Raw genomic sequence first — 72,089 nt, forward strand, 5'->3', positions numbered from 1 at the left:
TCCTTTCTGGATGGGAAATATTATAATCAGAGGTGGGAATTGCAGGTTAACTCACAATTGGATATGATACAATTAGGGCCCGACCAATATGAGATTTTCAGGGCCGATACTGATATTACGTAAGTAGAGGGAAAAATGTTGATACCGATATATCGGCTCTGAACTCTCAATGCGGTTATCAAAGCACTTGTGAAAAAGATATATAATGAAGACAAGTTTTGTTTTTTTTTACATTTGAACAAACGCCTTTATTGGCCAGAATAACAACAGTGCACTGAAACTCTAACTTAGAAATGTAGAAATTAACAATTATAAAAACGGCAGTCTAGACTCAGTGGACAGTGAAGAGAAACAACTTAGAGGATCGCAACTGGTAACTACAACAAATAAAGAAGCTTACAGAGGTCATCCGGATGTTTTTTCCAGGATTCTGTTTATGCACTAAATCACTCGTAAAAATGACATGGTTTCACCGACATACCATATCAGAGTGATTTGCAACCTGAAGTTCATGTGAATTGGTGACAAAAATTAGCTTGAAACTGTGTATCAAGTGACAGATGTTCATTATGATCCAGTGGAAGTTTACTTAACCAAAGAGAAACAAATTCATCTGTGCTTGTGCTATGGCAACATCTGGTAAATAAGAAGGAATTCTGCCTGTAAACTAACAGCGGTTTACTTCTGAGAATAAACAGTTTAGTGTTTGGTTGAGATGGTCCCGCCATTCAATATAAAACTGCTCCTGGAAAACAACAACAAGCTGAAGTCAAAAGGCCAAATTTGGTGTCAGTTGTTCTTAAATAGATTCAACATCAACATGAAAACCTGCTCTAAAAACAATTCAGCTCACTGCTTGATTTGACCCATCTGATGACCCATGTCTTAATGATGGTGTTCAGTTCAATGAAAACAGACTCTCTCGAGTTATTTGACAATTGCACTGCATGTCTTTAATCTCTTCTTTTAATTGTTTTTGTTCATATTTAATTCAGTGTGTTAGCTGTTTATGTCAGTGTTTGTAGTCTTTATTTGTGTTGTACAAAACTTTGGTGAAGTTGTTTTTAAATGTACTTTATAATGTTATTATAAAAACAACAAATGTACTTGACTTGACATCTGACCTGCTGAAGTCTTACTGCAGCATTTGAGGCAGAATATTAGACAAATATATGATTGCCTTAATAATTAGTAATTATAAATGTATTTAGTATTTTTTTATTTACATATATGAAGGCCAGAACACATTTATAAAACGGACCCTGCACCATATAACAAATACACATACATCTGTTTCTACTACACACAGGACCATACATATGTACACACACACACACACACACACACACACACACACAGATAGCAGCAAGGCATTAAGAGCGCTCTTAAAATAAATTACAGTTTTTACAGACCTCAGGTCAGCAGGCAGTTTCTTCCACAAACCTGCACCAAGGTGACTAAATGCACCTTCACCAGTTTCCTCCTGTTTCTGACAACAAATGATTTCTTCCTCTACCTGTTCATCTGCTCAGTTTAAGCATGTCAGTGATGCTGGCTTTGGAGGACACCCTCTACTTCTACTTGTTTATGACTCTTAAAAAAGGATTTTTGCAATCACCCGTTTTTCTATATACATATTTTTACTCAAAATATCAACAAAACGAATTATTCTAAGTGTAAGTTCAAGTGTGCTGCAGAACTCCCTTCTACTGCCTCAGGCCCCCTCCAGTGCACTCACGTCGGCTCCTAGCGGTAAGAGCTGGAACTGCAACCAGCTGGGAGTCACTGAAAGTCTCTACTGAAGCTCTTCAGACCTGATATAAGAGTAACAGGACATGGAAATTGCATTTTTTTTAAACCTTCCAAATAAAGTCAAGCGCTAACTCTATTATTTAATTACACAAAACTGAACACTGTCTGAATTGGAAAACATAAAAAGTACCTCGTAAAATTGAGATAAGAAAACAATCACTTAAATAAACTGCATAGAAATATTGCAGCTGCTGATGCCACAGGGAACTGCAATGATGACATGTATGATTTTGGTGATTTAGTTTCAGTTTACATACCAGAGAGTCACTTCAGGGATATCATAGAACTATAACGGTACCCAGTGGTGTGCTTATGGGAAACCCTGAGACAGAATTCTGAATCTGTGGACTGATGGATGGAAGCTGTAAGAGGAAACACTGCTCCATTAAGAGTCTGGGTGCAACACACTGAAGTCCCTCTCTCTCTCTCTCTCTCTCTCTCTCTCTCTCTAAGCTCGTCCCTTTTTCACCCCTCTCCGTGATTGGACGAGGCCACTTCTTAGGAATGGCATCAAACTATTTAAATAGCACTTTGTCCCCCTCGGCTTAAAAGCGAGTTTTTAGCGGCCGAAACCAGCAAGGACAAGATTTCATGCAAGAGGACGAATAAGAAACGAAATAATTTATTATTTCCCCCCTTTTTTTTTTGCACGGAGGAACTTTTTTCTTTTAAATAACTCGCTATCAATTCATACTTGAGGATTATTGCTGGATTTTGTTCACGTATTGGATTTTTATTATTTTTGCTCTGCTGTTTTTGTTAAGCAGGTGAGTTGCAGATATTCTTTGAGGGCTGCTCTTTATTTCTGTAGCTGCATTGGCTTTAATTGCTGAACTGTGGTTTTAATTTGTGAATTTCAACCTGTTGCACGCTTGATTTGTTAACATTGACATTAAAGTTTGAAATGGTTAGATTAGTTTTTTTCGTTTTTTTCTGTCACAGGCAGCCGGCTTCACCATGAAGTTGACAGGGATTTTTTTGCTCTTGATGCTTTGGACCTGCGAGAGTGCGCGGATCGCAGGTGAGTTCGGCTCAGCTGGGTGATTTAAATTAAGCTCTGCAGAATGCAAGCTCCTTTTTTTTTTTTTTTTTTTTTGAGATTAGACATTTCTGCATTTCTTTAGAAAGTTCTCTATGTTTTGAAACTGAAAACAACAGAGATCCGGTTCAGTGCCAGACAAAGGCTGACTCCTTGTTATTATTCCCCCGCAGAGTCGCGAGACGACAATAGCGTGTTTGACTTGTTTGAGCTCGTCCAGGTCCCCAAGAAGAACCACGGGGTCACCCTGGTGAAAGGAGACGACCCGTACAGCCCCGCCTACAAGATCCTGAACCCGGACCTGATCCCCCCTGTCCCCGAGAGCGCCTTAAGGGACCTGATCGATTCCATTCACGCCGAGAGGGGGTTCCTCCTCCTGCTCAACTTCAAGCAGTTCAAACGGACCAGGGGAAGCCTCCTGACCGTGGAGAAGCAAGACGGCTCCGGCCCCGTGTTTGAGATAGTCTCCAACGGCAAGGCGAACACCTTGGACATCGTTTTCTCCACCGAGAATAAGCAGCAGGTGGTTTCCATTGAGGATGTGGATCTGGCTACGGGCCACTGGAAGAATATCACGCTGTTCGTGCAGGAGGACCGTGCGCAACTGTTCGCGGGATGTGAGGAGGTGAACACAGCCGAGCTGGATGCGCCCATCCAGAGCATCCTGACACTGGAGACCCCGGCCAGCGCGCGCCTCAGGATTGGCAAGGGAGCCGTGAATGAAAGGTTCATGGTGAGAGCACGGAGCACAGACGTTGGATTGAGCTTTATGTTTTATATCACTGATGCAATGCAGTCTTTAATGTTGTCAGCGGAGAGTTTTAGTCAAATGCGCAATTCTGTCAAGATGCGTAAAAGCGCACAAATTGCAGGACTGAATTGTTATCTCGACGCTTTAATCCATGCAATGATAAGCGGTTTTATTTGCTGACGCAGCGGATTATAGCCTAAACTGAACATTGATCGTTGCAGGGGGTCCTTCAAAACGTGCGGTTTGTGTTTGGAACCACACTGGATGCCATCCTGCGCAACAAAGGATGCCAAAGCAGTAAGTAACCAGACGTCTTCTGTGTTCACCCATCTGCTCCAAATGCCGTCAAGTCCTTATCAAACAAATGTGTGTACACTAAAACTGCATACTGATTTCTACATAAATCCCTCCCTGGGAGAACAGTTACCACTTGTAACACAGGAATGCCATTTTCAAATATCTCAGGGTGTTGTGGTCTCTTAAGTATGTCCACTAAGCCGTGCTGTATTACTTTTCATTTCATTTGAGAGCAGTGTGGGATGTGTCCGATTTTTTAATAACAATTCCTTTTCTCATTATAAATCAACCATGAAGACAAGTGTGCAGATATGTGATCCGTTCATGTCTCTTTGTCTAGCCATCACGACGGACACTATGATCCTGGAGAACTTGAATGGCTCCTCAGCCATCAGAACAGAGTACACTGGACACAAGACTAAAGGTAATTACTGCTGCTTTCAAGTCGGACGTGCATGGCTTTCGTCTGTTGATCAGACTTCTTGCCTACAGCAACTGACCAGACTAGTCTAAGACTGAGAGTTATTATATTTATCTTTGACCGCTGTCCCTGTGTTTTTGTCCCAATAAAGACCTACAGATGGTCTGTGGCTTCTCCTGTGATGACCTGATCAGCATGTTCAAGGAGCTGAAGGGCCTCGGTGTGGTGGTCAAGGAGCTGTCCAATGAACTCCGCAGGCTGGTAAGAAGGAAACCTGCACAATGTCAGCTGCCAGTTTGCCTTTGTGTGTGTGTGTGTGTGTGTGTGTGTGTTGTGAGTGTCTTGTCTCTGTGGGATATGTTAGCTCTGACTTGGCGGTCAAATTAAGTAGCAAATTTTACTTTCTATATCTGCTTATATCTCATTAAAAGTAACTGTTTCTAAAACAAAATAACGTTCTGCTACATATTTTCTCTTACCCCCCCTAATGTTATGCTCATAATCAGCAATAAACTTACATCCTTATTTTTTACAGTTTTATGCTCTGAATGTGCTCCAAGTTCTATTGTATGTCATACATTTTAGTGCAGACCCCAGGACAGATAGTATTTGCCAGCTAATTGGGAAACAACCAACCAACATATGTGTGTGTTCTCTTTCTCCTACGCCTCCCTCCCAGACCGACGAGAACAAGCTGATTAACACCCGCATCGGCATTCACAGTGGTGTCTGCATCCACAACGGCATCGTGCACAAGAACAGAGACGAGTGGACCATCGACGACTGCACAGAGTGCACTTGTCAGGTGAGACCTCCAGTGTGGATTCTGTGTCTGAAGAACAAGTCTGAGGGGATGCACTCCATGCCCTTGACTTCTTTGTACACACACACACACACACTTGTATGTGAAGACCACTCACCAGGTTTGGTCGGTAATTAGCAGGGTGAAGCCCTGGCGCTAGGCCAGCAGCATTTACTGTTGTAATGAGAGGTCTGCTGTCAGAAGTTCAACTCGAGTCTGCCCCAGGGGGACTCCACCAGACTTTAAGTGATGTATTGCTGTAATTAAGAGACACACTGGCTCTGAGAAGTGTTTACGAATAATCTTCCCTTGCGAAAAAAACTTCACAGGACAGATCCCTGAATATCACAGATAATCCTATAATACATCCTATAATATTTATATTTCTCCTTCATTCCCTGTCAGTGATGAGCTCCAGGAGGGAGAACAAGAGCATGCATAGTTAGAGACAGTTGGTACCATTTAGCTCCTCACAGGTCAACCACACAGACTGTGATGGCAGGCTGGCTTTACTTGTTCGGGGCTCGGTGCCCGAATCCAGCTTCATTCTGAAACCAACATCCATTATCTGTCTTTGGCTTCACTCTCAACCTCTGCTGACCCAGTGAGCAGGTTGTTGTCAGCGGGGGTCTCCCTTCTCAGCCAAAACTCTGCTTTTTATTTCTGGCACGGTAAGATCTGCGCAAACTGAGAGACCGAAGCAGAGAATTTAATGAGTTAGTCGCACGGATGTGGTGTAAGAATTGAATAAAAAGAATTACCCTGCAACACACACTTATTCAAATAGGCTTTTGTAACAGTCAGCTCTACACTTTCAACTTTGTTCTGAGGTGTCTGAATGTTATTAAGTGCTGGGGATTGAACCCAACACCTTCACTTATCATATTTTTGTATCCATGTGCTTTGGCAGAACTCTGCAACTGTGTGCCGCAAGATTTCCTGCCCCCTGATGCCCTGCTCTAATGCCACAGTTCCTGATGGAGAGTGCTGTCCAACCTGCGGAACACGTAAGCATTTCTTTCTTTCTTTTTTTATAAAGCCTAGAATCTGCAGAGCTTAAGGAAAGTACAATCACTGCAGTGATGTAAACCTGCACTATAAGCTACTGTATTTATGGTCCTCTTAAGCTAGAATGTATACAACTTTACTAACAGAGAGAGCATTCAGACGCTGGCCCGTTCAATAAAAAGAGCCGTTATTTTCTTTGTAAAATAAAAAGCCAAAAATATTTTTCCAATGTGGAAGGGATTCTATTCAAGAGAAAATCACTAATTTCAGAGATGACTTAACTGCAATAACATCCCAATACATGAGAGGGTGCTTATGTGTTTGGAACACTGGCACTTTGTGCTCCAAAACATCTTTGAATCTTCAAGTAGAAATCGCTGTAATTTGCCAAATTGGTTGAAGTTGGACGGAAAATGGGTCGGCTGTTTAGTGGAGGCATCTTCCACGTGAGGAGAAGCGACAGGTTCTTCATACCTACGCAGGCTTGGCTGTCGTGCCGCTTTAAAACCTAAACAAACAGAGGGAGCCGCATTCATCCGGACCTCAGCCACTTGTTGAAGTCATTACACACCCAGGGCCATGTTTGCAAAATCTGTTTCCTCTTTGGGAAAACATAAGCCAGTGGGGCATCTTGATGTATCCCGAGGACAGTGGCTCTTTCTGTTTCGCCAACCTCTCTCAGAGTGTTAGTCCCCTGCCCTCTCTCTCAAAATAGGGCTTTCTTTCAATCCCAAAGTCCCAGCTAAATCCACATTATTAGCCTCCGCTTTAGGAGCTTTCCCTCCTCATTTAGACTAGGGGGGTGTTTGTGAAGGGGTACTGCCTCACTGGAATAGCTCCTTTATTGTCTCCTTCTTCCCCTCGCTCTCATATTCTCTCACTCTCCCCTCTACTCAGTGAGCGACTATGCAGAGGGCGGCTGGTCGCCTTGGTCTGAATGGACCCATTGTTCCGTTTCATGTGGGCGGGGCATCCAACAGCGTGGGCGCTCTTGCGACCGTATCAATAACAACTGTGAGGGTACCTCTGTGCAGACCCGTGACTGCTACCTCCAGGAGTGTGACAAGCGCTGTGAGTTAACACAACATACCCTCACCCAAACAAATGAGCGAACCCCATTTAATAATCGGCATGATCCTTTTGTTTTGTAATGTAATGATATAGAGCCACAGCGGTGCAACGTTTTGCCTCCTGATAACCGACCTCTGACCTCTCTTTAACGCCTTCAGTCAAGCAGGACGGCAACTGGAGCCATTGGTCCCCCTGGTCATCCTGCTCCGTCACCTGTGGTGCTGGTGTCATCACCCGTATCCGCCTTTGCAACTCCCCCACCCCTCAACTCGGAGGCAAGGACTGTGTGGGAGAGGGCCGTCAAACTGAGAAGTGTCAGAAGTCTCCATGCCCGAGTAAGTCCAACCATGTGATAATCGCTACGTTGTTTAATTTTTACTGTTTTCAGCAAGGATAGAAATTTATCATATTTCCGTGTTGTCTCTTTTAGTCAACGGCAACTGGGGACCCTGGTCACCGTGGGATAGCTGCTCTCTCACCTGTGGAGGTGGTGCCCAGACTCGTAAACGTCTGTGCAATGACCCTGCAGCAAAGTATGGTGGAAAAGAATGTATCGGTGATGCCAAAGAGAGCCAGTTGTGCAACAAGAAAGCCTGCCCAGTTGGTAAGGCATTTTAATCACTTACATAGCTTCTCGAATGAGATCCAATGTATTACACTACTTTAAAAAAAAAAAAAAAATCATTATAATGAGTCAATATTGATGTTTTCAGATGGATGCCTGTCCAACCCATGTTTTGCTGGAGCCAAGTGCACCAGTTTCCCTGATGGCTCCTGGAAGTGTGGAAAGTGCCCAGCTGGTTACAGCGGCAATGGTATCAAGTGTAAAGATGTTGATGAGGTGAAAATTCCTTTTGCATTGTTCTATGATTTTGTTAGCAATATACAGTCAGTTTGATGTCTTTTGAAACATCTACCAAGTCTCAAAAATTCATAATCTATGGTGGTTCTTTTCATTCAACATAAAACAGTGCAAGGAGGTTCCAGATGCTTGCTTTGAGTTTAACGGTGTGCACCGGTGTGAGAACACAGATCCTGGATACAACTGTCTGCCCTGCCCTCCTCGCTACTCCGGACCTCAGCCGTTTGGGAGAGGTGTGGAGCAGGCTACCGCTAAGAAACAGGCAAGCACACTCTTGTAGTTAGTTGCCAATGAGAGAACAACGAAAAGGCAAATGATTTGAAAAAAGAATAATAAGTTGATAAGAAATTAATAAAAAGTGAAAACAGGGATAGTTGGAGTATTGTACAAGTCACTTGTGTCTCCAGGGCAGAACCATGCTAAGTCATTGTGATGAAAGTCTGCCTTTGTATGAACAGAATGTTGTGAATTTGGACTATGCACAGCCAGTTTGATCGCTGGTGATTCTGACTATGCATCCCTCTGCACTCTCCAGGTGTGCACACCCCGTAATCCCTGCCTGGATGGAAGCCATGACTGCAACAAAAACGCCCGCTGTAACTACCTTGGACACTTTGCCGATCCCATGTACCGCTGCGAGTGCAAGCCTGGCTACGCTGGCAATGGCCATATATGTGGAGAGGACACCGATTTGGATGGGTGGCCCAATGCTGACTTGGTTTGTGTGGAAAACGCCACGTACCACTGCAAAAAGGTAAGCTGTGGTGGAGCTAAAAAAAAAAACAATATCTTTGATGTTATGACAGTTCTGTGAGAAAATGATAATGATAGTTAAGAAACTTATTTTTTTCTTGATTTACATGTATATTTTATATAATGTGTGACTGTTTTCTGTGTTTTCTGTTATTCAGGACAACTGTCCAAACCTCCCCAACTCTGGGCAGGAAGATTATGATAAGGACGGAATTGGAGATGCTTGTGACAGTGATGATGACAATGACGGCATTCCTGACGACAGGGTGAGTGAATTACTCCAGATGTAGATATAAATATGTTTGAACAAGGACGTGTGTGTGTGTGTGTGTGTGTGTGTGTGTGTGTGTGTGTGTGTGTGTGTGTGTTTGATGACTGTTATATTTCATTCATAATTCATCTGGTCTCATAAAAAGGGAGGCTGAGGGGGGTTGGTGGGAGGGGGGGCTCAGCAGGAAAGCAAATCTCCCAACCTGAGCCAAAACCACAAATTCCAACACTAAGGCTCAGCCCTGAAGGGGCTTCACTGTGTGTTTGCTAATCCCAACATCAGATTTAGGACAGGACCAAAAAGTACATTTAATTTTTCCCACCAATTCGTCCCTGTAAAGCCCAAATGACAAGAACTGCTCCTGGAAATCAGTTTTCAACTTCCCAATTGCCTTTTTTTTTTTGGAACAGGACAACTGTCCCTTCGTGTACAACCCCAGGCAGTATGACTATGATCGCGATGATGTGGGTGATCGCTGTGACAACTGCCCCTACAATAGTAACCCGGACCAGACGGACACAGACAACAATGGAGAGGGAGATGCCTGTGCTGTTGACATCGATGGAGATGGTGAGGGTTAAAAACTTGTACAAAAGAAAGTTCTTGGAAAATCTTTATACCTGTGCTGAATTTGGGTAATGCTTTTTGATCAACATATTTATGTCCAGAATTGTAATATTATATTTTCATTTATTTCTCAGGCATACTAAATGAGAAGGACAACTGCCCATATGTGTACAATGTGGATCAGAGAGATTCAGATCTGGACGGAGTGGGTGACATGTGCGACAATTGCCCACTAGAACATAATCCTGATCAGGTGTGTTGACTTAAACAAGTACACAGCCCCTTTACCCACTTCCTTCCACCTCACCCAACAACAATAATCCAAATTCATCTCTCTTCTTTTCTCTGTAGCTCAGCATATATTGGTCTTTCAATTGAGACAGAGCTTCAGTGATTAGCCCTGTGTAGCTTTCTAAGCTTTATCACGCCATGTAAAGGTGGACTAAATCCTGTATGAGCACAAGGGTACATCAGTTCAATAAGGCGTTGTGGGGGGCTTGGGGTCTTTTCAATGGCCCATTGACGTTAGCTGGCTAATGTGAAAGAAGAGGCCCCAGGCTGGATATTACTGAGGAATGGGCTGGCCCCAGGCTGTGTGCATGCCCTGTCTACACACCATGGGCCTTCTCAGTCCACCTGTGCCATGCTACACTGGGAGATAGGAATGTGTTGAAAACGGGACTTAGAATAGGGGTGGGGAAAGGCGGGGTGAGTCTAAATCTACAATGATTTAGTATTAAAAAAAAAATGAATTGCATGCTTGAATTAAAGGCCAAGGACACATTTCTTGATGAAGCAGTTGTTACTTGTTGTTCTGAAGACAAGAAAAGCAGCACAAAAATAACCTATTTACAGTCTACACAGTAAACCATATCACCACATCCTATTTCTGCTTAACCCCTCCATCCCCTTCCAGAACTGTGGTGAAGTAAAATATAGCAGATGAAATGTTATCAATGTCTATTTTTTTTTAACTTCAAACTCCTGACACTAAAACGTTGTAACATCCCAGGTGGATTCTGATGATGACCGTGTGGGAGACAAGTGTGATAGCAACCAAGACATTGATGAGGACGGACACCAGAACAACCTGGACAACTGCCCTTACATTCCAAATGCTAACCAAGCTGACCATGACAAAGATGGCAAGGGAGATGCGTGTGACCATGATGATGACAACGATGGCATCCCAGATGACAAGGACAACTGCAGACTGGCTTTCAACCCTGACCAGCTGGACTCTGATGGTGAGCAAACTTTACCATTACCGTTACACAAGTTCCTTCAAAGACTTCACATGCTTCTAAAGTACCAAACAAAAACAGACTTATGTTCTATCTAGAGATCTTCAGGACACATTGGGTCTTATAATAAATGAGGATGTATTTTTTTAGGCGATGGTCGTGGAGATGCTTGCAAAGATGACTTCGATCAAGACAATGTTCCTGACATATACGACGTGTGTCCGGAGAACTTTGACATTAGCGAGACTGACTTCCGCAAGTTCCAGATGGTTCCTCTGGACCCCAAAGGCACTTCTCAGATTGATCCTAACTGGGTTGTCCGCCACCAGGGCAAAGAGCTGGTGCAGACTGTTAATTGCGACCCCGGCATCGCTGTTGGTGAGTCGTAAGAATGTGCTTTGACTGTCAAGAGCATGCATCCTTTATTACCCAAGGACAGCACACTTATTATTAAGTACATCAAATGATTCTTATATTAAAATTCTGGCCCTCTTCCTTGCATTTTTCCACCAGGTTACCACGAGTTCAATTCTGTGGACTTCAGTGGAACTTTCTTCATCAACACAGAGAGGGACGATGATTACGCTGGCTTTGTGTTTGGCTACCAGTCCAGTTCCAGGTTCTATGTAGTGATGTGGAAACAGATTACGCAGACATACTGGTCAAATAAACCTACCAAGGCTCAGGGCTACTCTGGCTTGTCCATCAAAGTGGTTAATTCCACAACTGGCCCCGGAGAGCACCTAAGGAATGCCCTCTGGCACACAGGGAATACCCCAGGACAGGTAGGAAATTGATTGATGTTTTGGAGGTCATTTTCCACATTTTTAAATCAGGGAAATGTAAAAACTTGCTCTTAATATCCAAATGTTCAGGTCCGCACTCTCTGGCATGACCCTAAGAACGTTGGATGGAAAGACTTCACCGCATACAGATGGCATCTGATCCACAGACCGAGAACAGGACTTATTAGGTGAGTGGAGGACTTTTAGTAGTCCACATAGAAGTTTACTCAAATTCCCCTGTGTTGGACCTAACCAGATGTAATTTTTCATTTATTTCCAAAGAGTTGTGATGTATGAGGGCAAGAAGATCATGGCAGACTCTGGTAGCATCTATGACAAGACATATGCGGGCGGCAGGCTAGGTCTTTTTGTCTTCTCTCAAGAGATGGTATACTTCTCAGACCTCAAGTATGAATGCAGAGGTAAGGATTAGTATAAGGTCAACTCAATTCTGATTGTAAAAATTGCATGCACTTGACCACCTGCTCATACAAATGGTGTCCCTGAGGAGTCCATACTCACTCCCTTCCTTTGTTTCTTTTTCTAAACAGATGTCTAAATGCACGGCGCAGGAAGCTCTGAGGATTGCACCTTTTTTGTATAAAGTATGAACTTGTATTTTCTGATGCAAAGTCCAGGGACAGAAATCTCCGCAACTCTTTTCTTTTGCGGTTCGCACACTTGGACGGGGCCAGGGCATGTGGTCAGCCTTAAGGTAGCTTGAAGCAGGTTCGGACAGAGTACCTGCCTGTAGACTACCTGAGGATCAGAGAGCCCCTTAGCATCCTTAGCATCTTGACAGCAGAGAGAGCTCTGGAAAATTGTAAAAAAAAAAACAAGCCCTCTACCTTTGCCAATTGGACAGAAACACCTTTCTATCCGAATTCTGCCTGCTTTCTCGCTCTCTGAAAGACCTCATTTATCTCTGTGGGGGAATGCTCCCCATAGATGACTATGCACTTCCAAGACTTTACATCTCTCTCTGTTTCTGTTTAAGTCTGCCATCTTTAGCCTTTGTGTCCTTCTACCTTACCTTGTGAATGGACATCCCAAAGAAAAAACTGATGGATTATTCCATTCACTTTATCAGATCTGCCAGGATGTAGATTCTGAACAATACAACTTTTGAGTACTCAAAGGAAGAAGACAGCAGTTACATTTTTCAAGGAATCTTTGTTGATGAGGACACGCGACTCCAGAAGCTATTGGGTGTGGAACAAAGTAGAAATAAGGGGAACATACTGTTGTGAATGTTCGTGTTCAATGGTGTACTGTATGTGGAAGACTGGACATGAATGGGACCAGAAAGTGCTGTTCCCCTCTACCTAAGAATCTCTGTAGAAGATAAGATTGAAAAAGAACTACATTTTTTGGGGGGGGTTGGCTCTCTTTTGAACTTACAAGTATCATCCGCTTTGTTTATGTTTTCTTGTTAACTAAACAACTCTCAGGGTAAGATGGAAGTAAGAGCCTTCAAATATCAATCAAAAACAAAAAATATAAGGATTATGATGTGATATCCTCATGGACAAATTGCACCGGCCAGTGATCTCTGAGCCAATATTCCCTCCAAAATAACCTCCATCTTACATGAAACCCTGGTCAATGAAGAAATTGAAATCCCTCAGTTTATGAGGATTTCAATTTGAAAAAAAAATATGTAAATACATGTAATTTATTGACATTTGCCTACAATGTAGGCAGCTAAATAAATTTAAATGCTTTGATTATAAGTTTAAGAAAAACATCCACCCAACATCACAATGAAAACTGAACCCAAAATCAGGTAAAGCTAGGTTTCAGAAACATTATGTATACTCTTGTCAGTGTCGTATTACCTTTGCTGTACAAAGTGAATTAGCTATTCTTAAGATAGAGCTTTTTTAGCATGAAGTGTATGAGACTTGTGTGCCTTTTCTTCAGAGAGAGATGAAAAACAAAGGAAATCTTTGATGTACAAATATTACCTCATTGCTGATGTACAATTTGATCAAACAAAAACTCAACCTAAGTACATTTTCATATTCATTTGAAATGATGGACATTTTAGTGCTACTGTAGCCTGAGCTGTAAATAGTCAAGACATTTCCTATCTTAAAACACAACAATCTCCCAAACCTGTGGTCTGCCCTGGTAAGATTTACAGAACAATGGGAGATTTCTTTTTTATGAATAATATTGCTTTATCATATGTCCAATGCTGTTTTTAGCAGGTAAATTATTCTTCTGTTTTGTTGTAGCTGTTTGAAAGAGTTTGATTTTTGTATAGTGTGTGTGTGTGTGTGTGTGTGTTTGTGTGTGTGTGCGTGTGTGTGTGTGTGTGTATGTGTGTATGTGTGTGTGTGTAGGAAAATGCTATTTAAATAATTTATCAGGATGTGTTGCCTTGCTAAAGGGCACATGTCCATCTGTATAAACTGTTTGCACACTGACGTGAGGATGTTCTGTTCTTTATTGTTTTTACCTTCTTTTTGTTATTGTGTATCGATGTTACTATTATTTTTGTACAATTAGTTTTGCTTTTCTGTAAACTTTTTTCTTAGATGTAAAAAGAGAAAATGCTGTTTTTTTTTTCATAGCGGTTATTTTGTTACATACTTCAAGATAATAAATAGTTGTTAAAATTCCCAATTGTGTCTGTTCTATTTGTCACATTCAAGCGGCAACCTCCGGTGTTGAAAAATGACGGCAATGTAGAAGTGCAAAAAACTGCAGTTCCTTGATTGTCCACTTGAGGCTGCCTCTAAAAGCCCTGGAAGTCACATACACACCCAATTCTTAAATACCATTTTTTTACAGCAGAAATAAACATATTTACAGACTTGTACAAACACAAATTTGATCAATACAATCAATACAAACTTTATAAGTGAGGTTGAGATAGCATTTTCAATATGGCAATCACTAGTGACAGGCTTCAAAAGTGCACTTTAGAAACCAAAAGGTGACATCACTGAGATGATGTCCATGTTTCATATAGTTTATGGTCATATTGCAGCCGTTTTATATTTTTGATCCAGGTTTCGATCCATTGTTTATTAAGTCTAGATCTTGCTTGGATGATTTGGAAAATTTAAACATGCTTTACTTTAAATTTGAAAATGTGGATAACTACATGTAAGTAATGGCTTACTGAAGTCAAGACTTGGTTATGACTAAATTGACTTGAATGACTTCAGTCATTATTACTCTTTCAACACAAACACATCAAGAATGTCAACCAGGTCTGATTATGTCTGCTGCCTCACAGTCAAATGATTACCCAGTTCCCCCCGAGCACAAACAGAGTTGTACTTTAAGGCTCTTCTCTCCGGAGAAAGACACATATCGTCTCAGTGATGAAGGCCACATGAGGAATGTGACACAGACGCCTGCTTCTCATCTTGATCTGTTTGGCCTCTCTGATCTCCACTGACCTCTGCAGAAGGTTAAACAGTGCAGAGAGCAAATATTTGACCTCCACAAGCCTTGACATTGACTGACTGGCCATGAAGAAGGGGTGAAAACATGTTTTTGTATTGTAGACTAAAAGAAGAAAAGAAAACAGATAAAAAAAACAACAACTGGGACCTCAAATATATCTTTATCCTACCAAAACTACTCTAAATTAACAAAATCTCAACATACCTTTGCTTATGGAAGTGTCTATTTTGTTGCACACTGTCACTTTCAGGATGTTGTGTTCAACCTTGTACATAAGCACATCTGTTTTTTGTTTTGTTTTTTGTGTGTTTGTGCAGTAACAATTTCCGGTAAGGACTGACCGTAACACTTAGTTGACCTAAAACAGTTTTTGGCACATCCAGATGATATCCAGATTGGTTTACGACATTCTGGCCAGAAAAAGAAGATGAAAAAGTGTTTTTGTTGGTCTGTTTCTGGAAATCAGATTCAAGACAAGTGTTGATGTTGTTTAAAAGGGGCTCCAACCAGATTTCTCCTGATGTGCCTCTCTGGACACTATCGTCTCTAGCTAGTGAATCACTCTAAATGCAACATGAAAGTAACGTTACTTTAAGGGTGAAAAAAGTGCAGGTGAGAAAATTCTAAAGGTATATCAGCCTCCGCCATGGCTGATGTTTTCTGGTGCAACAGACGTGACATCCCTGGCGATGCATAAACACAGCTCTGTTTCTGAAACAGAAGAGGAGAACAAGGTTTTCTGAGTCCCAGGGCTTTTTTAAGAGTTCAAAACCACACATCATACATGGGGCTGTTTTTAAAAGCTCTATAGTGCATGGCCAAATGTGCATGGTGTACAGTTGGTGCATCCACCCTTTATTTTAGTTCAACAATGCATAATCCTGGAGCTAAGTAAGGAGCAAAGCTGAAACCCAGGATCATTCATAGGTTTTCCACATAAACAACCTGGACCTGATTCACAAAAAGATCCAGAAAGGTTTGCGGCGGCTAAGCCTGTTGCAAATGGATCAAAACGACACAGAAACAGCTTTATGTGCCGGTGCTGTTTGTGCATTAATGACAGCTACTGTAATATAGCAGCACAATCATTTTGTGAATCAGGCCCTCAGTGTTTCATATCATATTCCCTGACTGGGTAACAAATAGAGTGGAAGAGCAATGTGAGCCCATTGTAAGAAGGTGCATCTTGTATCCTTTAGATTGCAGAAGAACACCGCAGCTGACTTTACACTTAGGTTTTATTGGTCTATGGTGCAACTGTATCTGTTGCCTCAGAATGGCAACGTGCCAAGCAAAACCTGGACCACAGTGTGTTTAGACGTGTAAAGCAAGAGCTGTGAGCTTAGTACGGGATAACTCACTCCTATCCAGAAGCAATCAAATTAGAGAGGAGCAACTCAGACAATTAAGCCTTTTTTAAACCAGGAGGTCAAATTTAAAGTCATGCTTATTAATTATGACATCCAAACATGAGTTGTAAACAATCATTACAATGTGGGAGCGCTGAAGGCTAGACATGGAAATGCCAGCTGGCAGTCTACAAACATGTTTACTCTCAGACCCTTTTCAGGTCACTTGTCATGATGTCCATGTGACCACCCCTTATACTAAGGACATCAGTATGTTGGAACATTTAAAGTAAGAAATCTCTTCAGTTTTTTTTAAATAATATAAAGTGAAAACGTAACATTTATGTAGGGATTGCTATGATTGTTATTGTAAGATGATTGTTTTTTTGTTTTTTTAAATCTTCCAAGTCATCATTTTACCCTGACAGTGTGAGGCAGGGACTGCTGGTATAAATATGCTGGCATGGCTTAATCCTTCTTTCCCTATACAATATCAATTAGTAAATTACAACAAGCTTCATTGATTCGGGGAAATCAACATTTAAAATGATCTTAGATGGCGCTGCGTAGCTGTTGTGTAGTGGTCAGTGCCCTGTGTAAAGAGGCTAAAGCCCCTTAGAGTGAGCGTTCCGGGTTCGAATCCGACTTGTGGCTCCTTTCCCACATGTCGTATCCCACTCACTCTCTCCCTGGTTTCTGACTCTATCCACTGTCCTTTCTGTAAAACAAAGGCATAATAAATCTTTAAGAAAAGAGAAAAATAAATGATTTTAGATGATAATTAGACGCACTTCTGTAAGACACTTTGATGCTGAACATTTACAGTCCTCTGGGGGTGTTTTTTGCCCCCTTCTACATTTTCCCAGCAAAAATATGCCGGGACCTCAGACTGGCAGCCTTCCGGTGGCAAGTCACGACCATGATTACTTACCACACACACTCCTCAAATAATGACAGACCTAAGCTGAAAAGGAGCCGCCCAATTACTTACAGCACCTTTAATGGGTCTGCAAGAGCACCTTTTGCAGTAAAAGGATATAAACATCAGCCTTGAAGTTTAGTGACTAACCCAAAGTGCCGATGGCTGCAACAAAGGCCATCCGCCCTGGAGTTACAACAGCTTTATTTAGCTCCTGTAATCCACCCAGGGAAGTGAGTAAGACTGGGCTCCATGTGTAGAACCCCCTAACACAATCGGCCCCAAACCTCAAACCTGAAAACTGCAACTCTAGATTTGATCGGGCCTCCCTCCCTCTTCAGTCTGTCATTCAACACCTCTCTGCTTCATGCTGCTGTGAATGGAGGTGTTGAAGTGTTATGTTAAGATGGAAGACCCCCCACTGAATACTGCAGCGTTTACCCACCATGCACGTCTGAAAGCACAGGAGCTGTGGGCGGCCACCTGTATATACAGTATTTGAGACTAAGAATAAGAATAAAATAACATTTTCTTAAACAATAAAGACTTGGGGGGGGAAATAAGCCTGGAATGTGGTTTAGTCATAAGATTATAGTATTATCTGGGTGTGTAGAGTGGGATCAAAATAAAACTCTGTCACACCTGCACTCTGGTTTCTAAGAAAAAAAAAACAGCCGCGGGCACCAACATAGTTAAAATCATTGCTTTAATCAACCCAGTAGTTATGTAACATCTGTGCAACAACATGCTTAGCTTAGCTTTCACTGCAAATCTATGTATAATACAGGCTTTACATGGCTGGAGTATCTATTTGAAGAAACCAAACTGGTTGTGCTACATAGGTCTTAAAAGGCAAAAGATCTCATTTCGGTTCAATCTTCTTGCTATAAGTGCTCCTGCTACTTTTAGGGACTTTTGTTCTTCCATTCTGGACTGGATTTTTCATCATCAGTGGGAAACAGTGCAAACAATCAATCAGCCGCTCAAAAAAGGATAAATGAATGAAATTATTTGAATAACGGCAGAATATTTTTTAAAATAAGTACAAGAAACCTGTGCCCTAATGTGAAGGATAAGTGCTATGTGAGGAACCCCCTCCCATACACAAACCCATTGCGACTTCATTCAAATGCTTTTGGCCTACTGATACCTACTTAACCTACCACATGGCCCTCAGTGACCACCACAACCCAAACAGCATTGCTAAATTCAACAGACCCAGGCTGTGCACATGCAAGCTCCAGGTAGTGACAATGCTGATACTATCCACCCTACCTAAGTGTGCCCTACTGACCCCCACAACTCAGCCGTGAAACTAGATGGGCAGCAAGAGCCAACACATTGAAAGTGGTCTTTCTCGGGCTGCAAGAGAGAGGGGGTGGAACGTGTATGAGAGTGTTAACAGGTGGGCACCTTCCTTCACCAGTATTTCATCAAGTTTAGCCCACGACGGTTGTCTCCAGCGTCCCAGAGCCACCCCCCCTTCCCCTCCATGTTAGCTCTCACCGCCCACAATGCACCTGCAGAACTTCTTTGTGCTTTTGCATTCTTATGTGACATGGAAAACCAAGATAGAAACAGATAATAAAAAAAAACAATTGTTCCTGGTGTCAAACTGACAGAACTTGTAGAAGGATGTGAGTTGAAGGACAGTAAAAGGAACAGACAGGGTCAGAAGCCTGTTTAGGCGAGTGCTCTAACTCCACTGCCACCTACTGTATCGGTATGCACACAGTTGGTTTGCAAATCCACCAAGAAGAGGTAAGAAGAAGAAGCATGGCAACCCGCTCGCGTCATCGACTGGGTGACATTTGTGACATTATGTCTCGTACGGACAACGGAGCCCATCCTTCCACCGTGGATATTTTTGGTATTTCTGAGATGCCACCAATGACCCTCTTTCTTCTTCTACATCTACTGTGATTCTCAGAGGATGAAATGAGCCTGTTCTGCTCGGATACGACGGTTTTTGAAGAGAAAGGAGACATTAAAAATTGCCTCTACAGCTCTACTTGCTGACTGCAACTTGCAGCCATCTGTAGCCAACTTCCGGGTTTAGGCACAGTTGCATTCACATCTCTAATGGTGCTTCACTCTTCAAGTGGATTCGGGCACGGTGCATGAGTATAGGTACGCTTGTGTTCACACTGACCAACTTTGGGGTCATGTGTACTCGGATCCTTGCCCGGGTCCCTAATTTGAAACCCCACCTTAGAGACATAAATGTGTCATAATCACACACTTTGGCCTTTTCTCTGTTATTCCCGTCTGTAAGGTCTCATAAAAGGATTCCCCATAGAGAACAATATGGTTCTTGTGGATGTTGGCTGACGCAGTGTAATTTATGACTGGGATGTCCCATGACCTCTGATCCCTTGGCTGGTTGCACCTGGAAAACTCAAACAGTCAGTTTATATTTTGATGGAAAGAGGTGACCTTAGCTCCTTTGTAGGATTGTGATGTGTTTAAAAAAAAAAAAAAAAAAAAAAAAAAAAAAACATCTCCTCACATTATGGAAGGATGTCATAAATCTTTGCTCCTGTGCTGGAATGCCTCTCGGGCAAACACAATGACAGGTAATGAATGGTAGTTTCAGAATTTTAAAAAACAAGCGGTGAAAACTGTTCATCACTTTTTTAGTGTGTGGTATGAGAAACGCGTATTGACATCTAATCACACACATTTTTTTTAATGGTTTTGACCGAGGCATGTCACACATGTGTGCTTGCCTCTTGAACCCTATCCCATCTGCAAGTTGTGTTCTTTGTGCATGTTTGTTTTTCCCCCGCTGTCTTCTCCACACAAGTGAGGCAGAGCAAGTGCTTGAATGGTGAAAAGATAAATGTTCCAAAACAACCCAAAGAGTACCACATTGGCAACATTAACATGTGTGACCAGAATTCCATTAAGGAGGAAATTTGTTCTTGTTCCCAATATTATTTCTTTGAGATCAGCGCCAAATGCCTGCTTTTACTCTGCAGTGTGGAAAAACCAAGCACATGCTCCTTGACTTTATATAGAAGTGTTCAACAATCCAGGTTAACCACAATAAGATAGAATCTCTTTCACATGTGTGGCTAGTTATTAAAGATGTTGAAACTTAAACTTATTAACCAAAGGGCTACACTGCAGCTTTCCAAGTAGGGCACCCTGCATCCAAAGACGTTTAAAATTTAAAGCAGATCTCCATGTCTTTGTCCTAGATCTTTTTTCCCCTTTAATTAATAATCTGAAAAAAAACTGACCTAAAGTTACCTCTCAACTTTGCCTCTTTTCTACCTTTGCATGCTTAACAAAACGTCTCCAAGGTTTAAAATCACGAGCGATGTTTTGACTTTAGAATAGCTGTGTCTCATTTTGGTGGTAGCATCCTTCGAAGGACCCAGCACTACAGAGGACCAGTCTTTATACCCTGCGTTGACCGCTAAGGCTGAACTGAAATGAGATGGTCTGGTCTAAGGAGGACTCTCCCCGTTTGCGTCACCAGCTGTCTTCGCCCTTACCCTTTTGTTATAAAACACTGCGTCTGTCGCCAAGCAACGTCAACAGCTGCACCAGAACTAGCTAACATGCCTCCAACATCCTGTAACTTAACCTATTATTTAAAAGATAATTTGAAGTTTCAAGGCCCATTTAGTTTAACATTAGTATTGATAGCTAGAAGGAAGGATGCAATTGTCGCACGCATTTGAAGGCGCTTTCGAAATGGGACAGCTTTTGACATACAGTTTAGGATGCAGCCCCTTAATTGGGACAAAGCCTCTGTTTTTAAGAAGTCTTAAATTTCCTTTTTAGAAAGTGACCATATTTGAATGAAAAGGTCAAACTCGGGGACTTCATTGAGCTGAAAGGAAACCTTGCAGAATGCTCGCTTGACCCACTTGTCACTCATTGTGGCCACACCCTTAATTTAATTTAAGTACAAGTTTTCATTCAGTACAAATGTTTGTGTTGTATGAGAATTAAGCTCATCTGAGGTTGTCATGAATAATGAAATTGTCCAGATAAATGTTATTTTCACCTGCTGGTTAACATTTTTAATCCCACAAATTTGTCATTTTAACATCGGATTCAATAAGAATTGACTTGGTTATGGAGAAAGGAAATTTTGGCAAAATCAGTTTCAGCACTCCTGTGATAGTTTCAATTTCAGACTCATTTCAGACTCAGAGGTTGGTTGCTTGGTTTGCACAAAAAACAACAACTGTTATATTTTAAATCTTTTAAATTAACCAAAAGCTATGTTGAAGATAAAATTCTGCAAGTTTTGCAAGAACCTGCAAGTGTTGGCAATGCACATTATGCTCATATAACCCCTTACGTAAGAGGTAGAAAGGCCAATACTAGACTACAACAGCAAAGAAAGACCCCAGACACTATTAGTGTGCTTTTCATTAACCTAGCTGGCAGCAGATGAGAGAAGACAGGCAGACTAAAGGAAGAAGCAATGGCTTTTAATTTCCTGAAGGGAGCACGCCCTGCTACCCCTCTGCAGCTTCTGTTTATCCGATGGCCTATAATTCCTTCTGGCCTTAGCCTTGTGTCGGGTTACAGGCTCGGCTTCTAATACACAGCATCCCTGCCACAGCAAAGACAGTGAGTGCCCTCCTGTATACCTACTGTATCTGTACCCGTCTGACTCACACTTTAACATCATGGTGGAATCACAGGCTCTAATGTCAATAATATTCAGGGGACCAGCTGTGGAGGTTCAACAACACTTTGAAGGCTAAGTATAGTTTATATCAGACTCAAAACATCTATACAGGACACACAAGGGCATCGCCTCTACCAAGTACCATCTGTAAAGTCGACAACCAAAGAAATCCTGTTGTCCCAACCAAAATGGATGAGGCCAAATTATTGATTGGATACTGCGAGTATCACATTCTTTATGTGTTCTGCTTCTCTGACATATTTTTTGATACAATGCATGCACAGAGTCCGTCATTCAGTCTCAAAGTCAAAAGTCAAAGTCAACTTTATTGTCAATTTCAAAATATGCCAGACATACAGTGGAATCGAAATTGCGTTTGTCTCCGACCCGCGGTGCAATACGACCAAATGAGGTAAAAAGATAAAATAAAATGAGGTAAAAATAAGATAAATAATATTTACAGTAATAAATTCTAAATTGTGCAAAAGTTGTGCTCTTTGACTCTGTGATCTGAAAAAAATAGCCAAAAACAGTTTTTTTTTCTTTTTCTTTTTGTAGGGTATCTTCTGACTTTGATGATGCGAGTGGATATTCATGGGTTTTTATAGGAAAGTCTTGACAAAGATGATTTGTTATGAATTTTGCTTTCAATTATGGCTGCGCAATTAATTTCAATGTCATTGTTATCACGTAATGAGCATTCACATTACATACATTGCAAACTCTACATCTATCACACTTATCATTATTATTATTATTGAACCTATTGGATGGAGGCTGTAGTATAATGGCCATGCTTTCACATCGTATCTGTAAGATGAAGTTCAAGCTAGCAATCCTTTTGATGAAATGGTTCCATTTCAGTGTTAAATATTTTTTGCTTTTTGGATGTATTTAGGACTGAGAGGGAACGTGCATCAAACACAGCTGTTGTGTCAAACATGAAGAACAGCAGGTAGACATAAAACGTATTTATAGCTAATATACTCTTCATTTTTTTTGTTTATCTATTGCACTTTTGTAATGTTATTTGCAATATTAAACAACGTTATTGTACATGACATTTTTTCTCTTATCATGCTGGCCAACAATCACTGTCCCTTTAATGATGACGGATGATCCCAAAACTTTTCAATACAGAAGCTTGGGAAGAAACAGTTTAGGGATTTATTGTTTGTCAAATTCTATTATTGATTAATATATTCATATATTTTCAAAAAACGTATCTGAAAAACACATTACATACGTATCAGTCGGATCTATATATATAAGCAAAGCTCAAGCTGTTACTCAGTGCACAGGATCAAGGCTTATGCGAGCACCGCACATGGCTCTGAAGTTGGCCTTGGGACCCAGACTGTGGCCTGGAAATGGACATGATGTCTTCTGCTTGCACACCCACAGCAATGACTGAGAACTGAGAGCAAGTCAAGTATTTTCTGTGTGTTGTGGACCACAAATCGGCCTCCCCCCACTCTCCACACAGAGGTGTGAAATATTAGAGATAGTTGTGGCGGACAGGTTTCCACACGGACACTACACATCCCTGCAGACCGGCATTGCGTGAGAGACAGATGTAAACAGCTGAGATACAGACACCTGTGTTTTGTTTGTGTGTCACTGGGAGGATCAAATCTGACATCGAACTGACATATGTTCAATGTTGCAATGTTGGATTTTGGCGGACGGCACACTGGCTTACATTTTAAGGAGGTCTTGAAAGTCAAGAATGACCCAGTAACCCACTTTTGTTGCATTTCTTTTCCTTGTTTTTCGGGGTTCAGCCTCTGGGCTTTGAAAAACAGCAAGACATGCAATTGGTTTCAATTACTACTGGCAGACTTGCCTTCCTTAAGGGTGCATGTTTTATTTTACCTTGTGTGGAATTTAATCAATGCCTGTTTTCATTCCAATTTGTCTCAGTCTGTCACGCCATGCATCTTACATGTGGCCTGTTTTGCACTTGTAGGGATTGTTTGTAAAGAAAAATCTGCTATGGCTTTCGATTAAAAAAAATACTTGCATATATAAAGATCGATGTATCAGCAGTTTCACCCACACTGAATATCCTCACCCATGCTTGAGCTTGTACTTTAAACAAGACGTTAAACAAGACAAGAGATAAAAGTTTGGCTTGAGTCTGTTTGTGGCTAAACTCAGCTTGGAAAGACCAGACCAACAAGACACAGAGAAACACGCAGCCACCCAGCTTCAATCCAAAACCATGATACAACAGGGTTAACATAAGTGTATAATGTGGGCTACAGAGCAAGGCCAGAACCAAGATGTTCACCCAATTTGCAAAAGCCTCCACAATGCCTATGCCAGGTTGGGTTACAGTAGGGAAAGTGAATAAGGGAAAAAAAACTAAATCAAGCCAACTTACAATTTGGTGCCAATACCTCAGTGGGCATGATGTACATGGACTCTTTTAACGGAAGAAACAAAGTTATCATATTTGTAATCCAGAAGTATCCATATAGTAATAGGGATTAAGATTAAGCATTGGTAGGAATCATTGCTGGATGGTAGACTTGACACTGGTTTTGCTCACTGTGAGTCTTTTCCTTGAAAATGTAACCTGCCTTAAATTATTGGTATGACAACTTCAATTACAAACACATGCACAAGGTACACAAACTCTATTCCTTTCAGTACCTGGCCTGTGGTCTTGCACGGGTACTGTACTCCTTTGACGGTGAAGGTAAGATCTGGTACCACACATATCTTATGGCAAATCTGTGTTCACCAGAAGCATTCCTTCACAAAAAAAAAAAAAAAGCTCCATTTACAAGTATGCGCTTTGATTGGCCTCTGAAATATTCAGGTCCGATTCTGTGCGGAGCAAAAGCTACTCAGAGGAAGGTATTCTTCTCACCTTACTGGGTCATTGGCATTACTTTACTTGGCAGACCACCTGGGACTGTTTCAAGTGCTAGCGGGAAATTCCTATTTAAAGGTTACGGGCAGAATGTAAGACTGTATGTCATATCAGGTCAAAGATGATGGATTTAAGAGTGAAAAGGGTTTAATGACATTTTCATGTGTATAAGGAGAGAGCCTCATGAAAAAGTTGTTAATAAAAAAAGCAAATTTTTTGATTATTTTCTGGGTCCCTTTTTTTTTTTCATTCCTGTGACTGTGGTGATGAGAAACATGAGGTCTTGGTGTTGGGTTCCCTCCAGACCCATTTTGTGTCCTCGATCGGTGGCGCGAGACAAAAGGATCACAGAAACCAGAGCTGGAGGTAGGGCTGCACTTTTGCCATGAGTCAAGAGAAGAATGGAGTCCTTTCTCTGTCCGGCCCTGCTTGGCAGTACTGTACACCTCGGAGAAGCACTCAGCACCGAGGGGAGATGGGTTGGCTTGATAATGGACACACAAACACAGGCTCCCTCTTCAGGACCAACTCTGCCTGTCAGGGCCTGAGAGAGAGAGAGAGAGAGAGAGAGAGAGAGAGGGTTTGAGGCATTCGTCTTTGGTGTGAATATACTAAGCTTACTTCAGGTATTTTTTTAGCTGGAGGCACAAATTCAGAAGTGAAAAAATCACTATAGTTGTCTTATTTAACAGATCAGCCTTTAAGGGACATAACGTCACACTCTCCATCACTGCTTCTTGCCATTTTTTTGTCATGAGTGGGAGTCCTGTCTTGAATACAGCACTCGTAGTTCTTTTAGTCATTTAAAGCATGCTTTTTACGTCGTCTCTTTTCATACAGAAACACACGTTTACAGTGAAAGTGCTGCGATGCTTTGAGAGAGAAAGTGGCACATGTATTGTACTCAAAAACCAGGACAAAGTTCTTCGCAAAACGCGGGTGATCCCACGAGGACTACACAGCCTGAACAATGGCTCTTCCGCAAATCAGTCAAAACAAAAATGAGAAATTGCCCCGTGAGTCTTCAGCCATGTGGGGGAAAGCCAAGTGCTCAGTCATAAAGAAAAACAGTGAATCCTCTTGAGGAGCTGCCTTGGAGGACTACAGTGTGATTCATGGCTGTTGTAGAAGTTTGTCTATCAAAGACGCCTGCTCACATTTCGGTTTCTGTCCATCTAACATTAAAAGATGGAGGTGGAAGGAGTGCCTAGATTAGGAGATTGATATGTGAACTGCTTACATAATTGGGAATTAAAGGAATGCTCAAATACCCAGATTTATGCCAACATATTGAAAGGAGACCGAGTTAAAATAAAGTTCTTATTCACCTCTGATCTTTATGAATGAATAACATTGCCATGTCAGTTTACTGCATTAAACACAGTGTTCCCCCTACCATTATATTAGGGGGGCGGCCCGCCCCCCCCCAACGCCCCGCCCCCCTTGAAAGGCCTTTATTGTAGAGATAGGATAGTGGATAGAGTCGGAAATCAGTGAAAGAAGTCATTTAAGGATACCTTTCCGATAGAAAAGAACAGCTGTCATTAAAAGTAACCCATGAACACCAAGATTCCTTCAAGTGTGTCGCCGTGTGTCGACGTCTCCCCCCCCCCCCCTCCCCCCAACGCTGTAAACCTAGGGGAAACATTGAAACATATACCTCTATTGCACTAACATGTAATGTTATTTTGAGAAAATAAACAAGTACACATTTGTTTTGTGATCTTACTACCCAGTAAGGAAGTAAGATATTGGCCAGGCCGATAATCGATCGACCCCAACCAGACTGAAAATGTTCTCAGAGCAATAAACACTCAGCAGGACATCAGTTCTACTTGAGCTGGATCTCTGAGAGACAAACACCCATTGACAAAAAATTCACTTGACGTTCCCAATACCAGAGCGTTCCATCGGCTGCTCACAGAATCAGCTCTATTTGTGAGGACCAGCCGGTCAACGATCACAGCTGAACAGGATGAAAATCAGCTGATTCATGTCTCCAGCCGGTTGGTCAGGGCATGTCTAGCCTTTTCTTTGAACTTTGATTTGAGGAAAGCCAAATTAATGTGACAACCTAAATGGCTTTTGCTGGATTTTACTTAATAAGAAAGATAAAGCATTTAACAGAGTGTGTAGCCATAATTTCCACTTCATGGTCCAACATCTCTGGATGTGTATGAGCATTGAGTTTGTGTTGAGCCTTAATGATTCAGCTTTTACTTCTAATGTGCTACACAATAGCACCTGTTGATTGGTTTCCAGCTTCACCATCACAATAAAAGCAGTCTTTTAGAAAGCCATCGTAGTGCAGACAGTACTTTCACAAAGCGATAAAGTCTGTTTTCCTGCAGATTTCCAAAAGCTTGTGATTACTGAGCTAATTACTAACATTCCTCGGAGAACTTACAGGCTACTGCTCGGAGCACGGCAGCTTACGAGAACAGTGGGCTCCTTTTACAGTACTGTAGCCAGACATACTGTATGCACACAGACAATATGCTGTTCTGTCTCATAAGACCTTCCTTAATGGAGCATGTATGGTTTATAAAAGAAATAATGTGGCAAGCAAAAACCTTATTACAGGGCACTGAATCCCTTTGCACTTTTAAAGCTGCACAATTATTATACAAAACCACAGCGTGGTGTTTCATAAGAAAAGTCATCTTGAAGTCAGCTCTGTGCTTTTGGTCTTACGTATGAGGTGTAAAGATTAGACAGATGTTTATTGGAAAAACAATGAGAGTCAAAGCTATATGTCTATATCACTACACAGAAACGTCAATTTGTCTTAATGTCCAAAAACATTCTGCACCATTTTTAGCTCCCTTAGCGTACAGTATGTGATGGATACACATCCCTGTTTGTGGTTTAAAGCTTTACTGATGTCTGATCATCAAACATGAGCTCGCTGTGTTAACTTTACTCACATGATTTTCTTTTTAATTTTAATTCTGCACTACAGATGAAACTTTGAAGAACTTAAAAGATGTCTGTCAGACGATATTATCTGTGCCGATATGAGTGGAGCACTGAGCGGTATCAGCGTATGATTTCCAATATTAAGTCATGTGAAAAAACTATTTTCAATAACCAATAATGATGTTTACACTTTGCAGGTTGGAAACCTTTACACATGAAGAAATGTCTTAACACCTAAAATGTCCTAATAGGATCCTGAAGTTGAAGAAGTTCTTGTTACCCCTCTAATCACAGCCACCAGCTCGAGAAATTAAGAGAATTTGAAGGGTAAAACTATTCTACAATCTTTATACGTGGCAAACCCAGAGATGTTTCACTACTTAGCAGCTATAGAAAGCTCTTCTTTCAGTGGACTTTAATTGCTCCTGAATGTGTCTTAAAGTACCAAAACGAATCGCTCAAAGTTACACAGAAGCATCACTGTGGTTGATTCACTTGTGGGCTTTCTGTTTTCAGATGACATCAACCATCACAGATTTCTGGATAAAGGAACACTATTGAAGACTGTGAAAAATGCATCCATTCAGCGAAGAGTTTAGGAACATGAATTAATAATGACAGAGAAATTAAAGCAGAGTATAGACATTACCTAATCCTCTCCATCAAACATGAATAGTACCATTAGATTTCCAGTTTATGAGGCTATTGTAGCTTGGTTATGTGATCCAAGTTTGTGGTGAAAAGCTAATACTGATGCAGCACTATACACATCCAAAACACTGGCTGCTTTACCATTTAAGGAAACAGACATGGCGACCTATTCACTAGCGTGGGGTTGGCAGACTCTTCAAATGACAGGGTAGCATCAGTTCAAACCTACGGCAGGTTGTAATGGTACCATCTTGACCAGTGTCTTTCATCTACTGTACTCTTTGGTGTCTGTGTCATCAAACGGCTCTGGGCAAGAAAAAAAATAACATCTCTGACTTTAATTTTAAAGAGCCACTAAGCTGTTTCAGCTGTCATCTGCTGGTGTTGGACAGCCCTTCATAATTACACAGAGCCTCGGAGAGTTTACGGCCACATGCCGAGGCCAGGTAAGACAGTCAGTGGGGGATGAAGAGCTGCTTTTAGAATTGAATGGTCTGCTAGATCAATGGGGAGAGCTGAATGTTCGACAGTTTATCAATAAAGAATCCTGACTTGATTGTTGAGTTTCCCATAGTGATATTGAATCAGATATTTTCTGCTTTAACCATCAAGAAAAGCATGATGTAGATTCACGAAACTAAACATTTAAAGCAAAGACATACAGTATGAAAAGCTTGTACTATTAAATCATAGTATGAAACTACATTAAGGTTGACTATTGTTGGTAAGGTTTATTTTGTAAATAAGTCTAGACATAGAAATACCGTCTTTTACTGTATTATTGTTTATCTTTATTAATATCTATTTTTCAAATAATGGGCTTTGAAGATAATTGTTAAGCTACTGATGAAAGCCATAATGATGTCTATCAATATTTGCGTTAAGTGAAGACAGAGGTCTCACAAAGCTTTTACTGTATAGCTTTGCTCACAAAACTCTCAAAAGCCATGACAGAGAAAAGAGACAAAGTACATGTTTCTGCAGAAAAATAAGAATACCATAAAACTTGCCTAATGTTGCCACATGTGTTGACAAATAAAGGCAGCTCTCGAATTAGAGGCCCCTCTGATTTCCATACCAAAATAGTTTAAAAGACAAAAAGATGAATACAACACCTGTCCAAGAAAGACAAAATTGTGCTTCTGTGTACAGGCAGTGAAGCAGGTTTGAATGCCATTTTACAAAGCAAGATTAAATTATTTATTTTAGTTGGTTATTGATATCCTATCCTTTGTCGCTAGTTAAATATTTGGTCTTTCCCATCTTTGTTGTGCACATGTTTGATTTGAAAATAATGAAAAGCCTGTCTCGTATTGAAGCCTGTCCCAAATAAAGGAAGGGTAATTTCAAAGACTTAAGTAAAACAAAGCCCTAGCTGTTAATAGATGTTTTGTGGTAAAAAAAAATAAAACTGCAGACTTGTGTTGAATTGTATCTCTGCGTTCATTCCAATGACTGCACCAAAACACTTTTATATTCACTATTTAAATCCCTGAAACTCCCGTGATTACATGGCCTAACATCTTAAAGTGTTCTGCTCACTTAGCAAACATGTGTTTATGGTCTTATCTACATAGTAATTTAGGAATTTAAGAGATTTAGGATGCAGACCTCAGAGAGGCAGAGAATTTCTGTAATTTCCCCATCACCTCAAAGAATTCAAGTGTGCTTTTCAGATAATAAACAAAGAGTTCATATTTTGCTGAAGTGTGCGAGTTAGTCAGTATCCGCACTAATGAAGCTATTAAACAAACACCTCCTGATGAGGGCTGAGTCTGTAGTAACCATCGTGTCTGTAAACCTGTCCAAAGAAATTAGACTTGATGGTGTCTGAGGTCTTCACAAGGCCAAGGAATTAGACCCGATCTACCACAGGGATCTTGGTGATTACTGGAGTGGAAATGATCCATTTAGACTTGTCGCTGGTTTGTTCGTGTGAGGGTTCATCCAAAGCTTAGAGGGTCTGATTGGAAGGGGAGCGAGTGGTGCGATGGATAACCACAAAATAGCTTGATAATATGAGAGTCTGTGAAAAGAGCCGATCCATGTACAGAGGCAAGAATCCTCCAACCAGGCGGCCCGGGTTCAACTCAGACCTTCAGCACTGTTTCCGACTCTCTCTGTCCTATCTCTCTGAAAGGCCCAAGGTTTCGATTGGTGTCTGGATAAGATGTTGACTCCGTTTATTTGACCAGCTTTTGTTGAAGTTCTCAGCTGCGTTACCTCAGTCATCAGTCCTGATCCTGATAAGTCCTGATCTCAGATTATAGTTTTTTCTCCTAAAGGTACATCTTTGAATGAAAGACATGACATCACTTAACTTGCATTGTTTAACCAAAGCTAAAAAAAAAACAGGTCCATGAGGTGATAGAGGTCAGAATGTTGGTTTTCTTCTAACTGGTATAGAAAGTAGAACGCTGGAGGAAAAAATAGCTAATACAGTCCAAATTTTTGTGAACTCTATCATCATATTTTGAAGGGGAGGGATTTAAAATGTACTCAATCTGTAAAGGTCTTCCATTAGAATCAATAAATAATATCATGCTCACTGAAATGAGTAGTAGCAAAGCCCTGCTGTGTATCTCCAGGAAAACTATGACCTGCAGGTCATCACAAAACCCGAGATCAGTTGAAGTTCAGAAAACGTGACTTCTCGGTAACTTCTTTCTCATTTCTGTAAATGAACCCAAGTAAGAAGTTGTTAAAGTTGAATAAATAATACAGACAGTTAACTACATAAACCTGTGTTCACATCAGTGTGCTCTGTGATGTCTCCTGGATATTTGTACGAGTCATGATGTTCAAAATCATGAAACGATGAGTCAGTGGTGTGAAGCTCTAACACAAAGCACTTTATGGATTACCTCACCAGCAAACCCTGGAAAGAGTTAAAGAGATATTCCCTTTGTTTGACATCTTTCTGTCTGCACACGACACCGCTGTGCGTCAGTCAACACTGCCCTCTGAGAGGGGTCACCACGCTGCATTAGCTTCTACTTATCTCCACTTCCACCGACGTGCTCTGTTGTTGACTGTCCATGTGCTCCAGTGGACAGAGACAAAGTGTCCCTGCAGAGCACCAACGAAGATTCTGTCTTTTATCTTGACACAGAAGGGATTTTATAAGATGCCAGAACTGCCATTAATTGACACGAGTGTTTTGGTACATCACCTACGTCTGTTTTGTGACTTGTGCATCATGAATAGTTTAAAAAAATGAGTGAAATGCATTTTAAGGAGAAGGCCAGTGAAAATTGTTGAAATATGGACAACATCAGAATTAATGATGGTTTCTTATTGTACAATAGGAGACAGGGGAATCAGAAATGTAGGAAAGGTGAAGAAAACAAAAGACAAACTAAATAGCTCTCAAGAAATGTGGAAACATCTATAACAAGAATTATCCTAATCTAACCTCAAATCCCCGCATAGTCCGTGCGCGCCGTGGTCCATCAGCGCCACGGTTTTGCTCTGTCGCGAGTCCGTATGTTGTGTTTTATTTTGAAATTGACCGGGTGTTCTGTATGTTTCCTTGTCTGACTTCCTGTCCTGGTTGTGATATTCGGTCTGGCTTAATGCCAACCTGCCATCGAAAATAGTATACTATTTCATTAGACTGAACAATAGAAGAAATGAAAGCTGTTTGGCAGACAGCCGGCTCTTGTGGAAGGCCCTGATGTTGAATTAAATATCAGGACTGCTATGTTTCCATCACAGGCACAAGGGTGCAGTACATCATAACTCCCTCTCTGCTTAAGTTATTGCTTAAACATCATCAATTCTGACCTACAGTCCATGATCATATTCTCCTTTTTTTACATGTTGGATATTAGATTTATGTGCATGTGTCCACTCTCACTGCTAAGAAACGTTTTATTTGTTTGTAGGATAAGTTCAGCAGGTTTATAAAACAATACATTTTAAAAGAAAACCTAAATCAGAGGTGACAGCTGTTAAAGAGAAAGGTCCCCTTAAGGCCTCCTCTTCCGCTTCATGCTGGAGTCATGCAGGGAGAAATATTTATTTTTACTGTGAGCTATAAAACCTCTTCATCGGTCCTGTTGTGTGCTTGTTTAAGCCTCAGCATGTGAGTACATAGCAGCATCTAAATTTCCCTCTCTGCTTTTCACATTAGCTCAAGTTAAATGGAACTTCTGCTGCTGCCAGGCCAACTGGACGCTCCCGAGGAAACCCCTCTCTGCCGGCTACTGGATGGCCTGGATGCAATTAGAGTCCAATAAGAGAGAATGAAAGAAGTGTGCATTTTGACCTTCCCAGTTTAACCAGGCTGCGGCTGCAGTGGCCAGATGTTATCCTGCTCGGCCTGCTCTCTTTCTGGTACAAACCACTTTGCTATTAATGGGGGGGGGATGCCACAGCTTCAGGGTGTTCTAGGTGGGAAATGGGCCGTGATAGAAATCCCAGCGACCACACCCCCCAACCCTAAATGTAAAGGTTAACCCAATTCCTTTTTACACATCTATATATATTAAAGCTCATTCATAAAACTCTGAAGTTAAATCAGACAGAAATATAGCTTGTGATCATATGGTAGCTCATATTGGAAAGTTGAAACCTGTGTAAACACTGGTTGGTATCAAACTTCAGAACGACATTTTGATACGGTCAACTTAAATAAACATAGATGTCAATTAAATGTCTGGCATTTATTTCTCATTTTTACGCTGCTTCTCTCGTAAATTAAGTTGTCGAACTTAACGTGTAAAAAACAAAATGTCTTGTTATAGGTTCCAAAACTTTGCCAATAAAAGGTCAACAGTATGGAAATAAATGGCCAAGTTTAAAAGAAAAAATAATTTATTTTGTATTATTAAGCTCTGAGAAGTTAAATATCTTTGCAAAGTTTTTAGAGTCATGCATTTATATTAAGATTTGTGATCAAATTTGGTGTGCAATAATCTCTCCCACATCCATGTTGATCCTTCTGAGTATGAATCCAAGACCCAGATCAGGAGTGGAAATTTACGGGGTTTTTTTAAAGTCTAAAACATAACCCTCTTTATCAGAAGATGGAGATAAAGGGTCTTTGTTTAAGGCTGCACTCTCGCAGGAAACTCTTTTTGACTGAAAAAAATAAGCAAACACCTCGTTGCCACTTGTCCGTGTCGTATCATAGGATCAGATCAAGGCGGAGACCTGACCAAAAGTGCTCTGCATCGCTTCATTGTGCGGACTCTCAGCTAAGTGAGGTGATTACAGTCTGCTTTTCCCTACCAGGAAGTCTCAAAACAGCCACCCAGTTAAGATTAACGACAGGATCAGAACGATTAGCTACTGTGGTAACACGAGTAAATCAGATTGAGTCCGCGGAGCCTGCAAACACGTTCATTACTCTGAAACAAAGGGTCATTTTAAAAGAGCAAGAATCTGTGCTGTAAACAAGGACCTTATTTCTCGCATGGCAGGAACAGAATGCCTTCGGGAGCAAAGATTTTCATAACTTTGTTGCCGTTCAACCCTGTTATATAAAGGGATCAACTGCTATTTAGAGTTTGACATGCATTTCTTACGTATAGCTACATGCGGCTAATTCAACTGTTGGAGAACAAAGGTTTTAGCAAAGCTGGAGGAAAGGTTGCTTTAAGTCCTGACTGACTCTAAACCAGGGGTTGACATGAGTACTCACTTTGGATGTCAGCATTTGTTCAATTTCAAGAAAATGTTCTTTTTACACATCACACTTTTTATCACTGATATGAGATGTTGACTTTTTTTAACAGGAGGTAGTGAATTTAAAATCTATTCACTTACAAAGGCACAGATTTATTTATCAAATTCGACAACTGAGTGAGTAAGTGGAGATATGATCCATTTAAGCTTTAAACGTTTCTGTGAAATCATTTTGATTTCTGATTCAAAGTCAATACCTGAGTTTAAAGGCATTTTGTTTTCTTTGTATTGACCACTAGCGCGTCAGTATCACTCCACTCTATCACTTGTTGTTATTAAAGGACAGCATTGTTATTTTTTGAGGATGACATTTCAGGAATGGATTTAGAATTAAAATATTCCCCTGTCAGTATGTGACTACCCTAGTTTTATGAAACCCTCGGTGCTTCCTTCTACTTCTTCTACATTAAACATTGCAGGACACACTGCATTTGGAGGCTCAAGCCATACTAATACCGCAATATTGGGTTATCCCAAACTGATATTGCTAACATGAAAAACTTGATCAAGGAGCACTTTAATAATCTATTTACGTAACGACAGTGTTTGCTGAAACACTTTATAAAAAGTCTCACAGCTAGCAACAGCTTTTTATGGGAAAGGAGAGTCGACTATCTCCACTTTGTCAAATGGAAACAAAAATTTCACATGTGTTCAAACAACATCTTTTGAATGCAGAGTCTGAAAGAGGACCTTCAGGAGCCTTTGTGATGTCCTCCAAACCTCAATGCCAAGGATTCCCATACAACACATGAAAACCCACAAATGTCAGTTTATGGAGAAATCAGGCCGCTAATCGTCCTTTGTCACCAGGCGACATTCCTGATGTTCACCCCTGGCAACATGGACTTAGGGAAGCTCAGAGATTTTATCTGACAGCCGTGTCACTGAGCTTAGTGCTCCTCAGGGCGGGGCCGACCGCCTCTCATGGGGGACCCCCTATGGACTGTGTTTGGGTGCAGAGGGGGATGCTGGGGCGAGGGAATATCACAACACAATGTGGGTCCAGACAAGGACTCAGAAAGTAGTTCCTCTACAGAACATCAAAACAAGGTGCGAATTTGAATGATGTAGCAGTCCCTTTCTTCACTTTGAGCCCATGTTGACAGCTGAAAGGAAAATGTACAGGGCAGTACCACAGCACTGAAACACATATACATCTTTGGATCAATGCACTGTTTAATACTGGTTACACTGGTTCAAGTTCAATATGAACAAGCAACTTCAAACTTTCAACAACAGTGTAGGGCTGAGCGATATGGACCAAAACTCATATCTCGATATTGTTTAGCTGAATGGTGATACTCAATATATATATCGATATGTATTTTATTAACAGTGAAAACACGTGGAAAAATAAACTACCTGTTTGTGAATTTAAAAAGTAATATTATAGAATAAAAATGTTCCTTAAATACAATAAAAGAGAGAGAGAGAGGAGGAGCAGGGTTAAGAGGGACAGACAGTCAGTCATCATCAGTGAGATGAGAAAAAGGTGAACTGGCACCTCTGTAACGTTATTTTAATGCAACATAAACTATATCGATATTAACGATATTGTCTTACCATATATCTTGTTTGAAAATATATCGATATATCTTAAAAACTCGATATATTTCCCAGCCCTACAACAGTGTGTCAGTTAAATGCTCATATTTTCATCATCCTATATTTGTTTTTGTTGAGTGAATGAGGAAGATCTAAACCTAGAAACCATTCTTTCCAGCCATTCTACCGAGTGTTAAAACGATATATAGATTTCTTGATTTGATTAAAAAAAAAACTCAAGACAAGTTGATTGTAGGGACTTCCATTTTTATAAACAGTGAGCCAGGAAAAATATTAATATCCTCACAGATGTGACCAAAAAATGTTGCAAAGCAAGTAAGTAAGTAAGTCAAACTAACTTTTTTAATCAAGTGGACTGCATGATTTATGCTTGAGATTGTTTGTTTACACTCAAAAGCCTTAGCTTTAAAATGATGAGTAGACTTGAAACACAAAAAATAGTCACTTTACAAAATATGATGTGAAATGTAAGATATTTTGGCCAACATATGTGTGCTTAATGCTAAAACACACGGGGATTTCACATTGGTACCAGTCCAGAGAAGCAACCCTGAAACAGTTGTCACTGTTGGAAGCTTGTCTGGGATGGAGATGTATGCAGATGTTTAGGTTTTTGAGGATGCCGCCTGCAACTAAAACCAGCTGTGATGCGGAGAACTTGTTTCCAGAATGAATGTTGCACATTAAATATGTAAAACTAAAAGTGAACAGAAAGAGAATATTTGCTGGTTTGTCATCTTAGATCATATGCGGATAAAACAAGAATGCATATTCCAAAAACAGACTCTCAGAATCTGTTCAAAGAACGATATAAACTCTGCCAATTGACAGAACTTGAAAAAATATCTGGTCAGCGTGTTTCCCTTAAAACCTTAGCAGCTGTGCTTCAAATCCCTCCACACCAACAAGTCAGCAAAAACTAAGCTGCTGTCTTTGATGCCATTTCATGCAGTTGGTACAGTAATTTCCCATTTTCAGAATAAAGCGGGTTTAATCCTTTGATTAGAGACGGGGCCTGTTGGACAGGCTCTAAAATGAGCACAGAGGTTCCTGATCCAAAATAGCAGAGTCTAACTCTGGCTTCACTCTGGCCAGCAGAGGGCTGTTTCATGTTATTCTGCCGTCGGCTACTATTCCTGTCACTTTTCCGCAGGGTTCAGATAAACACTTCCATTCAACAAACCACAAGACATAGTTAGGAGACCGCGATTATAGCCTTAAGAGTGTCATAAAAATATCTCCACCAAGAGAGAGAGGGGGCGTCCTGACAGCCACAGTTTTTCTTCCTTGTTCCATTTTTTTTTTGCATTTTCGAACAACTTTCCTCTCCACGGCTTGTTGACCCGAAGGTGAATTGCTTCTGCACGTGCAGAGTTTCCTTTTGACTAAAAGTAGGTCTGTCTACTCAGACAACCTGGCTCCCTGTCGACTTGGCCTCATATTTTTAAAAGCAAAGAAGCTATATTTATTCTTTTGACTGAATGTGACCCTTATGCACATGCTGAAGCACTGCCACTTGTATATGTTTGCATGACACGGTATGGAAAATGTACAGTTTGTGTGCACACTGCAGGTAAAAATGTAAACATTATCCTTCGCTTTGGCACAAATACAAAAAAAACTGTCAACGCGTGACCTATATACCGGAGTCCTAGTTTGAATCTTCTTGACACTTAAAATCTCACTCTGGGGGGACAATTCCAACATTTCATGGTGTAACAGGACAAATTGTGAGAAGAAATATGCCTGCAGTTAGATGGTCCAAGTCTGCATCTGTGGTTGCCAGGTCCTGAGGGGAAAACAATGGGAAGCGGCTGAGCAGTGAATGTGGTCGGCGGCAGAGAAGCCGCCCCTGTTCTTTAATGTGGCTCCGGGCTGTCTCATTGGCCGCCAGCTCCTTGCTGATTTACACCACAGCAGCAAATTCACAACCCAAACAAACCCCAGACAACTAATTATGTCAGGTTGACTCCGTCAGCTTATCGTGGAAGCAAAACAGAAAAGAAAATGATGGCCAACGAAGGCCAACATCTCTGGTGTGTAACTCCAGACTATATGACGATGGAGCCCTGATGCTGTCTGTTGCGGCCTTGTTGTGGATTTACTTTAATACAGTCTAAAAGCCAAAGAGGTCTGAGGAGAGTGAACTGTATTTGATGATCGAGGAAAAGGGACGCCTGCAGAAAAAAGTCTTATTCTTTCTAAGAGGTATGCAGCACTTGAAGTCAAGATAGAAACCTGTTTGTGCACCAACAAGACTCATGGAAGAAAATACCTTGGCTACGAAATCTGCCACAGTGTTGTTAGTCCACAATAAACGTTCCTTCCTCCTTTCTACCAGCTCACACATCCCTCCAAAGTTATGAAATCATAGTTAATAAAACTACAAAAACAAGGCTACAGTCAGACAAAGAAAACAGTCACATTAAAAGGTGACAACCTACTATTACCGAAGTCTAGACTTGTTGCAGTGATATTCGTGGCTCTGAATCTTCTGCAATAATCATTGTAGTCATTCTAAACCAAAGTGATGCACCTATACCACAAAGAAATGAGGTCTGACGACTGGCCAAGATATTCAGCAAAAATTCTTCAAACAATGCCAAACAGGCGTGGTACACCCAGTCAGCTGTGACCTCTGAGTCTAATTTATTTTATCTCAACATGTTGAATAGAATAAAACTCCATAAGAAGGAGACAAAGCAAGTAGCAGACTAGAAGGCTCATAATCTTCTTATTATCAATGAATTTACAAAATCAAGTCAGAGGCAGGAAATAATTACTAAAACTAACTTATATGTAATTTGGTTTACCGAGCAGTACTAGCACTGCCAGTCTTTAGTCCTAACTGCAGGTTAACGTCCACATGGCCGTGCTAAATGTGGTTACACATTGCTCTGGTTGATAATGCCAATTCAACCTGAAACAGCTTACATTTTAATTTTTTTGATCAAAATACTGCCAAACTGTTCCGCTCCCAGGAGGATCTATCGTTCACTGTGCTCGTTTACATGTGGGCAGTAGAGGAGGAGCCAGTCTATGGCTACAGCCCTGTCTAGTGGCGGGCTGCTGTGTTGTAGTTTGAGCATAGCATTTGACCAGCAAAGGGCTGTACTCTTTAGTCTGACTAGTCACATGTAAGTGTTTTTAACCTCAGCCTGTTCTGTAGCCCGCTGTCCAGCCTGACTCTCTGACTCCTCGTGTCTGGCTCTGTGTCCTTGCTGCATCAGATCATCCACCTCTTGCCTGCTAATAAAGACTCTTTTTACTGCATACTTTCCTAGTTTCCAAAGTCTATCTGGCACCCAAGAGCCATTTTTGGAATTTCCAAACAGTTTCCCTGTTAAACGACAATTAAAAGGCATCAAGGAAGATCGTGAACAGATCAGAAGTTAACAGCTTTCTTTTCTTTTGTGAGGAATGGGAATGCAAGATTCCATTATAGCTCCAAAACGTGTTGGATAATTGCATATCTAAAGTGGATAATGTTCAGCCAAATGTTTCTTCTCGAATAAAACCGGGAAACCCAGAGCCAGCACTGCAGCTTTCTGATTACAGAAAAACAAAAAGCACACGAGGTATTTAATATGCCGCAGATCTCCACTGCCTCTCTGAGAGGATGGGAAGAGAAAGGCTCACTTCTGACGGGATCTTTGGGTATTTCCTTCTGTCTTTGCTCCTCTGGAGGCAGAAACAATCATATCATATCTTATTTCCTCAGTTATATGCAAACCAGATGGTGGTACATGTGGCCATTTATCATGTAAAACAGCAACTATTGTTTTTCTCTTTGAAAGGTAAGACAGTTAAGTATTGTAGCAAAAGTGATGCACAATTACTCATCGTTATGACTCCTGACAGAAAGAAAAACTCCCCATGCATTCATTTTAAGAGAGGTATGAAGGAAAAAGACCCAACAAACATTTGTCTTCAAAAACAATCTGATCACAGGCATTAAGATGTGTGTGTTTGTGACTGTGTGTGTGTGTGTTGAGGATTCAAAGCTTGGCATATTTAATGATTCCTTTTCACCTCGGTGGAGCTTCATGGTGTACAGTTTCTTCTTTTTTACTTCTTTTTGTGAAATCAAAAACATGTGTCCACACTTTCTCTCTTACTTCTACTTTTTAAAACAATCTGAAGATAACCTTTCTTAATATTTGTGTTGGTAGTCTATTTCACTTCTTGAATCTCAGAGACCAAAATGAGAGCTTCAGGGAAAATCCAAACACAGAGAACTTTGACATGGAGACATGAAGGGCTGAAACTGAAGTTTTAACACGACAGATTAACGTAAAGCTGTATGATTTAAATTAATGTAAACCAAAAAGTTGTCCCATGGGAAATATATATAATCTCTGTTAGTACGAGGGCAAACACAGAAGCGCGGATCATAAACATTGCTCTAAAAGAAACTTGAGAGCAGGCCATGGTGCTTTCTTTGAGTCCTCAACAACTGACACAAACACTATTTTTCAAGTTCTTTTGTTTAGACTGCAGACTCCGACTGTCTTCTCAACATGGCACACATTAAAAGGAGATGTTTTGGTTATTTTTGGTCGACATGCATTCTATTACTGAAAACAAACTGAGGCTTTTAGTTTCTGTTTGTTCTTATTCATAGCAGCTGTACAGACAGAGCCGGGAGAAAAGCACCAGGGATGATTAGAAGAAAAAACAGATAAAGAACGAAACGGTAGAGAAACATGGCACAACATAATCTGTTTGGGCTATTATATGGTTTATTTTGGACGTGAATTTATGTGTTCCCATGCTGGGTAACTGTGGAAACTTGCTTGTAAATGGATGCAAAGTGTATCAGTATGACTGTTTTTTTTTTATACAATCACTGAGTTTGACATATGTTGAAATATCTCCTCCTCAAGTCCCCGTCATAAATACCTGTAAGTTGTTTCGAGGAATTGACCGGTGCAAATTCAGGTCTGCCTGACCTCTAAGAATACCAGCTTGCCTTGTAAATAACTGACTGTCCTGTTAAAATGTCAAGAGTCCACGTTCTTCAGGAGCTGCTTTGCGTTGGGTAAGGCTGTAAATCTTGTACAGTAAAGATTGTGGACACGGTGTAAATCTTGCACTCCTCTTTGCCCTGTGGCCTTCCCCTTTGAATGGGGCTCAGTGTTCCAGTCACACCTGCTCACCTTTCCCAGCCTGCTGCCCTGGGACATGGATGAGCTGAGGCAGAGATGAGAGAAGAAGAGGGCAGGCCTTGGACAGCTTAGAAAGGGGGCAATGACCCTGCATACCCTGCAAGAAGTCAAGGCAAAGCCTCTTGCTCTGTACTTTGTGAACCGCCGGTTGCGGATTTTTTGGGGGTTTTTTTTGGTCATGTGCAAGGGCGTTGTCACGTGCTTGGGAAAGATTCATGACCGGTGGATTTTTGAGCAGTGAAAGCTGGCGCACTACGAAAAGAAGGCACACAGCAGGCTGTTTACTAAGGTTAAAATAAACAGAATATATAGTCTCATGCAGCCTTGCAGTGTGCATTCACCAATGCACTGCCATGTGACTGCAGTCACTTTTTTTTTTCCTGTCTATTCAAGGGGAAGGAAAAAACTTGTATCTTGTATACTTACTCATTCTTAAAACCACTAACAACCGCTCTGACTGTGCAGCTGTACGTACACAGAACATGCTGTATGTCTCATATTAGCACATAACGATTCTGCAGACAATCAAGCACACAAATACAACTTTCCGAGTTAGATTTAGGCCAAGCATGTAATTCCCTTGTAGATTTTCTCCTGCTGTCTCAACATTTTAACCATGAGTTTGATCCATAGTGTGTTGGAACTTTTCTGCAAACTTTTTAATGGTAAACTACAAACAGAGGAGATGGAAAAAGATTGACATATTTTGAGGATTGCTCAGATTGAGAGTATGCTGAAGTGGGGTAAGAAGTGCAGATGATTGGCTTAACTAATGCTAACCAGACAACGTGAGCAGTAGGCAGGCTCCTGCTTTTCATTAGCACCAGCTTGCTAACTGGCAAGTGCAGCCGGCGCAGACTTTCCAGATGTGCCTGTCCTTGTATGATCCTCAGCTCTGCACCGAGATCTCACCTCAGGCTGCAAACTGAGACAACCAAACACACACAGCAAGGGGAGCGCTGCTCAGCCAGCCAGCCTCACAGAGAATCAAATTTATGCAGGAAGCTGGACAGACTGAGAGAAAGCTGCTCAGCAGAGGGTCTGCCACGTTAGCATCACATCTCTGCAGTCAATGTCTGGCAATGGTGCCCAAGGACATGCCAGTCTTTTCAAGGAGTTTTTTTCCACCCAGCATTTTCTGTTAATGGACTGCTTTCCTTTCAAGTATTTGGGAAAGAATAGCCTATAGGAGAAAACATAGGTGGTCTTTGTGCTCTTTAGAGCTTAACTTGTAAATGTATTTTCTGATCAGATAATCAAACTGTAGCATAGCTGGTACATCTGTCAGCCGATATAAAAAGGCCGCTAGGGGGGTCCTTATAGAGGGTTATGTCGAGCTGTACAGACACTATAGTCCTTGTCACAGCGGAGCCACGGGTTTGAATCTAACCTCAGCCCTTTGCTGCATGTCACACTCTCATCCCAACATTTCCTGTCTCTCTCCAGCTGCTCTATCTAATAAAGGCAAACATGGCCAAATCATAACTTTAAAAAAAGGCAGATATTTGGTATTTGCTTTTAATCTGACGTGCACGAATGAAGCCTTTTTGTTTCTGAAAACAAAACAAAATACACTGCTAGTGTAAGAATTTTGTAAGAAATTACGTTATCATGAGGTCTGCAGCATAAAGTGTGCTTTAAATTTGTTTTACAATATAGTCTCACTCTGCAGATAATCATTTATGATAGAGTTGTTTGACAACAAATAGTGTAACATGCTCTGACATTTATTAGTAGATTTTGTTGTAGTTTGGATGGTATAGCCTTTGGGCCTAAAGTCAACTAAAGCCCTTAAAGTTTCAGTAATTCAAAAACAGAGTTAAACATATTAAAAATTTGATCAGATTATATTTGGGTGGTCTTGATGGTGAAATATTACTCATCCCACTGAACTAAATGTTCAAGCTGTGACGGTGGATTCCAGTTTGAGTCAGATCATGTGGCTTCACAGCACACCAATTCAATAACTCAAAGAAAATGTGTTAGAGTACATGACAGCCCTTGATCTACTGACAGCACTGTTTGGGATTTCAGGCTGAAGATAATGTGCTAAAGTTGCAAAAGGAATGTATCATCAATACAAAGACACCAGATGTTGGCAGAGCTGCTCTGTGACACCAACACTTTATCTTATTGTAGTGGCACAACTCACAAATATTAAATATTAAATATTAACTCTGAACTGGTAGTTCTTAACTTAAATAATAACAACAAATTTACAATTGCAAAAATGTATGAATGGATAAATTACCTGCAATCAACTCAAACTGACCCGGAAACTTGCCGGTACTTGTCTGTACTTGCTGTGCTCTCTTGACTTTAAATGAATAACAAATGGATCTGCCAGGGGGTGACAAACACTGGCTCAATAACAAAACTCTTCATAACAGACTTTTCATGTTTGTCCAAAGCATCAGGATCACACTCGTTATTAATGCCACACAGCCAATTTCTTACAAGGACAAAACAAACATTCTTGAAGTCTTGGCCTGGGCTGAATTAGGCCGTCATGCTTCTTGTTCCTGAGCCAGGCCAGGACCAAAATTGAATTAATAGTAAAGGAAGCGAGCAGAGGGATTGCTATATATATATATATATATATATATATAAAGGGATGGTAATGGGTTGATTTCACCTCTGTTAAAGCTAATAAAGCTTTTGTGTTTATGGTGAAACATGATAGTATCTGTCAGGAGACTTTTATCACTGTAACCAGAAGTGTCACAATCTGTCTCCCTTCTCCTCATCAACCCTCAAATTACCACTTTCTAATGTCCCCTGCCCTTCTTCCCCTCTCTACCAGGTGCCCCCAGCATAACAATTCAATAACTTGAATTGGCTTTCCCTCCTCTCCTCAGCAAAACACCTGTCCTCAGTGCAATCACCTGACATCCTCCACCTCACCTGCTAACCCTTCTACCATTTAATAGTCATGTTATTCCTTAACCAAACCAATTCTATTGTTCGGTTACCAGTTTATCCAGGAATCTTTGCCTTAGTGACATGTTTTGTTGTACATGCTTAATTTGTTGTTTTTTTTACCCCTGTCTTAACTGTTTTTTTGTGACCTTCCTTCCTGCCTGTTCAAAATGTTCTTCCTGCCTATCATACCTGCCTCTGAGTCTGCCTGTAAATGTAGTTTCTTCCCTTCTGCCCGCCTCATTTACATTTATTGTTACAGATGATATTATACATAATCCAGACGAAATTCCACACAGCTGCAGCAAAAAAATGAGGCTTACACTCGATCATCATTAGTGCACAATAGATCTGAATAAGTCATGTTTCTTGACTTTGATTATTTACTCATATGTGCATAAGTAGTAGTAATAGTAGTACTTTTTTTCGATCCACATACAGTTTTCCATCAGGAATATACGTAGAAAATAAAGAAATATCTGACTGTTTAAGATATCAGCTGCAGCTCTGATGGTAGGCCTGCAGAGAGTGGTATGGGGTTTATAAAAATGAATCTGAAAACATAGCCTTAATGAAAGAGGTGACTATGCATACATATTAAACCCTGAGTTAACTCCTAAGTACACTAACCAACAGAAGTCCTGCTTCTTAGTAAAGGCCCCTTCTTTACGAGCCTACACCTAAAAATTTGAAATAAGATAATAACACCCAAGTAGATTAAGAAACATCCAGTCGTGTAGTTTACATTTATGATTAATGGGCCATCAACAAGCTAAAGGGGACACATTGGAGAAAATCTGCAGTTTGGATCAATACATTATCAATATCAGATTCTGGGTCAGTTTTGGAAAAATCTGAAAAGGGCGTGTGACCTGTATGATTCAACTTGACAAACTTTGAGATTTGATTTGGCTAAATATCCATTATGACTTGACCTGGCATCTTTTTGAACACAACTCTGGTTGGTTTGTGTGTGTGTGTGTGTGTGCAGTGGAGTAAAAAAAGTGTCTTCATTTTGAATTTGTAGTATGAAACATGAATTCTTTCGTTGAAGCTGAAATAATTGAAATGTGTGGCCGTATGGAAAACAGTCAATAAACCAGGGGCTGTTCCTGTTCAAAACTTGTTTATTGGACGCAGGTTTGGTTTCCTGTCGGCATGTAAGTCTAGCTTTGCATAACAGGCTAATCTGTGCTTTGTGCTCCAAATGACTTCAGGTGATCATTCAGTTCCAGGGTAATTCCCTGGCACATAATCGGAGTAGATTTCACCTCATGTGACACCAAGTTTGACCCAATTTATTTATCATGCTTAGCTCTGTGAACATGAAGAACTTCTGGCTACAAGATGTCAACATCTGTTTCTGTTAACTGATAAACTTTAAAATGTTATGTTGTGCTCTATAGTTGTTTTGTACAACGTTCTTGAACTAGAGAGACATCGTAGTGTCCTGAAAAGACAACTGGCATCCAGTGCAACTATTGTTCAATAACTTATTTTCCTCCCCAATAATCTGTCCAATACCTGAACGTCTGTGGAATAAAGATACAGAATATTAAGTTACATTTTTACTGATTTAATATTAGTGTTTTATGATCTGGCTCTTTAGTTACACTCGTAGGACCTCAAAAATACATTCAGAAAACTATTATTAGATACACTCTGTGATGTAGAAGGTCAGAACAAAAAATAAAGATAAGAAAATCAGAAATAAACAGCAATCTCAATATTTTGACAAATCACTCTTATCTCTCCGTATGCAAAGTGTCAGACCGTCCAGAAGGGAACAAAATACTTCTCTACGAGGTAAAGTCTTACAAGCCTTTCTAAAATGAAGCCTTAGCTTGCATGTTCAGGACTGCCCAGTTTGACCAAAAGTTTGGAGTGAGACATCGAGGGAAGGAACCTTCAGGCTCTGGTGAAAAAAAACAGGCCAGTTTGAAGCCAGATTTGGAGTAATATCTAATTTTGAATTAATTGTTGTGATGTCATTGTTTGGTCTTATCCATCAATAGTTGCTTATTTTTTGTTTATTCTGTCTTTTTTTCACGCAGTCCCTTTCCCCTGCCCAATTATTTTTGCTTAAATACCAGTTTCTTGCCATTTTACAAATTGTTCATAATGGACCAGCATTGGGAGGATTAGCATGTGACCATGTGAAGATGCTCAATTGCGTGACTCGCGGTCGTTTGGCAGCCCAGCTGTATATGTTGTCATTTAACAGCTGGTTAAATATTGCCCAATTGCAGACATATTGCAAGCTCTTTGCTGCCGCCAAACTCTTGCTTTTTGGTATTATGGTGCAACGGACCACAAATCTCACTTCCAAGTAGAGATTTTTGTCACAGATTAGATTGTTTTTCCGATTGGTTCAGGGAAAAAATATATCGTATAACTTTTCTACTCCTCAGCTAGCCATGATTATCAGCTAACGTTGACTTAGATCCAGCTGTGGCTTCCTTCATAAAGAGAGTGTCTCCATGCCCAAAAGACGTCTGTGATCCACTCCCAACTTTTATTTAAGACAGAAAACCAACCAGCCATTATCAGAGAACGTCTCCATGAAGTCAAACACTCTTCAGATTTTCTATGAGCCTCAGTGGGTGATCATCACACCACGTATTAGCCAGTGACGTAACCATGTCGGTGATGATTTAAAACCCAAATAGTTGAAATAGGCTCCATAAGCGTTCCCTGCCTCATGAGCGCCAGTGATGCAGACAAACTGTGTTCATATGAGACCACACAAACACAAACAGCAAAGGGAACAACAGACATCTGCAGGCGGATGCCAAATTTAGAGCGAAGGCAGATGCAAACTGATATCATGTTTGAAAAGTAAGCGCATCACGTCATAAATATAGAGGCCATATTTGTGAAATAATGATATAATGTTTCTTTTTATTATTATCAACATTTTCTCCAACCACAGTAACACAAACATGATGCCTTTGTGTGCAGTTCAAACTCGAGCTGAATTATGAGATTAGTGCCACCCACTGAAACGCTGTTCTGTTGTTGATTTGTGTTTGTTTTATTGACTGAACCGCAGATTTCAACCACAGGAGTGATTGACCGAGTCGATAGCACACGCAGTGAAAGACAGAAAGACAGCTTCATAACATGAAGCCAAGGTGACAGAGTGAAAGAAACCGTACCAGAAGAGACACTGAAAAGATCAGGTTATACAACACAACAGTTAAATAACTGGACCTATCTTCACCAGGAAGTCAACAAGGACTTCACCAGGCAATAGTGGATTATTGATTTATAATTTTTTTTGGTTCTTAGTGGTACTGTCTTCGTAGTACTAACACAGTATCAGCCCTCCTTTCTCCTCTGTAGGATGTTTTTCTGTTCTGAAGTTTCAAAAAAACAAAGATAAAGTCTAAAGTCTAAAACACAAGACATCCACATTGAATATCTATTTCCTTTACTTTATGGTGAAAATATTTGTCTCTGTCGCAGATCACTGTCCTGTAGCTCAAGGGTGAAGAAGGGCACAATAAAAAATAAATTCCATTCCATTTTAAAATGCTTTTTTAACATCCCATCGTGGCATCAAGCTGAAAACCCAAATTATTATCATCAGTTTAAACAAACTGGAATGAAACTAATCATTTGATTTGAAAGTCTCCAAACAAAGCTTTAATTATTGCTTTATAAAAGACTTAAAGTATTACAATATAGAAAGTTAAAAAGCTAAAAAGATTAGTCAATTAATTAATTAGTCTCAAATTAATCAGGATTTGCAGCACAAACCTCCATGATTTGAGATTTCGGTATATGATGGTTTGATGTTTTCTAAAACATGCGTGAAAGTGAGTACATCATCTTGGTCTTTGGGTCGTGGGAATAGACGTTACTTACTGATAAAATTGCTTGAGAAAATAGGGAGTGTGAGGGTGAAAAAACAACCTCAAGAAAACTATCCTGTGATTGAAAAATTATCATAAATTTAAGCTCTGATTTGATGCTTTCGATAATTTCTAGTGCCACAGAAAAAAAAAAAAAGTTACCACCAACATAGGGCTGGCATAATTTATGTTTATTTAAACCTCTACAAACCAAACTGAAAATAAATGTCTCTTGAATGTACACTGCAGTGGTATATTGTAAAATCTAAGTTGGTTCTGAAGCAAGCCGAGCAGAATGAGGCTCCGCTGCTCATGATTAGACATCATAACCTACACTTTGATGGTGGGAAATACTGCAAAGACTGGCCAATAACAGGGTTTGCAATCTATGTGGGTCACAGTGGGGTTTGAATGTGGCGGAGGGAATGTGAGGGAATGAGTGGAAGCGGAGGGCTGACTGTCGTTCCTACAGCCAAACCACTGCTGGCCAGATTACAAGAGTCTGGATTAGAGGCCCGAGGTTGGGGTTGGGGTTGGGGTAGGGATGTGGATCCCATTGATGTCGTAACTCAAACACATGCAGAGGCAACACATTATCAAAGCAACAATGTCAACAGTCACACACACACACATGCACACCAAATGAAACAGCCAAACCTATCATATTGTGTTAAGTTACAAAACAAGGTCATTTAGTTCTTTTGTTTGGATTTTTAGTACCTCATTATTTTGGACGTCATACATGACCGATCTTTGCAGGTGCTTTTCCTCACACTCAAATCACACATGCCTCCAAGCCAAATGGCCAAAAAAAAAGAGAGATTATAACCTCACCCTGACATCTGTAATACTGTGTATTAAACCAAAAAAAATAACCAGATTTAATCTTTGTTTTGGCACGCCATTATTTTCTGATGGATGACAGCTTCATGAAAAGAACAATAAGAACAATCTGCAGAGCACACAGCGCCTCCCGCCACGGCTGGCAGGCCATGAAGGCAGCATTACAAGAAACAGGTTCCACTTAACAATTGTCTTTTTGTCTTTTGCATCTCCAGTCTTATTAAATCGCTTTATGAAAAATAATAAAGTGATCTGAAAGCGGCCAAATATCAAAACAGGAAAGACCTCAGAAGAGGTGCTGCTAATGCGTGTTAAAAGAAAATAGAAAATAGATTTGCAACAAATACAGAACAGGAGGGATGTGAGCAAAACAAAAAGGCAAAGCCAGATTTTTACTCATCCATCTCTGGACATTTAAAAGATTATGAACATAACTATAGCACTAAACTGGAAAAAGCAACAGAGGTGGAAAAGTAAAATAGATTTCATAACAAAGCTCCATCGGATGCAAACGTTTTATGCTGTCTATTTTGGATGTGATTTCTTCTCATTTCAAAATGGTTTGTCCATAGTTAAAAAGCTCATATTAGAAATGTAATGACTGAATTATATTCAAATTATAATGTTCTTTGCTATAAGAAGTAAGGACAATAGGGAGCAGAGGTGCATCGATCGACTTTCTGGCCTGTATTCATCCTGCTCGGCCGTGATCGGTGCAATCTGCGAGCCATCAGCGATGACACCAGAGTAATCTGAACTATTTCAAACACATTGTGTCTCAATTCAAACGTGTTTGAGCTTGATTTTTAAAGAAAAAGCTGACAGCACAGTGATGCATGACAGATGTGGCAGTGCAGCCTTTTGTTTTGCCATTCCTCAACCAAAGCCTCTCCAACTAACTACAGTCACTGCCCAGAATTCACCATCTAGTAAACTGAGTTTGATGAATGTTAGACCACAACATCTCAAAGTATGAAGCAGAAAATTTAAAGTGTCAGCAATGCAGCTACATTAAGGATTCATTTCCACACAAAAAAAACCCAACAACATTAAAATGCATTAGTGAATATGCTGGAAAGCAGCATATAATCATCTGTGCATGAAAATCATCTTGAGCAGGTGAGGTGCAGAAAAGCAAAGCTTGCAGTCACATACAATCCTGTGTATCAAATCAAAAATATTCTCTAATGCTAGTTCAATATAAAATGTCTAATATTGCCCACTCATTGTTAAACAGAAGCCAAGCTGAGGTTCCAATAAGCATATAACACAAGAAAATAATAACCAGTATATGAAGATGGATGTTCATGTTTAGTCCTGTAAAGCTAACTGTACATTAAAAACTGTAGTTTGTAAATAGCTAACCACAAAGACCTCCCAAAACAACAGCAACAACCCAGAAACACAAACAAGTCTCAGTAAATTGAAAATGAGTAGTCCAACTAATCTAGACATTAGTTAGCCACCTGAACACAGCTCAAACATGGACTCACAAAAACAAAAGAAATACTTTGTTAAATGAAGCAGCAGTCCGCGTGTCTCAGGAGAAGGTGAGGTAAATCCTTTAGAAATATTAGAAACCTGAAAAGGTAGGCTCAAATTCTTGACGTGAAATGCCCACAGGTGGAAAGAAGAGATTTGTAAATGGCGCCATCAGAGCAGTGAGCACAAAACGTAATTAACGTTCTTAAAGCCCCCCCCCCCCCCCCCCCCCCCCTCCTTAGTTACCGTTGCTACCACACCTGTCGAGACATCCGTTATTGAACTGCTTCTGGTCAGTTTACACTACTGTGATACCTGACAGGAATTTAACTCAACCTTTTTAAGAAATTAGATTTATGACAGTAAAGGAACTTTTTTTTACTAGCTGCAACCGATAATTTAAAATGAGAGAATGAGATTTTTTTTCTTTTTGGAAACTTTATTTGATCAAATTCAATCACAAAAACATGTAGGCCTACATTCAAATACATGTTCAGATAGCCTAGGTTTAATATTTTATCTAAACATCACACATCTACTGTAGCACAATTATACAACTAGGCATAATGACAGAAAAATAATCAGGAAAGAAAAGAAAACAGGAGGGTAAAAATAAAAATGATAGTTTTTGTCAGTTTCTCATCTGTAAGGTTTTGTTCAATAGTGGATACATTTATTTTTAAATCTGTGATTTTAGATCTATAAATGGAAATAATTTGTTGAGCAATTCTTTTGAATACTTAGCTCAAATTAGAATCACATTAATTGATTTATTTTTTAGGAAATTTTATTTTATTGGGTCTGTAGGTCCATAATAACCTTTGTTACCGTAATTCATAGCTTTTGTAATTCATCATGTCATCATTCATCATCTGATCACATTTGAAAAATAACAGATTAAGCCAGACAACGAGTCAGCATGTCTCTATACTAGACATGTAAATAATAAAGAAGCAATGATTCTTTTTTGACTAAAGATAGAGATACATAGAGAAGACTTTTGTTTGGGAATTGGTTCGTATAAGTAGGCCTACAATGACATTCAAATATAGCACAGTTTCATGCGAAACATTTGAATAAAACCTTATGAGACAAGAAAAATATTTTCAGCAACTTGTGAATTTATAAAAATGTTCATCCTGGCAAACCATTTTTGTTAAATCTTTACTCACTTTCAGAATTGTGTGAGCTTTCTTTGGAGTTATTCCAACTCTGAAACTCATTTCAAATAGCTGAGGCCCGATATTAAAACAGAGAGAGACCCTGAATAGCAGAATCCTAATGCTCTGTGTCCTGAACTGGACTTATAATGTAGTGTAGTGTCCTTGAAAGTACCCTAACTTTGTATTGGTTAGGTTGCAACTTATGTCAGGCACCACTTATAAATCGTTTCGGGGACGGTGGCAGACTGCATTGTACATTACAGCAGCTGCAAAGTGGAACAGTCCACCTACTCTACAGTCGTTCACCAGCCTCCATAAATGTCCAATAAAGGATAAAAAACGGTGGAGTTTGGATCAGTGTTGAAATTTAAGAAATCCAAGTAAGGGTGTTTTATTAGAAATAAAATGTAGTGTTTGGAAGCACTTGGGATATGATGCAGAATTTCCCTGGAAGTGAGATTTTTCTGATCTCCTTTTAAAAGCTGACACTTATATGAAACCGTTTTTTAATGGGACTCTGAACAGCTGTGACCTGAAACATACCTCGGCTGAAATAAAGCTTTGTGGTACCTCAGAAAGACCCTGTTACCGCCTGAAACCTCCTACTACATTTGACTATAGAACCTTGTATAAGGTGGTTCATTTGCAGTATGAAGGCCCAAGTGAGCTGGTTTCTGGTCTTGGATTTGGATTTGTCAGAAGTCAGACAGCCAGATGAAAGCAAATGCTTACAGTGTGAAAAAATGTGACAGGTGGATTATTTTAATTTTCATGAAGAATCGGATCTCACATTTATTGGCTTAATACTACATTTCAGCCAAATCCTTATGTGCTACCAGTATAGTAGGCGGTTACAGCCTCTATTTTAGTATTTGTCAGTGAAAGGTTTGCACGTTTCAGTGACTTACAGATGATTCTGAGAAGATTCTGTCTTCTAAAGACTCCTCCAAGAATCGGATGCAGAAAATTAATACATTTTCGATGGCTGGCTGAAAGCCCTTTTGAGTGCAATTCAATTTGCACATGACCAAGAATGTAATCTTAGATCCTTTTAGCTGAGATCTTTTCTGAGACAGCTCTCTGCTGTAAGACGATGATTATGAAATACGATATAGTAAAACCCAGGTGTCTGATTAACGAAGAGGGAGCTTTGAGGATTTTATCCTGTTTTTTCTTCTTTTACTTTGGCTTAAAATCACTTTCTCCATGGCTCAAATTTTCCATGAGGAATCCAGTATGTTATTACCTGGACATCAGTCTTGCATTGGCAAAGAAAAGATCCAACCACCAAAGGATCAGTTTTTTCTAAGTCAAATAAAATAAAATGAGTCTGTGTTCAAATCAACTTTACTTCATGGAAGTATTCAGCCTAATGTCATTCATATAGGAACATCGGACAGAAATTTTGATATGACAAAAACTTTAACTAAAGCAAAAAAAAAAACAACAACTTCTGAATACATACCAGATTAAGAATGTGTCTCTGATTTCCTTTAAAAAAAAGAAAAAAAAAAAGATCAGAGAATAATGCAAAACCAGTGTCATATAATCCAGCTGGTGTAAAACTGTACCCAACCAGGAGGAAATCGAGCAGTAAATAGATGAATAGACATTTAAAACAACTCACTTGTCCAGACTTGAACCGTGCCACCGGCTTGGAGGACTATAGCCTCAGTATATGTGGCCTAACCCCCGGACCATCAGCGCCCTGAAAAAACTCAGTGCTGTCGAAGGCTTCACTATGGAGTCAGTTGAAAGCCAGGTGCATCTCATACAGACCCCAAGGGTGCAAATGTGCATCTGTGAAGGACACAGTGTTGGTATTTGGAAATTTTATGAATGAGATCGTTGACCTTATCGCGTCTCAGAGAAGATGTTATCTGTAGAAGACAAAATATCAAAAAGCTCTTTGAATTTAGACCTCTAAAAATGGACATCCATGCATTTTTAAAGTGTAGCAAGCTGTCACTCATTTCCTTTATAATTAGTCTGTTTTTATGGAAGTAAGCTGTTGTGATTCAGGTCATTGAGAGAATATAAACAGCGGTATATACTTTTGTGATTCCTCCACAGAGTTATTGATGCCATTTATGGATGAAAAGGTAATCCAACGGTCTAACTCCATATTGTCTTTAAATGTTTTATTTGTTGTGTTTCCATGAGCATTTACATTTCGGACCCATCATTACCGTCAGCTGAAACTTTAATAGGACGCTGCCAGGCCGTGGCCTCCCCACACGACCCATACACTCAGAATGTAACTGTGACTTCATAACCACATGGACGGACGCTGTCTGCAGAAAATAAAAAAAACCCTCTAAAGGATTATATTTGCTTAATTGTTTATTGGGAATTCCTAAAGTCAGCGCTTGGTCATGATGCAGTTTATAAATGAAAACGTGAACTCCGAAGATGTGACTCACGTCGACCACGGTGTATATTTGTAACACGTGACATTGACTGTACTTTAATATGAAGCCTGAGGTCGTATTAAAACTTCTGGGTTTAGTATAGGCACGAGTTTATATTAAATGTTTACCACAAAATCAGTTGAAATAAATACATAGAAGAGCATGCTATTCCTGTTGCTGTAATTTATCTGTCATGATCTTTAAAGGGAATCTTTTTCGAGCTCAGAAACATTGGAGCCGACCTGTGGGAAGAGCTTTGACAATAACAAAGTTGAAATGCCACTAAACAGGGAAAATGTGCAAAATGGTGAAAAAATGACAATTACTATGGTAAAAATGTCCCTTATTTCACAGATTTCCTCTTTGGAGGGACAATATCTTTGGTGTCAGAAGTGTTCTGGTTTCCTTTTGTAGCCAAAAAGTGTACTTCACTAGCATTTCTGCAGGCTTTGGCTGCACAGATGACTGTATGTGCAGCAGTGGGCAAATGGCAGAAAGATGGGGAACACAAATGGCAAATGGACTTGAGCTTATATATCTCTTTTCTAGTCTTTTAAAGTGTTTTTACACCGCAGGTCACACCTACACATTCACACACTGATGACAGAGGCTGCTGTGTAAAGTGACTATCAGAAGTAACTAATCCCATTCATACACATTCATACGTCCGCTGACAAAGCAGCAGGAGCAACTTGGGGTTAAGTGTTTTGCCCAAGGACACATCGGACATGTGGCTGCAGGAGCTGGGGATCAAACCCCCAACCTTCCGGATGAGAGGTGACCAACTCTACCAATTTGTTCTACTTCCTAACGGAAACCAGCTAACTGCAGAAGACATGTCAATGTTGTCGATTCGATGTTACAATGGCGTTGATGTGCTTTGCATCCTTTCCTCGCTCTCTCTCTCTTTGTAGACTCTTCCTGCACGATAATTGTGGCAGTGTGCATTCATTCGTTTAGAAGAACTACCTTTGGCTTCTTTCCTGTAAGATTCTTTCAAAGTGTTGTGTGATTTTGATGTTTATTTTTTTTTATTAATTGGTAAAAACAGCTTGAGTAAAATATTGAGCTGGAGCTGTTACAAGTTGGTCGAGTAAAATTAAAAGATGAGGCTTGTGAGGTTAATATTTGCTTTTATTCCGAGCCTCCTATTGTTTAGATCAGGGCCTTAAGTTGTCTGTGCGTGTTTTGTTTGAGGTGGTCCAGATTAAGCATGACTTTCTGTCCGATTGTGGTCGATGCCGCCATGATAAAAACATTTAAACTGCAGACCACGCCTAACAAAAGCCAGCTTTTTGTATCTGTACCCATCATTATATCGCCTTGACATTTCCATATCCATAACTTCATCCTCGCCGGAGAGGTTCCCATCTGGGCACAGTCAAAATAGAAGCGTATAGATGTAGCAGCACCACCCAAAACCAGCAGGCAGCCCGTCGTCTCGGTCTTTCCACAGAAACTTTGTGCCCCCTGGCTTGATGTGGTCCTTAACAAGAGGGTGTTGGCACAGCATACACGGACTTCCACCGACGCTGCGCTTGTTTTTAACCATCAGACGACAGGGATTTTTTTTTTGTCGATACAGAGAGAGGAAGCTTTACGGGTCTTTAACTGAAGAAACATGAGTATTAAGACCCCCTGGAGTTTTGATAGAAAGCACCAACCATTTCAGAAATGGTGAAAGTTATTTATGACAGTTTCCTCAGGGATGCATGAAAAGTCTTAAACAGCTACATGTTTTCCAAGGAGGGGGGGGGGGGGGGGGGGGGCAGGATCCAGCATCATATCCCAAAGACCTTGACCCCATGCAACAGGATTCCATTACAAACGAATGGTGGCTCTGCAGAAAGAAATGTGGTTTCACTAGTTTACAGCATCACCATTTATATGTCCCCTCTGCCTCTCTCTCTCTCTGACCATGAATCTCTCCTGTGTACCTCAGTAAACAGTCCCTTCAAAGTAAAAGAGCTTATTGGGAAAGACGCCCAAAATATCTTTAATAGCTTGAGGCTGCAACTCTGGACTGTTTCAAGAAATCTGATATTATGCTGTTTGTCAGCACTTATAGATTTGAACTCAAAAAAGAAGTTGGGTAAGATGTATGTACATGTAGCTTCTATCTGTCATGATTTGGTTTCTTATTTTCAGAGTTTAGGTTTTCTTGTTGTTTTTAATTCTCATTCTTGTCTGATGGTGTTGTTTCCCTTGTGTGTTTTCTAGGTTAGTGTTTCATGTGTTATTTTTGTAACTTCATACCCTAGTGTTTCTTTATGTTCTAGTGTGTTTTGTTTCATTCTTGACTTCTGTGTGTCTTCAGTGTTTCATGTATTTTATTTTGTAGTTGTCCTCAGTGTTGTGTCCATTCCTTCCTCTGTGTGTTTTCCCTCCAGTGTTGATTGCCCTCATTGTCTTCACCTGTGTCATTAGTCTCACCTGTGTTTGATTACCCCTGTGTCTATTTAGTCTCTGTGTTTCTTCCCTTCTGTGTCCGTTCATTGTGTGTTGTTTGTATGTCGTTCGTTGGTATGGCAGTTTTTGCTCGTGCTCCTCTGTGGCTCCCTGTTTTTGATCCCTGTGTTTTTGTGTTGAACTTTTAAAAGTAAGTTTTTGTTGCCTTCGGCTTTTTTGTTTAATTAAATATTTTTGGTTATTCTGCACACCTCCCTTGTTTTCCAACTGTTCGTGACACTATCTACTGTTTAGCAACCTATTTCATTACTCATTATATTTAAGTAAGGTAAACCATTTTAAATATAAAGGACGGGTACATATATAAATATATATTCAGAGAAAAAAGGAAAATTGAATCTAATTACAAAATTATAGTTCCCATGTCATGACATATTCATTGAGAAGGATGTGTGAAAACAGATTATGACTACTAATCTCTCCTTAATTATATTTGAATATAATTATATTCAAATCAACAATTTCAAATCCTAGAAATGCATATTTTCATGTCAGTGATTGCAGCGCAAAAAGAAGAAGAAGAAAACAGAAAACCCCTCTCTTCCTCCACGTAGCATCCCATTTAGTTTTCGTCACATGTTTTTAAAGGATTGGGAAACTCTCCTTCTTCAAAGGTCATAGGTCACTGATGAAGTCTGCAGTAGACAACTGTTCATCTTAACGTCTACAGGGAGCATGTTCGCTAATAATCAGCTGATGAGTGCTGGCCTGAGGTCGCTTTGCAAGCCGCCTAATAACGCCCGTCTGCAGCCTGGTACCCTCAGACATGAAAGGAGTCTTACTGATGATGCTCCCAGACGGACAGCTCGGGTCAAACTCATCCAAAAAAAAGTCTGAGATCACCTGCAGGGATCTCAAAGGGGGACTGTCTCAGTCGACTGGGATTGTGCTGGAAAGGAATGATGATCAAGGGATAATAATGAGACTGAAAGTTGCATCAAATTTTAAAAGAGATCTTGTTTTCATAGAGAAAACCTTTTTCTGCCAATCACCTTCAAGGAGAAAAATGGAACGTCTGAGGCTAGCTAGCTTGTTAGCTGCAAAGTGGGCTGCTACATTGAATGTTGAAAATATTGTATTCACTTTTTTACATACAACCAGGTAGAAATGAACAACGTGTGAGACAGTTTAATGAGGCAGCACAAACCACTGGAGTGTAAGTTTTGTTTAACAACACATTTTTGTTTTCATCAGTAGGAATGAGAAAATATTACCCACTGGTTATTGAGGAATCTTTATTTAAAGGGTGCAGCACGGGCCAAGACTTTCATTCAATTTTATTGGAAAGCAGTGCCGTCCAATCATCGTCAACTTGCACAAAATATTCTCAACATAACACAACTTAACTATTGTTTTTGATAAAGACGGCCATTCCACATTGCAGGTGGTAGAAGCAGATACAAAAATGGGTTTTTATAGTGAAGAGTGCAATTTTCCATCATTTTTTGGCAGTTATTATTCAAGCAATGCCTTTTAATTACCTGGTGAAGCTTTGATTATTGTGTATTTATTCTTAAAACAACCTCAAGTTCTTAAATCCTGCATGACGGTGTCGTTTAGAGTCAAAAGAGACATTATTCAGTTGAAAACATAACAGAACAGTTGAATTCAGATGCATTTATTCAGCAGACAGCCACTCATTCAGACAGAATGTTTTCATTTCCTACAGATCATCACACTCTAAAGACAGCTCCCACTCACTTCCCTCCTGTGCGCTGTGTGTTTTTGCAGTCCGAGCAGAAATGACAGCCGCTCACATTAAACACCACAGCGTGTATACCTGTGGCAAAGCGGTCTCGGCACGTTTGAAAAACAGATCGTGTGCCCCCCCCCCCCCCCCCCCCGCAACGGGCTCCTGCAGAGCAGAGAGGCCTTCGAGTCGCTCGGTGTTTTACCGCAGCTGCAGCCAGACGTTTCCTGGACGTCCTGCACGTGCCGTGGAAAAACACATCAACGAGAAGTCCACCGACCTTTACCGATCCACAGAAGAATGTGAGTGACGCATTAAAATCACAAAATTAACAGACAAACCTGAAAATGAATGGAAAAGCAATAAAACAGGGGACAGAGAGAGCACAATCTGTGAGATGTTTTCACTCCTGAAGGTCTGTCTCATGAGAGCTATGGAAACGTTGGACTCAGTTTGTTTTTATTACTTTATTAGATTTATTTTTTAATGCAGCCTGGACCTTGAATCACCTGGTATTGTGTGTCACAGTGAATATGTTGACATGAACAATTAGCAGTCTTTGTCTAGATGTACGTACATGTATCACAGGTAGTTCTTCATAACACAAGATGAAACAAACTAACTCACACTTCTGTCAGTTCTAAATAAATGAGAGAAACCTACAAATGTGCATTCTGGTCTTTTTGTTGCTTTTTTTCATGTTTAACTGAACCTTGACTCCCCTCTGGTTCCATTACTTTAATCAAATGTAGATTATTGCTGCTCTATAGGGTGAATTAAAGAGCCCGCCTGTTTGCACCTGTTATATTTGCTGTTCGGTGGCAGAGATGATAGATGAGCCCTCAGCCTCCGCTTGTTGAGGAACAGCTGCAGCTCTCTAACCAAAGGAGAGGAGAGGGGAGTTCATTATTCAGGGTCAGTACATGTTCACCTCTGCACAAGAAGATGGACTTTTACTGACATGTTGGTTCAAACTGTAAGGATGGTTTCTTAATCAGCAGGTGTGTCAGTGCGCTATGAACATCACATCTGTTAGTGAAGTGATTACACTCTGTGTGTAAGACCTCATGTCAGGTATAATGTAAAGGACTAATAGATTTATATGCAGTTTTTGGGACTTTAGAGCTGGCTTTTTTTAAATATAAAAAATGTATTGAATCCCCCCATGTTCTACAATTCTACAATTCTACAATTCACTTAGCAGACGCTTTTATCCAAAGCGACGTACATCAGAGAGTAAGAACAACACAAGCAAGGATCTAGAAAAAAGGAAACAATGTCAGTAAGAGCAAACGATCATCTTTGAGTCTGATTGGACACACAGGTGCTGACAGGCATTGCACAGAGGCAAAGCACAACATTGAGGGCAGTTCTTGAGAGCTCTAATCAGTATAGAAACCATCTTATAAGTCGTCGTTATCAAACAAAAACCATCGTCACAACCATCATCATCATCAATAATATGGAGACCATCATCATTAAGTTAGTAGGTATTCATGAAAGAGCTGGGTCTTTAGCTTTTTCTTAAAGGTGCAGAGGGACTCTGCAGATCGAATGGAGTTTGGAAGTTCATTCCACCACCGGGGGGCGACAGAGGAGAAGAGTCTAGTCAGCGTCTTAGGAGCCTGTTGTGAAGGTTGGATCAGACGCCTTTCATTGGCAGAGCGTAGTGGGGCAGGAGGGAGTGTAGACCTGGATGAGAGAGTTAAAGTAAGGAGGAGCCGTTTCTGTCGCTGTTTTGTAAGCGAGCAGGAGAGTTTTAAATTTGATGCGAGCAGTAACTGGGAGCCAGTGTGAGGAGATGAACAGCGGAGTGACATGTGCTCTTTTAGGAAGGTTGAAGACCAGTCGTGCTGCTGCATTTTGTATCATCTGCAGGGGTTTGATAGTGCACGTAGGAAGACCTGCCAGTAGAGAGTCGCGATAGTCGATGCATGTTATGTGTAAAGTGTCTTTCACATGAACAACCATTGACTTATGACCTGGATCTGCTGTTTGCCTATTGGCCTAGGCTATCCTGTAAATCCACTAATGGTGCTGTTTTCATTCTGTGGAACACTGCCGGGCTCGTCAATGTCACCTCTCCCTCATAAAAGTCAAAAATTAAGCATACAGAGCAATGAGGGAGGATGAAGTGTCACAATCATGAGGTACACTGAGCTTCAAACTTATTCCAATGTAAAAAAAAAAATGTTTTTCTTTTGTCTACGTTATTAATCCCAGAGGGGAAACTGGGGGGGTTACACTCTGTTATTGAGAGACATTCTGCTCACACAGATAGGCACACAACACACACATAATGGAGAGATGTCAGAGTGAGGGGGCTGCCCACAGTGCACGCTCCTGAGCTAAGGGGGCGTTCGGCGCCTTGCTCTATGGCACCTCGACAGTGCTCATGAAGTGAATTGGCACCCAATTTCCAGATTTGGTCTTCATCAGGACCTGAACTGGCGACTGGCGTCCTTACAGACCGAGCTACTGCCGCCAGGTTGCAACCAGCTTCAAATATAGTCTTCTTTTATTTCAAATTGTGAGTCATGATATAATAAAAAAACAAGGCATGCATTATAAAGGCTTTACCATCATATCATGAGAGTTTGAATGTGCCAGTGAAAGCACACATTTGGGCTAGTTATATAAGTGTGTTCTGATAGGTTGAGTCATTGTAGAGCTGCCAAAAAGAAAATACAGGCAAGCAACTGGTGATGTGAGCCCAGTGTTAGAACAAGCAGCTGGACCCTTCACAGGCAACCCGGCAAACCGTGCAGACCCACTTGGACCTTCATTGATGTGTTTGCAGACAAAAAGGATCCCCTTACCCTCCTTCTGAAGGTTATACATTAAAAAATCTTTGACCTTGAGGATACATATTGAAAGAGTTTCTGCACACCGAGGTATTTTTTTCCTGAAACATAACCTCTCCCAGAGCCTGGTGGATGTTTAGGGCACTTTGAGACTCTGTGTGGCACAAATCACTCTTTGTGCTGTTTTACATGAGCTCCAGACTGCAGATCCAGAGGGTTTTGGTGGGAGATCTCCGTGGTCCACTTGACCCGACTTTGACCCATCTGATTTTGAATTTTTCTCACAGAAGCTGTTAACTCCACCACAGGCTTTTATTGTTCTAATGTGAGATTTTCCAGGTTCTATGAGGGCTTTCTGGCTGAAGTCTCACCTCCTCCGTCCTGTGTCGGCCTCGGAGTCTTGCTGCTTTGGATCAAGGAGCTGCCGGGAGCTAACCCTGCTAGCTGACAGGTCATTGGCCTCTGTGTTGCTGCCTCTGCTGCTGCTCCAGCTCCATCCCAGCCTGCCTTCCCTGAGCTCAGCTTTTTCCAGCCGTAACTCATTCCTGGCTAATTGGTCAGAGGGCGAGGGAACCACTTTCACATGGGAAGCCCTCAGTTTGTCGCCAACCAAACCTCCAGTGCCCAGGCACTAGCAGGGAGACGATACAAAGCTCTGACTTAGAAAAACAGACCCGAATAATCCTTCAACTCTTCTCTCTGAGGTTACCTTCACTTGGCAAAATAAAAATAAGTTCCCTCACGTGAGGTACGCTAAGCCAGACTCATACATATAAACAATCGATGGAAACAGTTATGAGCAGCTCATCCTTCATCCAGCAGACATTTTTACATGATCTGTCCTGACACATAAAATCTGCTATGTGAGTTATTTTTCCATAACCACACCAGCTTCAAAACAAGGTTCTATTGATTGAGACCCAACATCCAACAACTTGCTGACATGATGGCCGCAAAATGAATGACTCTTAAATTCCAAATCTAACCTCGGTTTGTCTTCACTGACTGCTGAGACAGCTGTGGAAAGCGCTTGTTTGAGGCTCAGGTGACCTCTGCTCCTGTCTAGTCAGCTAGTTTAAAGGCATGAAACTTTGTGGAATGGCAGCAGATTCTTTTCGATAGCTGGACTAAGTTTTAGCTAATGTAACATTTAGTGCTAACAAACATCTGAAAACAAGAGTCTTCTATCAATTTCAAGAAGCGACATACATCTCAAAGTTGATTCAGTTATTATATGTTTGTCCTTTAAGGCCTTAGACAGTTTTTTCTTTGGGTCGGCTCTCCTTCAGTTATAATCGTGCGACAACACTCCGCCGCTATTCCGCTACAAACAGTGTCCTTGAGTGGGCGGGGCCGTCTGTCTTTCCCCCACGTGGTGGCAGGGCTGACGGTTGGAGAGGATCGGGTTCACTCGGCAAAGAACATGCATGAAACATGTTTGAGCGTCTGAGCAAAACTTAAACACGCTGAAGGAAGCACATTCTCGTCCATGTGAACACAGAGCCGAGAACAACAAGGCTTAAAGGGAGTTCGACTTCTCCCTCTTTTAAGGAAGTGATTAATCCACAAGATGTTTACATAGGGTGATTTATTCTATATTCATGGTCCTGCAATGTACCTGAAACTCCTTGTCCCCATTTCAAGATGCACTTGAAAATGGGATGTTTAGCAAAAAAATGGGGCCACAATGCGAGGACTGTATGGCTTCCACACAAGTGTGATGAAAGCAGGTTAAACAAGTAGAGTGGACGCATGTCTGCTTAGGGCTTCAGTGGTACATTGCTGATGAGAGCAGTTCAACAATAAGACCCTAAAAGTTATACATTTGGGGGAACTACAAGAGTTGGGTGATAAATCTAAACAGCTCTTTTCATCACTGCAAACCAAAGCAATTTGACTTCATCATCTGCCTTCATTATCATCTTCTTTTCAACAATTCGACCAGAATAATATCTTAAAATGACATAATATTCCTACTTATGGTTTTCAGTTGTTTAAGAGGAATGCATACAAATGTGTAACTTTAACCTTCTCACTTTGACATTTTCATGCAAATGTATATAACGCCTTTATCCAATACTCTTGAGATGATCATGGACACTTTGTTTTTTCAAATCAGCTGGTTACACTTTGATCCAATATGCTGCTTTGATCAAATGTCCTGTTGAGTAATACCAACCACCACAACCTCGTAACCCTGCAGGTTCCCTCCCTCTTTCTTTTTTTTTTTCATTAGTTTTCCAGCTGATAAAATTGCACCTTGGTAGCACAAACACTCAGCCCAGAGAATGAGCCTCTGAGAGCACATTGTGCAGGTTTTTTTTTATACGAGACACAGTAAAGTGTGAGGCTGAGTGAGGCGACTGGTTGGAAATAAACAAGAGCAGCAAAACAGCCTGAGCCACCGTGGGCAGCAGAGAAGACTGGTAAAACCGAAAAAATAAATCTCCCCTCAAATTACAAGAGGTCAGAGAAACAAGAGACAAAGATTGGAGGCTGAGACGGAGAAAAACAGGGAAAGAAAGAGTACAAAGTGAAAGAAAAAGAAAAAGGCAGCAGACAAGAGAGTGATCATTAAAAGTGGAGAACACCCTCCAAACATCCTCACAAAGGGTTTCCATTGAAGGTACTTGAATTTGAGGCATCACACTGGGCCGCCTGTTGTTTAACTGTCTTTCTGCGGACTCCTCAAGGTCAAATTACAGCTTGCAGCTTTGCATTATATATTCATGTGAAAACAGCACAGTTTTTTTTTCTTGCTTTAGGTCTAAGAAATGTTGCTTTAATATGGGAATAATGACTTTATAACACTTGCAAACACATACATGGAATGCATCCAAAACCTTAGTTAAAAAGGAGCAGAAGAATTGTTTTCAAAGGCCATCTAAAAGAAGATTTCTGGGTTACATTTTATGCCGCTTGTCCGGCTGTCTGCGTTTTGCTTCTTTGCGAGACGGCCTCCATAAAAAAAAAAAAACACGTCCATTTGGCACCCAGGAGGTGTTTTTGGCACCAGGGTGAGACTTTGCTCCATGCTAGCCGCAAATGTCCACGCTGCATCCCAGAATAACAACATTCTCTTCAAAACACACTTCTATCCAAAGAAAGGGCGGTAGTAAATCTTTGATCAATCTTATGTAACAAGGCCATAAATCAGTGACTTGCCGCTTCTGAGCCAGTGTATCTGTGTCAGAAGGTCATATTTTCATTGTTGTCCTTTTCTGTCCTTTCCTTAGCCCCTGTTGGCTGAGGTTTTATTTTCATCATATTTTCCCTCCAAACTTTGTCATTATTGGCCTCTTTATAGTCAGATATCCTGGTTTTTTTTTAAACACACAATGATGGCAGCGTTTAAAAGCTAAAATCTAAAAGTCTGCATGAAATCTCTCTTATTGCAATTAGGAATAAAGTAAGTGTTTTACCGTGTTTTGTCCAGCAGATGGGGTCAGAACTCCAACCAAACTAATATCCTTGATCAGGAGGAATTAAGGCTTTTTACATGACTGCTTTGGGTATAAATGATAAACCATTAAGAACTGGGTTATGATTCTTGTCTCATGCCTTTAAATACAGAGCAAATAAAAATGAACTTCTGACTGTGACAAGGACGGAGCATCGACAGGAATGTGAAAGTATTGTTGTACAATAACGAGGGACGACGATCATGGCTTAATGAGCTGCTGCAGGAAAACAGATTTTGAGAACAAAATTGACTGTAGACTGCATGCACTAAGTTCTGCTTTGCGGTGGGGGCGGGCGGGCGGGCGGGGGGGGGGTGTCCTGTTATTGTGACAAGGCATCATCACAGCAGACGCCTCTCATTGCAAATACACAAAACAGAATAGAAGAGCTTTTTGAAACCCACACATCTCCCAACAACAAACATTTGTTAACAATAACTTGTATACTAAGTAAACCTTTAAACATGATGCTTCAGAAACATCGTGCAAATCCAAAACTCTAACAAGGTTTCACTGATCCTGGCCTTCTGATACTAGCTATATCTGATACAAGCCAAAACTCCAGAATCTGTCTCGTCTCTCCTGTTAGTTACTTCAAATCATTTATTTTATTCTATTCTGCCCCAGTCATCGTAGAAGTTAGATAATCAGATGTTTACTTATTCTTTGTTGGTTGATTTTTTTTTTTCTCACACTGTGAGTTCCCTGATGTATTTAGTATTTATTTATTTGCACAGTAAGGGAAAAACAAATTAAACAAATAAAAGAAAAATAGACAACATTCAGTGCAGGAAGAGGCAGAAAACTCAAAGAGCTTATTTGAAGCCTCCAACAACAACTGAACAAAACACGATTGATGTCCTCTGGTCCTCCCCCAGGGAAAACCAGAACCTTATACAATTCTAGAGATCTTCGAGTGCATCAGTCAAAATTGTTTCACGTCCAGATCGATACCCAAAGTTTATAGAGCCTCGGCTTCTGAGCAAAATTGGTCCGATCCTTTCAAATACCCAACTTCTCTCATATAATATTATAATTTTTGTGTGTTTTATATATGAAGAGCTCATTTGCAAAAGCAGATAATTCCATTTTGATGTGTTGTTTATTTCAGGTAATATCACTCAGACTGAAGTTGTGTGGCTTGGACCAAGTACCCCATTTGGATCACTTAACAGCTCTATTTAAAGTGTTAATCAAAACTCTTAGGGCAATGTTTTTGTTTTATCCCTTTGTCTGCTGAGAGTATAAAGTTTATGTTCATCTGTGCCCCTGCCCTGTTTACTACTGTCAGTAACAGGAAAGACGTATTTTCTGTGGGACACTACTGCCCCCTTTTGGCAAGAAAATTCAGTGTTTGGATTTGTTTTTGCCATCATCTGTGGGTGCATCACTCTTTCCCAGAAGAGTTGTCTGAGAAATTAAGAGATGCTTCCACATTATACTTTCATTCAAACCTTCAGTTGCACTTTCATACATGTGTTTTTTGAGGTTGTGGGATTGCATCACTTCCTGCAATTAAGGAAGCAACTTGTGTGAGCCTTGAGGATTAATGCACAATAAAATGAAGTACTATCCATTTTCGTTTTGTCTTTTGCTGAGTTTTCCTGCAGGTTTAATGAAGTGTTTTCCTTACCTTGTAGGAGGAAAGCATTTTAAATAAAGGTCAGGTAAATTACATTTCAAACACCATGTCCCCTAATGGCTCTGCTCAAGTAGACAAATTTGGAAAATAAAATGTCACACTTGATCAGTGCTGGCTGTTAAATGTCAGAAGATCAGGCTCTCTCAGCAGAATTAGGAGAATTAAAAAAAAAACATGTCGTCAGAGACTGGGTGGGTAGGTGATAATGAGAAAGTGAAATTTAAAGCTTTTTTTAGGAAGTATACTATGCTATATGACCGAGAAATACATGGTTAAAAACGTTTAATAGATACTGAAGTATATGTGTCTCTCTGAATTAAAGGATGAAGATAGTTCAGACTCCTTTGACATTAACCTGACAGTATTGATTATTGATTCTGTCTACTCAGTAATTGAAGGATTCATCATGTGAAGCCCCCCCAGAGAGCAGGAGGTATACCGGGTGAACAAAGGGATGATGCTCTGTTTCTAAGACATGTCCGACACCTTCAGTCTGTCTGTTAAATACTCATCTCTATCCACAGATTAGTAACATAGAACATCTATAGGCCTATAATAATGCAGCGCTGTACTCGGTGATCTGGATTTTAATAAGTGGAGTGTTCTGGTTTCTGTTTGGAGAACATATGCAGACCAAGTAGTCTGACCAATCATGTATAAGCAGGATTTGATGTATGCAGGAAAAACAGTCTGTATGGAGAGTATGAGTAGGCAGAGTGTAATCAGCACTTGTGACATCCTGGTAATCTGTCAATGATTCCTATATCTCCATCAACAGATATCTGCATGCAGGTGCAGCTAACAATGGAAATTGCAATCTGCTTCATCGTGATGTTGTGTCGTGGAAGCCAATAAGTCCTATTCATACTGCCCCTCCAATCGGAATGTCACAGCGGCGAAATGGGGTGACGAAGTGATCCTTCCTTTGTACAATCTTCGGAGGACGTAACAGAGGCGAGACATCCAGCAGGGAAGAGCAGCGCTGTGTGTGTGTGTGTCTGACTGTGTGTCTATGTGTAGCTCCTAATGTGTCATGCTATCGCACAAAGAAGCGCAATGTGAATTCACAGACTGGGACAAGAATATTACATCGTAGCAAATTCAATATGATTGTACAAAGACATGATAACTGCTGAGTTAATACAGTACACTTAGGGGGGAAAGCAGTCTGAGAGGGGCTAGTGTTTGGATTTTCTGACTCTCTTGAATGCACCAAAGGGTCGACCCAACCTTCAGTCAAAAAACAACCTTTTAAGTTATTTTCTTCTTCTTCTCTTGAGGACAGATTTGACAAAACTTGCATTTTAACTTTTTTTCTAAATCTTGCATTATGATGTTGTTATTTTGGCAAATTTAAGACCCATCACAGGAAAACTGGTTTCCTTTGCAGACTCATGCTGCTGAAATAATCCAGAGTGAAGCCTCTGTGTAACTTATTATTTACAGCTAGACTGAGACTCACCTTAAACAGTTGAACGGGTGGGCACCTCCTCCGGCGGATGTAATGGACCAAGAATTGACAACGTTCATTTTGAGGACATATCCGAAGGGGCAAATTTAGCTTCACTCCTCAAATTGCTCGTCCGACTTGAAGTAATAGAGGGCGTGAAAATGGAAGCCTTGGCTGGAAGTCATTTATGGCTTCACACTAGCTACATTAGAATTACAGAGAAGTTGGCCATCATTTAAAGAGGCAGGTATCGCTGGGATAAAATAGACCTTTGGTTCCAAGATTGGTCAAACTTAAGACTAATATTCAAACCCCCTTTTCACCTAAAAAGCTGTACTGAGACATGAAGAGCAGACTGTGAGAGTGAGAAGTTGTTGAATTGTAGCATCAAAGAAGAATCCAGTTTTTATTTTTCCTGTGTAACCTTTCAGGACACATAATACAGATTATATAACAGGTTTGTCTGTATACCTTCTTTCACCATTACCACCATTTTTCTGAGAATTGGGGGAGACGTTGCCATGGGGATATTCAGCGGTCGCCATTTACCAGCGCAGGTAATTGTTCCTCTCTCTGTCTCTCTCGTCCTCCTCCCTGCACTGATTCACCACTTTACTGACAGTCGAGGGTGTTCTTCAAAAGCAACAAAAAAAAAAGGATACAATTCAGGTTGAAATGAGTGTACTGCTCAATAAAAAAAAAGGGTTTGTGGGTACTTTTGCTGTATTTTTTGTATTATTTTAAAACAGGTGCTCTGGTGTGTTCGTCGAGAGTGAAATGTGAGATTTGAAACGAATCTGCCGGATAAAAAGGAAAACAAAAACTCAAACAGTGTAACTTACATCGTGTGAATGTAAAATCCTGTCAGTAGTTTCTGGTATTTAAATTATGTTTTTGTCATTAAACTATGAGTTTAGTTTGTACCAGGATGTACCGGGGGGAGGGATTTTTTTAACAGTCCCTGCTTTGGTATGCTTTCAAAATGTAGCTGTTCACTGTGAGGGATTATTGGTGTAAATTGGATGTCAAGCCTCTGCAAATGGGATTTATTTAATGAAAGATAGTAGGACAAAATATTACACACACACACACACAGACACACACACACACACACGTGCAAACACATGCACGCGCGCACACACACGTGCAAACACACACACGCGCGCACACACACGTGCAAACACACGCACGCGCGCACACACACGTGCAAACACACACGCGCGCACACACAGACTGTTGGTGTCAGCGTCGACCTTTTTTTAAAGTAGGTTCTGGTTCAACAATCGAAGCTGATTGGAAGAAATGGACATCGAACGACCTATTCAGAGGCGCTGCTTGTCAACAGGCAAGGCAGTCAACTGCTTGGGGCCCCAGGCCAGTATAGGGGGCCCCTGAGGGCTCACACACCTAAACCAAAGCAGCGGCCAAAAATGACAGTAGAAAACCTCCATAAGGGGGCCCCATCTGACAGCACTCACTGTTGTTGTTGCCCTGCTATGTGTTGCATGCATTATTACTGTGAAAACCAAAGTTTGTCAATGAAAGTCACCAAAGAAAAATTAAGAGGAATTAGTTAGTCTTCTGTAGAAGAGGAAAAAGAAACAGGAAAAAAGTTGGAGGCCCCCCCCCAATTGATTTTTGTCTAGGGCCCAAACAGACTAGAATCAGCACTGCACCTACAAGATTAGCTGGACGACACACTCAGTTTTATTTTCTGATAACTGACCAGAAGGCTGCGTTACATATGATCTCCAATTCTCTCTTACACATTTTGTCATCTCTCTCTCTCCCCCCCACCCCAAAAAAAACAACAACAACACTGTCATCGACATTTAAAGGCCACATATTATCCTTTTTTTAAAACAAGTTTAAATAATTCTGTGCCTCAACAGTATGGAGTTAAATGGAACATCGACATGAATACATTGGTAACACTACTCTAATAACGGGAATATCTAATGGTCAACCACTGACCAGAACCTGTGATGTGATGTAATGAAGTGGTAATGTACACCTCAAGGAGGAACAGGGACTCTGTGAGGACGAGACATGACTGTAGATCGTTCTTCACCTTCAGCGTCATCGCTACAGGAGCCTGGAGGGATGATCACGACCAGGTTTTGCCTGCATGAAAATACAAACCTGATTAAAGAGGAGAGGCAGTACAGGTGTGAGGGTAACAAGCAGAGGTGACAGGTGATATCGGACTGACTCACACGTAAATACATAAACATAGAACGTTATTATCGGGTTTCCCTCATGAGTAAAAACAGAGCGCCTGTGACAAATTAAAACTGTGCACGAGTCTGGCTTCACAGATGTGTTCAAGTGTAGGAGTCATGACAACCTGACACTAACAGTGTTCACACCTGTCACACACATTTTCACACCTCCACACACAAACACACAAGACCAACTGCTGAATCTGTGATGCTGAATGTTGTTCAAGTCACCCTCTTTTTTCCTCCTATTGTTTTCCATATTAATCCATTAAATCCATTTTTACATTTTATTAGAGTCCGAGAGATAGTAAGATCGGCCGATATTAGCGACTATCGGCTTATTCGGTTATTTTGTTCATCATTGAATATTCATTATTCTTGCTTTGCTGACACACATTTGACACAGTTGGTTATGTTTGACAGTGCACTAGTTTCTTTGTGCTTTTTCCATGAACATGAGCTAAAGTGTGCTATCAGAGGAAGGCAGAATGATGTGGTTGAAAGCTCAGGAAATCACTTTTCAAAACGAACAGTTTTTATGTCTTTCTCTTTTCTTTACCCGCGATAACAGGGGCGACCGGACTTCAATAAACCAAAAGCTGAATTGAATAGTAAACAGAATCGAAACTATCCACAATGATAAACAAATGCTAATCTTCTGTAGCTAGCTAGCATTACACAAAGTAGACACAGCTTGTGAAAAAAAGTACTTAACAAATATACATAAGTAATCATAGAATATATTTAACTTCTAAATGTGAAAATATACTCTTTGCTCCTTTCCCTAAATAGTTGATGCATTTGTCATGCTTGTTTGTTAGCCTAGCTTAGCAAAGAACAGTACAGTGGCATTTCAACATCCTCATGCTTCCTGTGTTTATCAAAGAAAAAAAGACTGGACCAATTTGTATGTTTTTAAAAACCGTGGTTGCTTTAATTCACCAGCTAATTCAAACTGCATAAGCAGATAAGTTAGTTTTGGTCATAAATTCAGCAAGCCAGGGTACAGTTCAAGAGTTAATTCTGTGAATTTTGTATTACCTACTTCTCTGTCTCGCCGCTGCAACGCCCAAATTTCACCCCTGGCGATCAATAAAGTAGCTGAATACAGTTCACGAGTTCATAAGGAGCCAAATTGAAGTACGATGCATCAGATAAAATGTCACATTGGTTTTGAAAAGGGATCTCAGCTATGTCAAGGCGAAACTGACTGGACTAAAACGACGTCTTTGTACTTTTCCTTCCTCTCGGTTCTCTTTAAGTGGTTTGAAAGGCCTTTGCTTCCCTCTGCCTCAACCTGCTTTCACCTGAGTTCTTTAACATTAACACCACTGTAACTTTATGGTGACCTTAGCTTTACTCCTGTCCTAACTCAACTCTGTGTTTGAAGTCAGCAGTGAGGGAAACACTGTGGCTGACAGAGAGCCTGCTCTTAAGAATCTGGGTTACCTGTTGCCTAGAAACCATGCTCATTAAATCAGCCTTTGCTTCCAGTTATCAAACGCAATAGCAACTACAAAAAAAGAAAATCAAGTTGTTGAAACTCTTTCATGCTGTGTTTGTTTGTTAGTCCAGTAAGTGGGCTTCCTGTTTATAATAGTGGTTATTTAAAGCGTTTAGTAATTGTTTGAGATGAGATTCGATAGCTGCATAAAAAGAGGGAGCTTATGAAATCATTATTATTTATGCGCACTATAACGAGTCACACGTGATTTATACGTAATTTTTGTGATTTTCTGCTAGCTTACAGCCGTCAGCAGCTAAGCTAGCTACATTTTAATCTGTTTTATAAAAGAGATTCCATATCTCGCAGAGTCGTTTCCATCTGCCATTGTGTGCCATCATTTGCTCTTTTTTATTATTTTTTTTTACATCTGTAGGTCCTGTGCCCACTGACGCCATTTTTTTGTGCTGGCAGGGCCCATTTTCAATACAAAACCAATGCAGTTCAGGGTTCTTAGCACTCAGCATCCGTAGCATGGATGTATTATAGAATGGACCGAGCATTGGAGGCTGATCCCCATTCATTCCTATGAAAGCTGCTCAGTGGTGCATGAAGCAGAAAAAGCCAAATTCTGTACATGAAGTACCCAGATCTTCTGTGTTACTGGGACCATAGAGCTTGGAGTCGCAGTCCTGTGGATCTGGTCTGCGTTCATCTCCACAAAATATCTCTGAATTCGCCTTTCATTGCATTTTACAACTTTTAGGACCTAATGATTTTAAAGGTGTTTGTTTAGGTGTTTGTATAAGGAAGAACATTTACCTCAAACAAAATTATTTGCTGATTTCTAGACGTCTCTTTCATAAACTGATGGGAAAAAGTATTTTGGGACCAATGGCATCACACGACGCCGCAATACCAGCTTTGACCACCATTTAACGGTTGGCGCACTTCCTGAGGGATTGGTCCTGAGCGCAAAAAAACGCCACTCGGCATCAGCTGGGCTCTTGGCGCACTCAGTTGAATAAATTAAAATTTTTGGACACCGACGCACTAATCAATGTCTTTTGTCCCTCACCGAACAATCAGAATCAATAAGGGGCGGGATTGCTGTAATCAGTTTTTGTTAACAACAATGGCAGAAAGAGTCCTAACTGACTCGTCTTTTCGATGGGTACAATTTCCAAGACCAGAGCTGAGGCTTCTGCCAGGACGTTCTTTTTTACAAGTGGCGTTAATAGACACAGGCCCTTAATTTTGTAAATTCTGTTATGAATGTGTTCTTATAGTTTCTCCAGTTGGACTAAATTTTATGTGTCATG

The 72,089-nt window shown here is 40.5% G+C and overlaps 1 protein-coding gene across 1 annotated transcript; it reads left to right on the forward strand.

Annotated features, from left to right (window-relative positions):
• The first annotated feature begins 2,357 nt into the window (after positions 1-2,357).
• On the forward strand, positions 2,358-14,310 carry thbs1b (thrombospondin 1b). The gene is made up of 23 exons (XM_061051744.1): positions 2,358-2,579; positions 2,755-2,833; positions 3,025-3,584; positions 3,824-3,899; positions 4,240-4,323; positions 4,472-4,581; positions 5,000-5,125; positions 6,033-6,129; positions 7,028-7,201; positions 7,360-7,536; positions 7,632-7,805; positions 7,915-8,042; positions 8,173-8,325; positions 8,599-8,817; positions 8,975-9,082; positions 9,498-9,657; positions 9,789-9,907; positions 10,667-10,901; positions 11,049-11,276; positions 11,412-11,683; positions 11,774-11,871; positions 11,966-12,105; positions 12,235-14,310. The coding sequence occupies exons 2-23, from the start codon at positions 2,770-2,772 to the stop codon at positions 12,240-12,242; spliced, it is 3,510 nt and encodes a 1,169-aa protein (XP_060907727.1). The 5' UTR covers positions 2,358-2,579; positions 2,755-2,769; the 3' UTR covers positions 12,243-14,310.
• The last annotated feature ends 57,779 nt before the right edge of the window (positions 14,311-72,089 follow it).

The sequence above is a fragment of the Labrus mixtus genome, chromosome 12 (assembly GCF_963584025.1).
Source record: "Labrus mixtus chromosome 12, fLabMix1.1, whole genome shotgun sequence".
Taxonomy (NCBI): Eukaryota; Metazoa; Chordata; class Actinopteri; order Labriformes; family Labridae; genus Labrus; species Labrus mixtus.

What these genes read in the sequence shown, in the direction of transcription:
- thbs1b (XM_061051744.1), top strand. Translation starts at nt 2,770, where the DNA reads ATGAAGTTGACAGGGATTTTTTTGCTCTTGATGCTTTGGACCTGCGAG. An exon ending in CGAGAGTGCGCGGATCGCAG is followed by an intron (nt 2,834 to 3,024) that starts GTGAGTTCGGCT and finishes ATTCCCCCGCAG; the next exon opens with AGTCGCGAGACGACAATAGC. An exon ending in CCGAGAACAGGACTTATTAG is followed by an intron (nt 11,872 to 11,965) that starts GTGAGTGGAGGA and finishes TTATTTCCAAAG; the next exon opens with AGTTGTGATGTATGAGGGCA.